The sequence below is a fragment of the Pleuronectes platessa genome, chromosome 15 (assembly GCF_947347685.1).
Source record: "Pleuronectes platessa chromosome 15, fPlePla1.1, whole genome shotgun sequence".
NCBI lineage: Eukaryota > Metazoa > Chordata > Actinopteri > Pleuronectiformes > Pleuronectidae > Pleuronectes > Pleuronectes platessa.
In genome coordinates this window covers 6,845,070-6,912,124 of record NC_070640.1, presented here as the reverse complement: position 1 = coordinate 6,912,124, position 67,055 = coordinate 6,845,070, and the positions used below count along the sequence as shown (strand labels likewise).

At 41.1% G+C, this 67,055-nt stretch overlaps 3 protein-coding genes across 7 annotated transcripts; 1 reads left to right on the top strand and 2 right to left on the bottom strand.

Annotated features, from left to right (window-relative positions):
- Positions 1-6,404: 6,404 nt before the first annotated feature.
- Positions 6,405-31,108, bottom strand: jakmip2 (janus kinase and microtubule interacting protein 2). The gene is made up of 23 exons (XM_053442425.1): positions 30,965-31,108; positions 22,741-22,988; positions 20,920-21,174; positions 20,601-20,843; positions 20,003-20,212; positions 19,322-19,420; positions 19,089-19,235; positions 18,855-18,995; positions 18,475-18,531; positions 17,963-18,085; positions 17,713-17,841; positions 14,742-14,825; positions 12,766-12,828; positions 12,451-12,549; positions 11,710-11,811; positions 11,470-11,523; positions 11,317-11,382; positions 11,154-11,222; positions 10,853-10,930; positions 10,687-10,737; positions 9,876-10,028; positions 9,726-9,791; positions 6,405-8,278 (listed from the first exon to the last, which is right to left on the bottom strand). Exons 2-23 carry the CDS (start codon positions 22,867-22,869, stop codon positions 7,973-7,975), a joined length of 2,724 nt encoding a protein of 907 aa, XP_053298400.1. The 5' UTR covers positions 22,870-22,988; positions 30,965-31,108; the 3' UTR covers positions 6,405-7,972.
- A 1,454-nt stretch (positions 31,109-32,562) lies between these two features.
- On the top strand, positions 32,563-40,279 carry LOC128456927 (sodium- and chloride-dependent GABA transporter 2). The gene is made up of 14 exons (XM_053441363.1): positions 32,563-32,874; positions 33,002-33,136; positions 33,360-33,500; positions 33,766-33,853; positions 34,090-34,222; positions 34,970-35,104; positions 35,177-35,280; positions 35,582-35,706; positions 36,196-36,308; positions 36,398-36,535; positions 38,306-38,408; positions 38,572-38,672; positions 38,861-39,031; positions 39,524-40,279. Exons 1-14 carry the CDS (start codon positions 32,679-32,681, stop codon positions 39,659-39,661), a joined length of 1,821 nt encoding a protein of 606 aa, XP_053297338.1. The 5' UTR covers positions 32,563-32,678; the 3' UTR covers positions 39,662-40,279.
- A 1,047-nt stretch (positions 40,280-41,326) lies between these two features.
- On the bottom strand, positions 41,327-62,067 carry p4ha2 (procollagen-proline, 2-oxoglutarate 4-dioxygenase (proline 4-hydroxylase), alpha polypeptide 2). Of its 5 annotated transcripts, XM_053441324.1 has the most exons (16): positions 60,697-61,017; positions 54,447-54,549; positions 53,609-53,705; positions 52,864-53,015; positions 51,039-51,176; positions 50,057-50,296; positions 48,663-48,859; positions 48,139-48,315; positions 47,417-47,487; positions 47,182-47,281; positions 46,475-46,528; positions 45,756-45,815; positions 45,619-45,684; positions 44,526-44,594; positions 43,976-44,072; positions 41,327-42,616 (listed from the first exon to the last, which is right to left on the bottom strand). In XM_053441324.1, exons 1-16 carry the CDS (start codon positions 60,832-60,834, stop codon positions 42,546-42,548), a joined length of 1,830 nt encoding a protein of 609 aa, XP_053297299.1. In that variant the 5' UTR covers positions 60,835-61,017; the 3' UTR covers positions 41,327-42,545. The 5 variants fall into 5 exon arrangements, with proteins under 5 accessions (XP_053297299.1, XP_053297298.1, XP_053297295.1 ...); XM_053441323.1 differs by lacking the exons at positions 45,756-45,815; positions 60,697-61,017 and adding an exon at positions 61,929-62,067; XM_053441320.1 differs by lacking the exon at positions 45,756-45,815 and having other exon boundaries at positions 60,697-61,005.
- Positions 62,068-67,055: the final 4,988 nt, after the last annotated feature.

Below are 67,055 nucleotides of genomic sequence, written 5' to 3'. Positions count from 1 at the left end.
AACCGGTCCAGCTCCTGTCGTCCCTCGCCGGGCTCCTCGACTCCTCTCTGCCGGTCCTCGGGGTCCGGGAGCCCCTCTGTCCGACGCTCAGCGCGTCAAAGTCGATGGTTTTACTGTCGAACGCTCCCTCGACGCTGCTGAACAAGCCGCCGTATTTCTGCCTGGGGACCTGGTCGGCCGTGCCGGGCCGTGCGAGGTAAACCGGCAGCAAGTCGTCCTCTGCCCGGTCCCGGTTCACCCTGCGCTCTGCCATGGTGGTGGAGCTCCCTGTGCAAGTGTGGAACAGAGAGAGACGGTGAAAGTGCAGCTGAACTGGAGTGTGAGTGCGTGTGTGTGTGTATGTGTGTGTGTGTGTGTGTGTGTGTGTGTGTGTGTGTGTGTGTGTGTGTGTGTGTGTGTGTGTGTGTGTGTGTGTGAGGCAACCAGAGCAGTCAGCCAGACAGGAGTTGAGTTGAGGTGGCACTGCAGTCTCTGTGGTGCCTGATACACACCAGAATTTGGTTTTGAGCCCGATGAGTAATGTTGGTCCAATTCATTGGATTCATTCATGTTCAGTTCATTTTGACATGTTCATGCAAACATGTGCAGAGGAGCAGTGACGTGGTCAGGTGACACTTTCATATGGACACAGATAATCAGGATTTAGATTAACATTACAGGTATTTAAATACACTGCAAAGCCGAGTACATTGTTGTGGCTTCTATATCAATGCAAGTGCCAACAGAAATATCTACCTGTTCTTTTGGATGCATACTTCCCCCCTTAAAACAAATATTGTGTTCACCTTTTAATAAACCACATTTAGAAGGTTCACTAGTCCTTTGACCTCGTGTCAAAATGAAGTGTGAAAGGAGCTGTCCACTTTGTCGCTGTCCTTTCAGCACCACATTAAGACATGTCCCGCACCTGCGCTCTCCCTTTAAACCCCCTCGGCTGCCGGCTGAGACACTTTCACTCAGAAGTGGGATAAAAAGCTGATGCTCCCTCCAGCAGCGACACCCTGGGGCGATTAACTGATACGCCAGCACAAATGAGACAGGAGCCCATCAGCAGCCCGGGGAGACGAGCAGCTTTCAGGCTGCAGCTCTCAGAGAGCTGAGAGACTGCTGAGTCCGGAGTGCAACCGGAGAGGAGGAAACCGGAGTCAACACAGTCTGTAAACAGTGATGTAAGGATGTGAGGGCCATTAATCAGCAAGTGTGTGAGTGGGACGAGTTCGAAGGGTCTTTGTCTCCTCCAGAAACTAGACTAGACTTTTGGAGATAATTAAAAAATAAGACGAGGAAAAGGTTTTTTCACTTCTAGATAAAACCGAAGGAAAGACTTCAAAACTGAAAATGATAATATGTACCATAAAGTTCACTTTGTGTGCCTCGTCTTCCTTCTCAACTCTGAAACCCCGCTCATAACTGTTGATGCAGATTGTACAGAATAATGAGATACAGTTGTTTTAAAATAATACTGACCAGGAGCAACACTTTTTATGACTCATCTTCCTCCTTACTGATTAAAAGCCCCTCATTATATGTCAGACTGATTAAACTGTGGTAAGATTAATAAGAGTTCAGCCTCAGGATATATTTGGTTTAACCGAGGAGGGGAACGGCTCGTGGAGATTTGTAATCGGGTGGATCAGAAATAAGATGATGCTAAACTTCTTTTCTAACATCCTGGTTAAGTTTTAGGGTCGAAGTGAATTGTTGTTAGGTTAATGTTAAGGATCAGGTTTTGGTTCTAACAGGTTGTCATCACTGAAATGAAGCATGAGTTGTTTTCCAGGCAGGGAATTCACTGTTTTAAGTCAATATTTGTATTTAACAAATTAAACAAATCTAAAATGTATGTTACCATGAAGGGAATTCCTTCACGCCACAATGTCCCCTTTGGCTCAAATGTTAAATGAGGCTTGATGTGCAGATATCATTATTTTCTCTTATCTCCTGTGCGGCTGAACCACACAGAACTCTCAGAGGAAGCCGCAAGTTTGAATCCTTGAAATGATCAGGCATTAAATTCTGAAAAGGAGGCTTTGGGAGAGAGAGGCTGGAGCCGGATACAAAAAATATGATAAGCAGCTCTATTCCACACATTCCTCGCTGAATACCACAGTCACAGCTCCTGTCGCTCTGTTGGCAGCCAGTGCAGCAACTGCAGAAATTTCCACTCACATGAATGTGATTAAAGCATCAAGGCTTGTGGAGATGCCAGGAGAATGAAATTGTCTTCATCTGTAACTTTCTGAGTCTGCACTTCTTTAGGCCGTCCGTCCTCCAATATGTTACATGTGTTTATTCGGTAAAAAATGTCGAGAGTAGGAGAACAAAATATATTTAAGATGACCTGTAAATAATAAAATATTGTGTGAGTGAAGACAGACGGCACTCAGAGGCTCATGCAAAGTGTGTTGGGAATAAACAGGACCCTGTTTCCCTGAGGAAGAGACAGAGCAGACTGGGAGGCGGTGGAGCCACCAGCTCTCACTGTCTGGCTTTCAATGTCAGTGATGTCATAATAGCTGCAAACCATAATGAAAACAATAAATTGTTTATGGCATTTTGGGCGCAACAGAATTTCCACTGTCACTGTCAAAGCGAAGAAGGAAAATTCACCCGGGGTAGAAGATGAGTCGAGTATTTCCCCGCAAATAATGAGAAGATTGGAATGACGTGCACGACCCTGTGACACGAGGCCGTCTGGCACTCAGACAAGAAGATCACTAACAGGATATTGCTCTGACTTAATGAGGCTTTTAAAGAAATGACAGCAGCAAGACTGGAACAAAAGAGGAGACCAGACCCCCCATATTCATATTAAATATGTATGTGCACTGTAAGGTTTGGTCAGCTAATAACAAATTATATTTTTTTGCCGCTGGTTTAAGTGCACGTTCATTCAGGCACGAGGAAGCAACGGCAGAGTTTGGAAAATTCAAGTCTGGGCGTCATCATGGATTTGGCACAAAAGGCCTCACGGCGAGTGAGACGTTTGGTGAAGTGGGGAAGTGGGCCACTGTTCCACAGGCAAGTCAATATGAGTTCATCCAAACAGTCATCGGAGACACAGAAGGTCTGAGAGACACAAAGTGGTTTCTGTGTTCACTCACCTTTATTCAGGATATTAGATAATATGAGATAATTCAGAAAAAAAGACAAAATCACCTCCATCCTCAGATGAAGAATGTTTTTCTGTGAGTTAATGTAAATCCAAAGATTTGTGTTAGCATAAGAACCAGTTTGATGTTTAGTCTCACTGTAGATAGAGATGTATGACATGACAGCTTTCCTGAAGTAAAGCCAGATCATCTGGATCTCCCCCTGGTGGCTGGCTGCAGTATAGGTCATAAACCCTGCCTCCTCTTTGTTGGCAAATGAACATTCAAGTCTTCATTCTTCAGGTAACTTTGGATTAAAATTTTCTGATATAAAAACAGGGTGGAAAGTCGTGATTGACCTCTGGCTCCCGATGGGTCAAATGCATGTCTCACTCTGACCTCTGGCTCCCGATGACGGCAGAAGCGCAAGATGGTGGTGACTGAATACAGGGAATTCTGGCTTCATTTTCAGGAGGAAATATATCTTTATATAAGTCTCACAGCTCACCTGTCTGCCCTCACACCTCTGGAGGCTCTACATGGCACAGAGGAAGAGCAGCCACAGCAACAGTGAACCTGTGGCAACAAAAACAAAAGACGTTCAGCAGAATAAAACCCTACGGCTAAACTAAAGGTAATCCTTCAGGCCGGATTGCTTTTCAGGATGAATACATTTACACAATAAGGTTTACATTGTATCTCAAAATGTTCTCTAAAATTATATTTTTTAACCAAATCATTCTGGTCCTTTAATGGGCCATAAGAATTGTGCATTTAAAGGTTCAGAGGATGGATCAAGGTGTGTAGAATTTAGTGACATCTATTGGTGAAGTTGCCCCCCCACGTCCATCATGAAGGAGAACCTGTTGCAGCCTTTAGTTGTGATACGTTTGTCCAGTCTGGGCTCCTGGCTGACCTGCTCCCAAAGTAAATATAAAGTATTTAAATATAAAGGGCCCATCGGCTAAAGAAAACAACAAGTCATACAGGTCAGATGAAACACACTCAAGAAAACATCACTAGGACTATTTTGATATTTAATTTCTGCCAATACTGGTGGATCCTTTTCACCTAAAACTTACACAGTGAACCTTTAAGTTGTCGATTTGTTTCTAACTGGTGTTAATAGACAAAGCGAACAAGTGAGTTTCCATTCTCACATGTTCAATAAGAGCACCGGAGTGTGTGTTACTGAAGAGCTGAGGAGAACAGGACCGGGCAGCTGCTTCCGCCCGAGACGGTTTAGCTGCCGACCAGCTGCTGCTGTAACAAGGTTAAGAGCCTCCACGGATGTGCTGTGTACTGTACTCCTGAGGATTTCAGTTGTGTATCTCTTACAGCCAGGCAGGGGTCCCTGCAGAGGTTTTCACGTTATCCACAATGACTCATGATTAAAAATATGACGCTTTTTAAAACCGTCCACCCTTTTCTCTCAGCTCTGTCAAAAAAGGTTTTAGCTCAAGGTCTGCAGCTAGTCAATATTCTGCAGGGGAAGCGGTTTCCATTAGCACACGATGAATATGTCAACGGGGATCATGCGTTCGGAGAAGCAGAGAAACATGCAGAATTTAATGCAGATTGCTGGAATGATGCTGTTCCAACACAGTTCATCAACATTTTTTACATGTGAATTAGTTTTGACGGAGGAATCATTCAGCCAGAAGACACTGTGACCTCTGTGACTGACCTCAGTGTGGACAGGGGGGACAGAGAGAAGAGCTTTCATGACAGACGTCCTGTGGCAGGACTCATCACAAGCTCTGGCTCGGTCCCCGGCTCTCGTCCGGTTTGGCGAGGACATTAGTGAACAAAGTGAAAAGACAGACTTGTTATCCTGGACTGACTCTGCTCCGGAAAACCCCGCTGTTTAATAATCCTGTGAGATAACAGAGGCATTCACTGCCTCAGTGGAGAAAGGACAGTTTTAGGATTTATTTAATTTTTCATGAGTCTTAAAAAGGTTTTATTAAACCGACCACTTGTGTGACTGAGCGGCACTTCTACGAAAAGGTCACACAAATTATGTTATTTCCTTTGAAGAGCACAACTGACCTTTAACGGCAAAGGACACATGAGCTTCAGTACCTCAGGTTCTTCTGCACATTGATTATGAAACATGTGCAGGGAACAACAGACAGTAGAGGAGCAGATGAGCAGCCACAGCTCTGCCTGTTTCCCTCTTCATGACCTGAACCACACAGGAGAACACAGGCTGCAGATACACACGGACAGGAGTCAATAAATAAAATAAATGGGTGCATATTGTTAAATTAAATCATGTACTGAAAAAAAGAGATTGATATGATTTGGTGGAAATTGAATTGGTAACCTTGAAAAGTAGCTTTGGCTTGTATCACATGATCTTCATCAGAGGACCCTGGTAAATGTAATCTAATTACATCAAAATATCTCAGGGCAGCAATGAGAGCAAGTCCTTGAAATGAGGACCGTCAAGAACTCCCTTTCAGGTTCAACATCTCAATAAATTAAAAAGCCTTAAAGTGCTAAAATTAGAACTTGTTAATATTCACATTGTCATAACAGCAGACCATCGATGAGGCCTTTTTAAATATATACCTTGAAAGAGTTAATTGTATACAACAATAACTAAAATTCAATGACAGTAACGAATAAATAACACATCCAACATATTTTAATGCTATAATACAAATTTTGTACTTGAATATTTTGCTTTCTTAAACTAATTTATATAATACATTTAATATTTCATTTTGAACTAGAAGATTCCAATGAATTGCTTCTAATTTAAAATCCTGCTCTTCACAATGCTGACAGTTCTATATCCTCAACATCAACTTTACTAATCGTCCCTGTGATAAAACATGAAAAGATGACGATTTAACCTTCAATGTCAAAGCCATCATTTTTTTTTATTGTTAACAGCATTTCTCCTTATGTACATTTTATTTAATAATCTAGGCGATAGAAGGGTTTGGGGTTAAATTCTCATTGGAAGACAGACGGGGTAAAGATTTAAATAAAAAAAAAACATCCTCTGTGAAATAAAAACAAAATATATATATAAATATATACACAATACATTACATGATAAATCAACCGCCTGAGAAAAAACAACTGTTACAAAGGAACATACGAGCGGAGACGAGAGGGGAAAGTGCTTTTAAGGCAACTGCATCGTTTTGCTGAATTTGCACAAAAATAGTCTCCGTCCTTCCCCTCGGTGAGTTGAAGTGAGCGGGTCGTGTGGTCACCGTGTAATGAGACGCCACCGAGCGGCGCCGCCCTGGACCTGTGAGCGGAGCCAGGAGGGGGGGGGGGGGGGGGGGGGGGGGTTGGCAGATGCACCGGCTCGGGTACACAGGGAACAAGCGGATTGTAAATATTGCAGGGACTACAGGCTCGTCAGGAGAGAAGCGGAGCGGGTGTAGTGTTGCATTCACTTTCTCCTGTTTCCTTTTGTGGCGGGGTGGACGTCTGCACGGTCAGTGATGTGTAGTAAAAGATGAGCGTTAGTATCAAACACATTTTGGTTAGTAAAAAAAGATGGACCGAGGGGAGAACCTGCAATATTATGGCTGAAATCATGTTTTTTTTTTCTTCTCTTACATCAAATTTCAAATGATTTTGTTCTCGGACCAGACACCACTGATGACAAATTTAAAGCCGACCCGATTGGATGAAGATCAGTTTGCACGTTGCTCTGAAAGTATTTACAAGTTGTTTTAAAGATCACGTCTCTTTAATTAAAGGGCAATTTAAGAGTGGCCCTGGGTGACGACAGCGCCACCTGCAGGTCACCCAGAGCCACCATAGTTGGGACAGTAGAACCCAGTATACTGCATGTGGGAGAGAGGGAGGGGAACACAAGGGGAACGGGTGAGGAAAAATATTCCAGTATTCCACATTCATATTTCCAACGATTCTTCAGATTTATAATTGAAGGAAATTAAATTGATCTTTGCAGCCGTCACCACAATAAAACAGAGCAATTAAAGTCATTTACGTCAACTGTTCAAGCTGCTTCAGAGAGGAAAAGAAACTATTCACAGAAATAAAAAAAGGGGGGGGGGGAAGAGACTACGTAAAATCATTCATTTACATATCAACAAATGTATATATTAGAGTACAGAATAGGGATTTGTTTTTCTCAGTGGAAATCGTGAGACACAGTATCAGGTTGGCGGGAGCTGTAAAAAATAAAAGAGAGAGTAAACAGTCCGTTGGAGTTCGAGAAGAAGCGGTTTGATAATCTGTCGATAATCTTTTCAGTGAAGATCCAGGTGGAGTGAAGAGCTTGACATCTTTTCGCTCAAGTTGTGTCCGGAGAAGACATGTCCCCCTGAGTGTCCTCTACCCCCCCACCCCTCCTACTTTAGTGTCTGTACACACCAGCCTCTGCAGTGCACGTCTGTCTTTTTCCAGGGTGTAAACTCCGGGCAGTTTGGTGTGTAGAGCACCGTCCTGGGCCAGCCGGTGAGTCCGGAGTGTTCCTCATCACAACCAGACCCGAGACCAGCACTGTTCAAGCTGCCCCAGCACTCGAGGGCCCTGAGTTTGACTCGCTTCTATTGCGCCGAGAGGTGTCACTCCTGAATAATGTCCTCCCCGGTTTGAAAGGTAAAGGAATGAAGAGAAAAAACGAGGAGAGGTTTGTGGTCTGGTGGTTTCTGTGAGTTTTTCTGTCTCACTTATATCCCCACTGTGGCTAAATGGCTGGGAGTGACATATTATTACCCTGCATGGCAGAGAGAGCATTCCCCAGGCTTTGGTTTGGATTTGTCAAAGCATGTGTGTGTGTGTGCGTGTGTGAGTGATTGTGTGTGTGTGTGCATCCGCATGCTTCTGTTTCCGCATGCCTGTCCGTAACCTGTCTGTTTGCGTCTGTAAGTGTTTATGTTCTAGTTGTGTGTCTGTTGCAGTACTCCCAGCGGATTGGAGAGATGTGTAATGTCCAACAAGGCTTTAAAAAGTAGATCGTCCAGGGCAGCGTCCTGAGAACCTCGTGCCCATTTAATAAAAACCACAAGAAAAAGAAAATCTGAAGCGTGAACATCCACGGCCAACGCACGACACATCCACCTTACACTGACAGCAGCCACTGATGTAACGACACCAGCAGCCACTGCTACACACACGGTTCCACGCTGGTCCAGAAAATAAATAACACTGTGGTCACGAAGGAGACCTCCACGCCGACACACCACCTGAGAGCGGCACACAGAGGGAGACAGAGGAGTCACGAAGCGAACACAACTATTTACCAAACTTAAAAAGAACACGAATGAGTGTAAACAAGGATTAAAACATCAGATGTGACTAAAGAACTAAAGTCACGAGGGAGAGATGCTGATGACACAGTTTACCTCCTAATACTTCACATGTTCGTGTAATGTGGTGACTATTAAGAGAAATGCACGAGACTCGGAGTGCAAAGAGAAAGAGGGAATGGAAATGGAGTATTTGTTGGGTGAAGCAAGTAAATGTGTCGGAGGGGGAGGCTGCAGACCAGGGTCAAACCAGGACAGTGTTTTACTCAAATTTGCCTTCATTTAAATGAGATTAGGAGCAAATCCCGAAATTAAATTAAATTAAATATCAACTAAAATGAAGCATTCCTAGTTATTCTAAAAGTTCAGACGTCCATAGCGGGAGGTTTTCACAGTTCTGACTACTTGTCGAGGCCGATTTGCGCAGAGCAGCCTGAGTGTTCCCACGTTTGAGTTTGGCAGCCGCCCAGAGTCGGGAACACTCGCTGCGCCGGTTCCGCTTTAAAAGGGAAACTATTTGACCGAGGTCCAGAGGAGGGACGGCGGTGGTTTGAACTTTCTACTTCGAAGCCCTCAGGACTCACCTCTGCTACGGGACACGCCAAAGACTTCAAGGCCAAAGGATAAAGGCAAGAGAAAAGAACAAGAACAGAAACAAAAACTGTGGGAAGAGAGAAAGAGATGAAGAAAGAGTAGAAGAAAGAGGGAGAGGATTAGAGGAACACTCAAGGTATGTTAGCAGACAGGAACAGATATAGAGAAACAGGAATTGAACCATATATCTGGATAATACTCATATTGTAGATTGTTGTTTTCCATATTCCAGGGTTCATACACATGGATTTCCATGACTTTTCAATAACTTTAAACCAAAATTCCATGACAGAACATTTTGTGAAATCTCTGTGTAAACGCGCAAAAGTGACAAAATGTAGAATTCAAACTAACAATGAGAATTCTAAGGCATACAGTATACCTTAAATGACACAAACACTAGTATGTCTGCTTATATTTTGAGCGTATTTCTTTAAAAGCATATGAATTATTTAATACTCAGTGTAAATGAACGACATGAAAATATGAATATAACAAATTTCCATGAATTTTCCAAAACTTTTGGGATATGATTTTTTTTCCATGACTTTTCCAGGCCTGGAAAAACACATTAAAATGCCATTACTTTTACAGGTTTTCCATGACCATAGGAACCCTGTTATTCCCATTTCCTCAACATTCAAAGTTAAATTCAACATGGCTTCCACAGATTTTAGGGGGAAAATAGCCTTAATTGTGACGACCTCTTTAAACTAACAGAATTTAAGCCTTTATTGTGAGCTTTACGGTGCAGCTGCTGGAGTTTAATTATCGTTTGCATCAAACATACCTTTTCCTCCAGATCTTTAATCTGCCTCCTCTGGATTTCCGTCTTGTCTTCGAGGTCACGGATTCTCTGCAAACATCCAGAGAGAGAAAAAGGTCACAAATGTGTTTCTCTGTTAATCCTCTATCCCTGGTGTGTGCCACAGAGACGGACCTGGTGCGCCTGTTGCAGCAGCTCCATCCTCTCCTGGAGGATCTGGCAGTCGAACTCGCGACTCTTCCTCAGCATCTGCCTCCTCAGCTTCTCCACCGCCGTCCGCAGCTCGTCCCGCTGATGCTCATCCAGAGGCTCGCCGTACTTTATCACCTGGGAGGAGCACGTCAGGCAGAGCAGGAGCCACGATGAGTTTAAAAGAACTCTCAAAAGACGCTTTAATCCCTCTAGAAGACTTAGGAGTTTAAAACTGGATTTCTTAGCAGAAGTTATAATCTTCATTTGGAAGACACCATGTAAAAGGGTTATGTAGCATGTAGACTCCATGTAGATGGGGCAGATGTTCTAGGTGAGTGGGATTTTCTCCTCACAAGACAGCACGACAAAAACAAATTTCCCAAATTGTTATTCTCTTATAGCTCACTCCTTTTTCACACAACCGAAAACTTCACTGTACTACTGTTTCATGACAGGTTGAATATTATTATCTAGTTGCACCCAGATGAAAATAGTCACATGGCAGCTCATCCTGTTCCAAATGTTAGTCGCCCTCAGGTGATAGGGGCTCTGTGAGGTCAGATGAGGTCGTATAAAGAGAACGATTGATTCCCATGTGAAATCAAACGATTTAAAATGTTTTCACAATGTTTACCACATGTTAGAAATCCTTTCTATCAGAAATCGTGCCATGCACTGAAGTGGTCCAAGTGTCCTAAGTCCAACTAACATTGCTGGCCTAGGACACCTGGCTACACATAGCGCCTTCCTGAAAAGATATTTTGTCAAAGTGTAACAAGAAGACTAAATCCACCTTGTCCTGCTGCAGGGAGTTGTACAACGTCGCTTCCAACTCCTGGATTTGCTGTTGAGTGAAGAAGAGAAGGGATGTTATTAACTTTAATGTTACATACTTAAAAATATGGGCTGTCTAATGTGATGTATACATGACGGGTTAACACACAGACATGCTCACGTACCATGTAGGCCTGGTCCAGGGCCTGTTTTCTGTAGTCCAGCTCTTCTTCTAGATAACCTTTCTGTTTACAGAACATCTCCTGCACAGAATTAGAAGATTGCAGATGTTTTGGCTAGTTACAGAGAGAATAGAACTAGTGAATGAGCCCTGCCACACATAATCTGATATTCAAGAAGTGCAAATTGACTGCACATGTCCAGTAAGCAATGGAGTGAAAAAGTGTTTTCTACAGATGAACCATAAATATTAGTCATCATGATTGTTTATGTTTACTGATCGTCATGCAGTTTCCGGTGACTCACCATCTCGATCTCCAGGTCGATCATCTTCTGGTGCAGTGCTGCCTCCGTCCCCTCGATCTGCTGAATCCACTAGAGGGCGACACACAGCAAAAAACTGGTCGAGTCTGCCCAGAAATATTCTGTGTGTTATTTAACATGATCTGATATATTTTCTGAAATGTACCTTTTCTGCCAGTGAGAGAACAGTGCTGGCCTGAATAATGGCCACTTGCTCTTCATTTCTTAAGTTCTATACAAAAGAAAAAACAATTAAACTCATTAATAATCTGCCTTTTACAGCATCATAGGATGACATATTAAAATCCATAGGAATTACCCCGTTGTCTCCCAGGATGTCGAGCAGCTTGATGAGATCTGGTATGCACACATCCTGTGAGGAAAAGAAGTGAAATCAAGAAGAAAACATAATTTACTTTTATTGAATTCAAGTATTTCCTGTTAATCTTTTACATCAACTCTAAAAACTGCAGGACGTGTACCAGCCAGATGAATAAAACCTGCTCTACTTTAATATGATTATCGACTATAAAGCAGTAGAAGGATTTCCGCTGTGTACCTTCACCCCCTCCTTCATGCAGTAGATCTGCAGAGCACTGACTCCCTCAGAGAACGGATGCATCCTCAGGTGGTTGAACGGAGGCGACCTCCTCTCACGCTCCTACAGCAAGAGAAAAGCACATTTATCATACAACGCAAATAAGATAACTTATTTAAACTCTCACCACAAGTCATTCTCCCTCGACTCTGTAGCAGGCCTGGATTAAACTGTATTTTCAGAGCGATTATCTTGATTCACTTTATGTCAGGTTTAAAACATATTGTTCGGTTCACGACCAAAGATGTTTCAGTTTTCAAGACAGACTGCTGATGCTGCATCAAACACTCAACACTGCACTGAGCACATCAGAGTAATCCCTTCCCCTCTGTGCTCACTAGGTGGCGCCATACACCCTCTATATATAATGTGTTAGTATCTGCTCTTCATATGTAAAATGTGTGTGTGCATAAATCAGCGAATACGATCACTGCAGCTGGAAGATAGTTCAGACAAACTCAAGCCAAGATCTGATCTGTTACAGATTTTGGTTGAATTCACTTTAAACAGAATCTCTTTACGAAATAGATAAAAAAAATAAACCATTAAATATTATCAGAATTTTCTAGACTGTCTCCACTAGACTCATTTATTGAACTATAAACATTTGAAGGGATGTTGAGTTCAGTGTGGAAATTTTCAGATCTCTTGGGTAGGAATGTTTTTTGATGCAATGGTAAAGGAGGCTTAGTATGAAATCACCTCGAGCTCCAGTATCCGGAACTCTAACAGGTCATTCTGGTCTCTGGAGTCTTGAAGCTCCTGCTGCAGCCGACTGCTCTCAGAGTCCAACTTATCCATCTGGACATGGATGAAGAATAAGTGCCGACAGGTTATTGGCGTTTAAACTCACAAGTTTTCAGCAAATCATCAAGGAATTATTATAAGGAAGGAAGAATCTGATCACAGCTCAAAACAATGATTATTTAATTTACTTTACATTTTACCTTTGATTATTATTATCATCTTTATTATTTAATGTTTGATTATTGGAAAACAAACTAAGTCAAGTCCAACCTTGTCTAAAAGCTCCTGATTCCTTCGTAAGAAGAGCTGCTTCTCCTCCACCCATTTGGAGTCCTGTCACAGGACACACACACAAACAGTTGATGATTAATTATAAATACTACTAAATAAATCAAGATATATAGAAATAAAAGTATATCTTAATATGTTGAGAACAAGAGAACCTGACTACCCTCACCCCCACGATGCTGACACAGTCAAACATTCTTTACATTTATCGATATTCTCTCACATTTTAACCCATATAAAAAGAAATAAGCATTTAGAAATTAAACACAGTTAATATTGTTGTGTTAACACAGTTAACAATGTGTATACAGTGCCTTGCATAAGTATTCACCCCCCTTGGACTTTTTCCCATTATGTACTGTTACTAACTGGAATTCAAATAGACTTAAATAAACTTTTTCCCGTTTGATCAACAAAACATGCATAGTACTTTGGAGGTGCAAAATAAATTTTATTGTGACACAAACAATAATGAGAACAAAAAAGTTGACATCTGTTGGGTGCATAAGTATTCACCCCCCTGTGTCAATACTTGGTAGAACCCCCTTTCGCTGCAATTACAGCTGCAAGTCTTTTGGGGTATGTCTCTACCAGCTTTGCACATCTAGAGATGGAAAGGTTTGTCCATTCTTCTTGGCAAAAAAGATGAAGCTCAGTCAGATTGGATGGAGACCGTCTGTGAACCGCAATCTTCAAGTCTTGCCATAGATTATCTATTGGATTGAGGTCTGGGCTTTGACTGGGCCATTTTAAGACATTAACATTCTTTAATCCAAACCATTCCTTTGTAGCTCTGGCAGTATGTTTAGGGTCATTGTCCTGCTGGAAGATGAACCTCCGCCCCAGTCTCAAGTCTTTTGCAGACTGCATCAGATTTTCTTCAAGGATTTCCCTGTATTTGGCTCCATCCATCTTTCCCTCTATTCTGACCAGTTTCCCTGTACCTGCTGAAGAGAAGCATCCCCACAGCATGATGCTACCACCACCATGTTTCACTGTTGGGATGGTGTGCTCAGGGTGATGGGCAGTGTTGGGTTTTCACCACACATAGCGTTTTGCATTGAGGCCAAAAAGTTCAATTTTGGTCTCATCTGACCAGAGCACCTTCTTCCACATGTTTGCTGTGTCTCCCACATGGCTTCTGGCAAACTCCAAACGGGATTTTTTATGGATCCCTTTCAACAATGGCTTTCTTCTTGCCACTCTTCCATAAAGGCCAGATTTGTGGAGTAGACGACTAATAGTTGTCCTTTGGACAGATTCTCCCACCTCAGCTGTGGATCTCTGCAACTCCTCCAGAGTAACCATGGGCCTCCTGGTTGCTTCTCTGATTAATTTTCTCCTTGTCCGATTCTTCAGTTTGGGTGGACGGCCTCCTCTTGGTAGGTTTGCGGTTGTGCCATATTCTTTCCATTTTCTTATGAAGGATTTTATGGTGCTCAGAGAGATGTTCAAAGCTCTGGATATTTTTTTATAACCTAACCCTGCTTCATATTTCTCCAGAACTTTATCCCTGACCTGTTTGGTGAGCTCCTTGGTCTTCATGATGCTGTTTGTTCAGTAATGATCTCCAACAAACTCTGAGTCCGTCACAGAACAGGTGTATTTATACTGAGATTAAATTGCAGACAGGTGGACCCTATTTACTAATTATGTGACTTGCAAATGTGACTTGTGAATGCAATTGGTCGCACCAGATCTTTGTTAGGGGTTTCACAGTAAAGGGGGTGAATACATATGCACTCAACACTTTTCAGATTTTTATTTGTAAATAATTGTGAAATCCATGTAATATTTCCCCCCACTTCCAAATGATGCACTATTTTGTGTTGGTCCATTACATAAACTCACGATGAAATAAATTTTAATCTGTGGTTATACCATGACAAAATGTAGAAAAGTCCAAAGGGGGTGAATACTTATGCAAGGCACTGTATGTGAGTGATTGTGAGTCCTACCTGTCCCCTCAGGGTCAGTTCCTTCTCCAGGTCCTCTATTTTGGCTTTATACCTGAGAACGTCTGCATGGAGCTGCTCCTGAGCCTGAAACGTGACAGAACAGACTCTTAAAGGCAAATAGAGCTCGGCCTCTGTCCAAAGATTTACAGGAACTTGAGTTGAACATTGCTTCGTACATGAACTTTGAATGTGTTGCCACAGATGTGTCAGGACCTGCTGCACTAGAGAACAACCTGGTGAATGAGTTTGGGTTTCTCCAACAACAAACCACTGTTGGGCCAGAGCCCAGCGGCTGGCCACAAGACACAGGTCAAAGGTTAATGCAAAGAAAATCTAAACAAAGGCCTGTGTAAATCAAGGCCTTGTGGAACATTCCTATCCACCTGTGAGTACTTTTTCCTGGCAGTTTCGAGAAACCCCAGCAGGTTTCAAGGCCCCCGCAGGAACACGGAACCCCTGCTGGGTCTGAAGAGCCCAAAGGGGGGGGGGGGGGGCACCAGACACCGAGGGTGAACAAAGGGTTCTAAACTTTCGGCGGGAAAACATCCTCCTGCAGGCTCAAGAATCTCCCCCTGGTGGTGGAAAAATGTTCTGGGAATGCTTTGGAACCCAGCTGAGTTCCAAGCCCCGCCCACTCAGATCCATTCCTGACAAATCAATTGGCCGATGTCCTATGACCAACTCCTCAAGGAGGAGGACCTCTCAGGTAATTTAAAAGGGGCTGCTCATCAATAATATCAGCCCATTCCCGATTCCCTGAAGATAGAGCTGACCTTTCCAGTTAGTTGATCCGGAGGTAATTTTAGGGAGCAATTACAGACGTTTGTTTTATTTCCATTTTCTTGTATTTCTTTATTCAGTCAACGTTTTATTTTGATAGGACTTTTTGTTATTTTAACTTGAAGAGGCCGCGCACAGGAACTCGCTCGCCGGCCGAGCATCACAGACTTTTCTTTTCACGATCCCCACAGCTGCGACACAGCTGTTAATCCCTGCAGGACAAAGCATCATTCTGTCGCAGAAGAGACGAGGCCGAATTCCGTTCCACGAGCAAGACGAATTCGCTCCATATCCGGTCCCAGCACGAAACCGCTGCAACAGATGAACCAGCGCTATCCAGCTCAAGCCATGACTTCTTCACCTAATTCCGGGGATTCGCTGACCGCATGTACCCCGAGGAACACAACACGAGATTCACTGGACTTCCGGAAAATCCGCGCGCCACGCGCAAGCAACACCGCGGAGGTCACAGTAAGAGGCTTTATTGTCTGGGCAGAGACTAGTTTAAATACTTAGCGTGTCATGTTTATTTGAGTGTGTTTGTTTGTAGATCGCTGATCTGTTTTTAAGCCGTGTAACACGAGGAAACGATGCGTCACTTCCGGTTCCTTGTTTACATTGGCGAATGTTTTAAAGTGCCTCGCGCCGTGACAGAGAGCCTCCGGCAGCACTGTTATCGTCCGACTAAGTTTACAGAGACCTAACCGGTGCACAACTCTAATTTGTGTACTGAGTGGTGAAGTCACTGTAGCTGGTCTCAGACGATGTTTTTGATGTCTCTCTCTCTTTCCCTCTCTCTTTTCTCCTAAACCTGTTTTTACACACGTCCCGACCTACACTTACCTATTTCATGTTACATAGAAAATTCTAGATTTAAAGAGCCTTAATACATCTCGACGCCATTCGGCGCCAGAACCAGGAGATAAGAAATCTCTTTGTCTAAAGTTCCTTTGTGTAACAGGCGACCGACCGCCATCTTGTCTTCGACCTCATGTCATCACCGGGGTCATAAACCTCCATCTTGAAAGTACGTGAAGCTAACATCTTGATCCTGGCCAGACTACGTCACTACGTGATCTCGTCATTACGCCATAGCCACTCCCTTTTCTTTTTAGACACACACACCCACACACACATAGAGACACAGACAGGCAGACACACACGACCACACACACACACCAGTAGATACTCAGTATTACATGTGTGACCATTGTGATAAGTGCTGCTGCTGCTGTTGCCTTCTTTGAAATATTGGAGTTTGTTAAATGAAGAATCATTGAAATAACATTAACTTTATTTCCCCTTTTGAATAAATACTTTTGTAATTAAAGTATTTGTATTTCTGTGATTATTTGTGTATGTGAATACAGCTGGATTACTATAGCCTGTGCTCGAACTTAAAACCCTTCATTGTTTATTATATAATCATTAATATTAAATATTGAGATTATTAATTTAACTTTTATCACTTGAGACTGATAACTATAGTTTGACTAGTTGGTCCCTGTAACCAGGGTGGTGCCCCGCAACGATAATTACAGATTGTTTCATTCTTAATTGATAATTTTATTGTTTTCATTAATTATTTAACCATTATTAATTGATAACTGTATCATTTCTAATTAATTATTTTACTATTCTTAATTACTAGCTTTATAATTTTTAATTATTTTTAATAAATAATTTCTATTTTAATAATCATTTCTCATGATTATTAATAATTAGCCAACGTCAAATCTACTACTACTATTGCACAACACTCTGATGTCTTCTGCATTACACTGAGCAGTAAAGTTGAAATGTCACAAAACATACTAGTATGAGTCTCACTTCATGAGACCCCTCTCATAACAGAATACATGACAACACTTATTAAATCATGTGGTAGTATCAGTGTTTCAGGTTTAAAGCTGAAACAAGCTGAATAAATTAAATGTAACTCAATTCCCATAACCTTATTTGCAGCCATATGACACAAACATAAACATTCTGTATCTGTACTATGACCTTATAAAAACAATTAATACATGTACAAACTGTACCTTACAACAGGGACTGTCACAGGATTGCCTAACCAAGTCAGGGTGAGTAAAACTACCTTGCAAGTTTCAGAGCCAGCTGTATCTTTATTTTTTGGAGCTTTATGTTACCAGGTTTTTCCTGATATATGATGACTGAGCCATGTTTGTACCTTAGCTTCCATCTCAGCATCCAGGATGCCTCCCTTCTGTTCCTGCAGCAGGGCATAGGCTCGCTGTAAGGCCTGGTACTCCCTGGTCAGCTGACGGAAACGCAGCTCCGACTCCTCATTGGCTAGACCCTTGTTCGACACACAGCCACAAACACACAGCTTTAGATGCCAGGGATGTAGCGGGGTGATATAGGAACGATAAAGGATAAAGTTCACATTCTCGGTGACGGACACAAGGGGAAGCTCTCACCTGATCCAGGTCTTCATCAGGAGTAGCAGGAGTTCTGTCCATCCGGAACGAAGCCACCGAGGACGTCTCCGAGTCCATGGACTCCTCGTCGTATCCGAAGAACGTATCTACTACAATGTGCCTCTGCAGAGAGGAAAGAGTTCCAGATGAAGTCATCTCCAGCAACGAAGGCCCAACAATATACCTGGTTCACATCACCTCAGGAAACAGGGTTGTCTATGTCCTCACTCTTATATGTTATTAAAACTTTCTCTCATGTCCTTGGTTTCTCAAATAATCATGGCCGTGTTTTGAGTGTAACATCCTTCCCACATTCCCTTTTAGAAGCCAGCTGTGCTCGCACCTCGGCAGATTGCGATTGTAATTGTGGTTTTATCCGGGTTGTGCAACCTCTTATGTGGTAGAATATTAATAGCATCACGATAACGGGTCTTTGACATAATCATATTACTTTTTAATAAGCTTTGTGCACCTTAGGATAAAAGGCCCCTGACATGTTCAATTCTTTTTACCTTTATTGGCCTGGAACTTCTTTTATGCCTTTTCTTTCTTAGTAGTTTTTCACGATCCTGGAAACAACCAAAGACAAATGCAAAGAGAGATGAAACATGACTGTGAGACTCTCTCGTCCTTTTCTTTCTTATCTATTCAAATTAAATAAAAGGGTTAGGGTTAGGGTTTAAAGCTGTTGAAGATCAAAACTGTCGACGGATGTTCAAACACATGATTCACAGAGAAAAAGAAAAAGACACACAGGAGTCTGCTGAACTGGGATTTGCGGAAACCTTCCTGCTGGGATACGACAGAGCTAATGGCCACACCAGAGAAAACCTTAATTAAAAAATTTAAATTTGCACCCTCAGCTTATAATAAATTTAAAAAAAGAATGTACCCTGGTCAGTTCGTCGATCATGTTTTGCTGCTCCAGGACTTGGAGCTTGAGAAAGGCTATTTCCTGGTCATCATGGGCTTGGTCCAGGTCGTTTAGAGACTTGAGCTTCTTCAGTGGAGGATGCGAGCTGATCTTGTCCTTCTGCAGAGACGCAAAGACAGAAAACCTCTCACGTCATCCATCTGTCCCTCTTACAAAATGAATTCATGATGCTGACGTGACTTTGTGACTGACCATCTCCATGTTCTCCTTGGCCAGGATCTTGAGTCTTTCCTCCAGCTTCTGGATGGTCTGGGTCAGGTCATCGTTCCTCTTATTCAGCAGCTTGTTCTTGTCCAGCAGGGGCTTGCACTGCTTCTCCGACTCTCGGACTCTCTTCAGCTGGTGGACACAGGGACATGTTAAGTGGTGGCCAACATGAGGGAGGTGAAAAGCAACAACAACAAAAAAAATGATTTTGATCCTACTTGTTCATTCCTCTCGTCGACCAGCAGCGAGTTGCGGTCCTCCAGTTTGCGTATAGTTGAGTTCAGGTCAGCAACGCGCCTCTGGTTTCTCCTCATGTCCTGAAATGAACCAGACAACAAGTCATGTGACTGATTCAATAATAAACCAGGTGAGGAAGAGAGAAGAACAATCTCCACAGTACAAACAATGGAATGATGCACGTTGTAACCACAGGTCAGTGCAACGGTTACTTACTGTAAGCAATATTTTGTTATTTGAACCAAAACTACGAAATCACCAAATGTAGCGTTTGGAAATTAGGAACTAGAAAGTTGTAAGAAGCTAATAAAAATTAATGAAAATTGAAATTAGTATATCTGCTCCGAGCCAAGTAACTTGTACTTTATTGTGCTCGGATCTCTAGGGCAGTGAATTTAATAGAATAGAAAGTTAAATCTAAATCTGGAGTTGCCACATAGAGATTCAATTCACGAGTTGAATTATTTTTCTGTGTTATTAGGCCTTTGGGTCTATTGGCTTTAAATGTGTGGTGGGTTCTTCGTCTATTAAAACGAACGGAATATTGACACCTCAGCTACAAAGACGTGTTCAAGAGCTGAAGTAAAAAGGGAAATCATATGATATCAGTTCTTTGAAAGATTAAGCAGCGTGAGCAGGAAACATGTCCTGGCTCTTCTTACCGGGCTGCCACAGTGCTCGGCTCCGTCTCCAGCTCTGCCTGGGATCTCTCTCTTTGGGCTTCCCAGGCCGCACTCGGCCTCTTTGACGAGGAAGAGCTGATCGTCCAGCAGTTCCTTCTGAAGCTGCAGCTTCTGTAGGTACCCTGATGTCGACTCCAGTTCCCTCTCCATAGAGAAGATGGTGCGGTCTTTAGATTTGATTTCATCCACCTGAAGGGAAGGAGAGAGAAACAGTGGTGTGGTTAAGAAATTTCAGATTTTTCTGTGTGGGTAAAATTTTTAAGGTGCCAGTCAATCAACCAACCAACAATCTTATACAAAGACAAGAGCAGTTATTATTTTTAACTCTTTAAGTCACTTATTATGTATAAATACCAAATATTGTCAATGTCTGGTTCCAAATTTTTACACACAACCTTAACGGCTGAAATATTATTTCCCTAAATTATGGACTTAAAGACAAATTCCTCATCATATATCGATCAGCTATACCGTCGAACCTTTGCAGATCGCTGGGGGGCCGAAACAAATCCCAGGTCACAACAGGCAAGAGGCGATAACAATACATTTAAGTATTCAGTATTGTAGTGTTCGGTACCAGTCTGCGGACGTCCTTCTCGCAGTCCCACTTGATCTTGGAGATCTGCTCCTGGTGCTGCTGGTGCTCGGAGCGCAGGTCCCCAGCCTTCATCTTGTCGGACTGGATCATGTTGCTCAGAGCCTCGTCGGTCTGCTTCTTAACGCTCTTCAGCTCATGTATCTCCTGCAGGAGCTTCACTCTCTCCTGGTCAAAGAAGCGACGCGCATCCTCTTTGGCTTCCATCGTCAGAGCTGTGCGCACCTGAACACAACAGAGTTTGTCAGAACTTCTACTGTGCAAGGTCACCACTGACTTCCCCCCCACATCTTAACCTCACCTTCTCTCCGCTGCCGTCGCGCATGGCGCTCAGTGCGGCTTTCAGCCTCTGGTTCTCCTGGTCTTTGATTTTGGCGTGGCGGGCCAGCTCCTGCTCATGCTGCCGGGTCAGGTTCTCCCTGAGGGCCTGGAGCTCCTTCTGCTTTTCCTCGTGCCACTTGGCCCGCTGCTCTGTCAACGTGGCGGTGTGACGATGCTGCTCCTGCTCTTTCACCCGCTTCACCTCCTGCACCTTGTCGCGCTCCAGCTTGCTCACCTTTGGCGTGAAGAGGAGAGAGGAATGAGGTTGTTACCCCTGTGCTACGGTTTGTTTGACCATCCTCACATATAACATCTGTACAGCACCATTATGAGTTCCAGTTTAATTCCACACATACTCCGTTCTCTCTCCAAGCAATACCCAAGGTCAGGTTATAGATAAAGGGCCAACTAGCAGTACATTGTAGCACCAGTGGCAATACTGGGATGCTGTGGGAGACATCTTCAGACTAAGGGGGTGACAATTGCTCATTTTACTCTGTTGGCGTTTGTATATTGTTGCACCTTCTGGTCCCATTGTTGCATCAAGTCTACATTAAAATGTTCTGCATAAGACATCAGCTGCTGCCTGAGTTCTCCTTTCACCAGCTTCCAGAAAACTTCCACTATAACAAGTATAATTCACTTGTTTTCAAACATGGTTTAACTTTATTTGAATCTTTATTTATGTGTAATTTATTTAATGGAGGTTAAAGGGTATATTGTATTTATATTGTATATTACATCAACGTAAATGTGTAAGCTTGATTTCAGATATAATGTGGGAGGGATCATTGAATCTTAAAAATCTTTAAGAGAAACTAAAACTCAAATTAAATATTTATTTCTAATCCCAACAGGGTTTTTTTTCTGCCTTGGTGTCTTTTCTCTCTGGCTGTCTGTAGTGCTCCTACAACCTTAACAAAAAAGGCTGAGACCAAATGTCCACCCTGTCGACACGCAGAACCAACCCCCACAGGCATGTGTCATGCTCCAAGGCATGTTCACTCTCATCACGTCAAGTCTGCAAGAGCACGGGGCCACAGGGACACGAAATGTGCAAAGACAGCACTTCAGACCTCGGCCGTTTCCTTGGCTATGAACTGAAATTTCCAAATGATTCAGCCTGTGTTAAAAAAGCAAACCTATCTATCTATAACGCAAACATATACATCAAATGAGGAAAATGCCAAAATAACTTATGGTGTGAGGACTTTTTGCTTGAAGCCCCTTATGGACCTTGACAGCTCTCTGCACTCACACGGTTCCCAGGAATACAACAGTTAAGCCCATTAGTCGGTAAGCGCAGGGAAGTTTTAGCATCAGGATTCAGATTCCTCAGAAAGAACATCGAGCGTGTTAATCTCAGGGCAAACATTCAAAGGTGAAAATTCCCCTATAGGATTGGATGGATGCCCAAAACTCAATTTAGCACAAACTCATGATAATGTCAAGTTACACAAAGGAAACTAATTCAAACGTTTATTTCTGTACAACATGTGTTTTATGTACAATGTCTGTATTTAAGGTCATCAGCATACTTCAAAGGGAATAAAGATTTATACTGGCAGAGGCATAATACTTAGAATGTGTTATAATGTTATATAAACTCCGTTGGCAATATATTATAGTTTAATGTAGGAAGACATCTCAACATAAAGATGTTACACATGATTTTAGATGTGAGCAGGTTGAATTCTGTTATAAGTAATAAAACACTTTAATTAACTTGTTTTTTTAATTAATGAGCCAATGTGTGAGTCACTTTTAAATATTTGGGGTTATAAGTTATGCTGTACAGTACCTTGCATTTTTCCTGGTGTAGCTCTATCTGAATGTCTGTCAGCTTGGACCTGAGATCCTCATTGGCTGCCTGCAGGGCAGAGATGAGCGCTTCGGGCTTCTCGCCCTTCGTACGCCCTTTCTTGGCCATTGAGTCAAACACTAGACAGTCTCCTCCGATGCTTTCATTGAGACTTGACAGTAACTTTCCGAGGTGCTCCTACGTTCTCCAGATCCTCCTCTTCCTCATTCTCCTGTCAGACAAAAGGGCTGTGTGTGGGGGGGGAGACAAAGAGAGACAAACTTAGATGTAGCACAGAATACAGAGGTGATCTAATCGAGTGCATGAGTTTAAATGTGGTAACAGAGAAAGAATACAGATCAAGGATAATAACTCGATGATTGTTGGTTTTAATTCCTTGGTTACAGCCACATGTTGCACTTAGGTTCTATACAATGGAGCTATATGCTAATGCTGACAAGTTAAAAAGGACAATGTTAACATGCTAATGTTGAGCAGGCATTATGCACTGTTCACTGTTATGAATTTTATGTGTAAACAACACTAAATCCAAAATAAGTAACATGGTAACGCATATAACGCAATAAAAGTCTGTTGGTGACTCGTTTCACCTTCAATGACCTGGGGGGGGGGAAGCAGGCGACATAATTGAGCAACTCCCGTTTGGAGAGTAAAAATTCCCAAAAGCGTTTCGCGCAAAACATTGGTTGAATGCGAACGATTAATGTAATAAAAAGACCATGTCAGCACAAATTGGATAACTTTATTTGAATGTTGACTAATTTCTGTCTCGGTTTCTTTGAAGCACCTTTGAAGTCAAAAAATACATCACACACTAATCAAGGAAACTTCCAAGAATTTGAAAACTAATGAAATTTGTATATATTTTATAGGGGGGGAAAAGGAAATTTATAACACCTATCATGCTTTTTCGAGTTAACAAAATAATTCTGGATGATTCAATGGTTCCACAGAGATGAGGTCAGAAGAAAAAAAAGAGACAATTCATCAACACAAGACATTGTAAAATACATAGATTTATTTCTATAACTCATTGCAGGTATATTTGGTACGAAGTTGCGTAGTGAAATATACTTCAACTTAAGGCTCATTTCCGAGGCTGAACTTGATGTGATGCTGTTGTACACTACAGCCCACTGGGTCTTACAATACGGAAAGATGTCTTTTCCATTCAGTTGGCCCACAACAGAAACACCCTTCAGTATAAAGCAAAACATCTGAATGGCACCACAAGCAAGGGCCTGCACAACGACAACGAGCTCAACCAACACCAGCTTCTTTAAAATCAGAACACGGTGACGTTAATGGTTAGAGGTGCTACTGCAAGACTGCTGCAGCCCTCTGTGTTTCAGAAGGGCCTCAGACAGTCACTGTTTAAACAGTCTTCAACAGGGGCTTTTCTGACCTCAGGAGGGATGTCATGATTGTGACTAGGAATGTAAAAATAAAGGCATTATGGCCTTTACAGCAATGCTAAGCTATTATTACCAACACAAAAGAGCTGATTCAAGTTCAAGGAAAATGCAGATGGAGGAGCAGATATGAGTTAATGTGTAAAGCATAATCCAAAAACAACATCAATCCTCCGACTGCTCGGGGGGCGGACCATGAAGTTAAATATAAACCAGCTGAACCTATTTATCAGCCAGAATCACTTCATTCACGTTAGCATGGTGAGGGGACACTGGTGCTGAAATATATTCTATTAACCTTCAGGTTTCAGAGTGAAATTTCTGAAAAAAATCAATTGATGAATGCAATCAACCAGAGAAAGTGAAGAACGGCATGACAAGTTAAATATATGTATCACAGACCGTAAATTGCAAGCAGTGGCTAATTTTAAGCTATTTTGTGGAAGTACTGAAGGTTCTGGTTCCAAACCAAAGAGTGAGCGTCCAGAAGCATGTTGATCCAAGGAGCCACAAGAATGTTGGTCTCACTACCAGTGGTATGATTCAAATCATTGTGAGGAAGAAATCGTCTTGATCATTGTGTCAGAGTGATGGTTTTTTTGTGGAACAGATGGTTTTCTGGGTAAATGAAGTCTAAATCTGTCCTCTCCCACCATTTGGCTTTTCTTTGTGTATTGTCAACAGAAAGCCAATGGCCTGCTTAAGGTCAACAGGAGGGCTTTTGTTCATCCAAAAATTACAATTAACCCATCATCTACTCACCACTATGTCTATGGAGGGGTGGGTGAAGTGTTGGAGTCCACAAAAAATTGTGTAAATGTGAATAAAGAAATTGCCTTCCTCAGTATAAGCTTCTAAATTCATCTCCACCTTGCCTGGATCTCTCCCCCACCTTTTCTGGTTTACAGTGTTTAGAAGGAAGTAATGCGGGTAGAGAAGTTATAAAAAAAAATATCCTGTCTTTGCAAAATCCATTACAGGTTTGTACATTAGGAAACACCAGAGCCTGATCTGTTTGAAGTTATTGACGTTTCAAATATACTTTAGCTTTTATCCTTTGGCATTTGTTGTCTGAAACTGGATGCACAGTGTTTGCTGTAAGTGATACTGCATTCCCTGAGACCAAGTCCTTCCTCTGAACTTACAGCAACCCTTAAGTCAAACCTGTGACTGTGATCTATGGATAATGTATTTGCCGCAATAAAAGGATTAAATTGTATAGGATTAGACTCTGCTCATGAATTAGCTGGACTCAACCTCGTGTAGAGCATCAGTGATTCATTTTGTCTGCATTAAACCACCTGACCCTTCTTTTCTGCACAAGGACATAAAGAACTGATCTTGTCAGAAAGCTGGTTTATAGTTTTTATAGTTGTTTCCACTCCAAGAAACCACCACCTCAGTGACCAGAAACCAAAACTACTATTCACAGGGCAACTTGATTCACTTGTGTTTCTGCTTGTGTTTGTCGAAACCACTCTCCCTGGGCTTTGCTACACTATAGGAAGCATCCGCCATGAAGGGAGGGAGGAGGTGTGTCCATGAAATATTTGATTTTGTTCCGAGATGCTTTTGCAACACCAGGGCAATGAATAACGGATACGGAACCTTTAACAAACACCACATGTTACCTTGTTCCGCATTGTGGAACATGTTCCTACTCTGCTGGCTGGAGTTTGCCTCTTCAGTGTGCTATTCAAAAAAAGTGATGGAACACAAACTTAGTCAACCTAACGTACATGTCCATTTTAAGGTTACAATAACAAACTCTATGGTTACAGTTTTTCCCCTACAGTAACAGTCGATTGAGCAATGAAGCTGAGCTGCTGTAACCTGGACATTCAGTTTAGAAAAGGCTCTCCTGACCTTGGATGTGGAAAAATCCGATGGGACATTTATTTCAGTTTATCAATTTTAAACAATTATTAATTGCAGCCATTTTAGTTTGTCGTCAATACTGTGTTTTGGTATACTGTGGTGGTTACGATTACTAATCTATATTCGTCTTAGCTGAATACACAACCATGACTATTAATACTATGTTAACCTACAAACCGTTCATGGCAGCCAGATACTGCTCTGCAGGGTGAGGCCAGATATGAACTTGCTGCGAGCCCAGCTCAATCTGATTACTGTCATCATCAATTTTCATACTGCACAGGGAAATAATCCCCTGTCTGGCCATAACACCCCCACACGCAGGCACAGTACTGGGCCATGCACCGGATGCAGCCTCAACTGCCTTACCTATTTTGACATTCAATTAAATTTTTTTGCGTATGAATTTCCGTTTATCCCCCTGCTCTTTGAAAAATTAGGTTTTCAGGATTGTGGTCGGTTTCACAGGCTTCAGCAGATGGAATCCTATTTAGCCCTTCTATCTCCTGGGATTTCGGTTTACTCTGTAATATCTTCGAAATTTGCTCAATCAGAACACCTCTCTTCTTAAATGACAGGCATGTGTATGGGAATACATTTTAATATTTAAATAGCAACTGCATCTTTAAAGCAACTACTACTGCCACTACTGTAGCAGGAGAAGCACTACTTAACGGGATTCAACCTCAGAAGCGTCTTGGCGATCTTCATCCCACAGACGCCATGGTTCTCGTGAGACATCCAAATTGACAGCATTATACAGCGTTTAATCGATATTATCTTCCTGTACATTTTAGAAATAGCAGAGTGGTTGAAAAAAACATTCAGTAAGTGCACTTGGAAAGCACATATCTCTGCCAAGGCTAACTTCCTATCTTGCCATGTTAAGGAAAGGGAAAATGAAATAATTGGATTCAGCCCATTTATCAGGACCAACTCGTCATCAAGCCCCTAGCCGCCACAAAACGTAATGGAAATCAGTCCAGTAGTTTTTGAGTAATGGTTCTACTGACAGACAAATATAGAAATGGTAACGAAAACCACGTAAAATCCAATGATAGAGATAATAGATACCTTTCCTCATCAACTTTGGGGAATGATTTCAGTCCCGTTACAAGGAAACTATGGGCTAAAAGACAATGATAGTGTGAATTAGGCCTATTGATCACATAAAGCAAATGTATTTTAAGACTTAGTAAAACACCTTCAACATCAACCAGCATAGAGCACAGCACCAAAAGCTAAATCTTTCCGTCAACAGCAGTGAAAGACAAAAACAAAATAGGGAGACACCATAGTTAAAAAAGAGGAATCACTTACACAACACTGCTTGTAGCTGTCAGAAACCCACCGTGTGACACCCGGCACCACAGACCAGTACAACTCCATCCGACAAGAAACCAAGTGACAAATCTGAGGAGCATTTTCTATAGCGACTCCCAATAAATCTCAGCCAAGTGGAGGACATTGCTCGGCCATGCCAGAAGGGGTTTAAAGAACTGGATCTTGCTAAATCTCTTTTACTGTTCTCGTCTGAAAAACTATCAAGTGGGCCATGCCTCCAGTCCTCTTCACTCTTTGAACCCAGCATGGGCTCTCGACACTCGAGATCCCGGATCTGCCCCTTCATCCAGATTCAATGCGAAAGTGGATGGGTTCTTAATTTGGTAATGCCTAACCCATCCATGGAAGTTGCTTAGGTAGTTTTAAAGCAATCCTGCTAAGGACAAACAGCAATCAAAGCATAACCTCATAAAATTCAGATATTATAAAGATGTAGCTACTATGTTTGAAATGGCATTACCTCTATAATGTTTAAACAAAGTTTCAAAGGCCAGATATATTAGTATTTTATACTGTTTTGATAAACACGGCTTTGAGATATCTTCTGGGAGGGTTGTTGCCCACCTTTAACTGGACTGGCGTTCATTTGCTTCTCTGTAATTTACTACCCAATGTTATTGCTCTGTGTAGCAAGCAGGCCGAGTTAGCTGGAGATGTCTTCACACAACATGACAGTCCCTGGCTGAGCAGACTGAGGAGATAACTCAGACAGAGACACTGGCGAGCACAGTGGCCCAGTTTCGCTCTGTGCCCTGGCGATGACCGTGTTGAGTGTGCGTGTATCACAGTGTTTGTGTAGTAATGGGAGTTTTGTGTGTATTAAATACTACACCCTGAATTACCCTGGCACCATGACCCACTCAGACATTAAATGTCAGTGTAGGCACTGGGTCTTCCAGAGAGTCTAGCAGGAAGGGAAAAGAACCGTCAGCTGTGCTGGTGCCTGTCTGCGTCTGCTGACATCGCTGAGGACTTAGCGCTGGGAAATGACTGTTTATCGATGGTTAGGACTTGGTTTTGCCAAATGTGGCTCATTCAATGTAATCACATTTTATATCATGAGACAAATGGACAGTCCGCCTCCGAATTCTACATCAACATCAAACATTTAGGAGATTGGAAGTGGGCATCCTTCCATTTTTCTGCTCATAAACAAAAGGCCACACTGAGAGGGCTCATCTGTTTTTTCTTTTCCAAAATAAATAATGGGGCCAGTTTTTCTTCTTCTATATCTGGACCTACCATACGTTGCTCACTACCCAGTGAAAACACTGTGCAGGCCACAGTCTGCCTCGGGTTAGAGAAAGAATCAAGAAATGAATGTCTGGTTCACATTAGGAGTTTGAATCCGCTATTTCTTCACTCTCTTTTTTCCCAGCATTTGTCTCTACTCTAAACCCTTTGTTGGCTGAAGTCAAGTAGAGGACACATGATGTAAAACCAACTCTCTGGAGACAAGACACTCAAACAGCTGTCACGCTCCCAGAAGGCCTTCCTTTAAACTGCTAAGGGTACAAAAATATATTTGACTGAATAAATTCATGGTAAGATTTCTATATTTAATGCTACACAGTATATTTTATAGAGAATGCATCAACATTAAAGTAAAGCCATTTAATGTGCACAAATTAAGAGTTTGACTATCATTAAAAGTCTGTTTTTAAACCATAAAGTGCTTCACAGTACGGCAGCAACCAAATTACATACAATACACTAATGTTAAGATATGATAGCACGTCGAGATTACTGCATCAGAGTCCCCCAGCTCGGATAACAGCTTTATGTTGCTGCACTTGGTCAAATGGAATTAGACCTGCATGCCAAAAGACTTAGCATCTCCAAATCTGTAATCTGGTTGTGACTCGAGCAATTGAATATTACGTAAAAACATTGAGTCACTAAGATATTACATAAAATTAATGAGCCCACTGGATTTGCAGGTCTCTACATGAGGCCCTCTTATCAATGGGCACAATTTTGTATGTTTGGTGTGTTTGAAAGATCTTGCAAAAAAGATCTTACAGTTCAGGACCATTTGTTGTCCTCTCCCTGATCCGGGTTATGCAACCGAGTCAGCGAAAGTGAGTCATATCGATGCCAGCGGTGATGCCAATGTGCGAGAGCAACTTAAGTGGAATCAGTCTGGGGCACGGTCGTGATGTGAGTTGGTTCAAAGTGTCTGTGCAATGTTTTTGGGGTTACATTCTATTTTAGGTCAAAACACCAACCCTGTGTATTAAGAGATTCACTAATGTGGGAGATAAAGCATCTCAGTGGTCTGGCTTCACATCTGGTCCAGGTTTTTCATGTTTAAAAGCACTCTATTGTTCAAATAAATTAGACAATCTCAAACTAAACGAGCAAATATATAAACATGTATATATATAGCCTTCCCTTATATTTACATGACAATTCACTATATCGGTGTCTACATGGATCTTGTGGTTCAAGCTGTTCACTTCTGATGTAATGTGGAAAATCCAAATGTTAATTGAAGTATAAAATTACAATGTGGACGTCCCTTAAAAGTCGAAAGTTGCAGTGCAGCTGAAATTCAAGGTACTACTTCACGAAACAGCTACAGAATGAGATGGACCAATGATGATACGGGAATATATTGATCAAATGCACCCTCATCAATGTAAAATGACTTGAAAGCAGATATAGAAAATAATGTATTATCGTCTTTAAGCCATTATCCCAAAATCTGATCATAGCACATGTGAGGGGCGAAATTACAATGACAAACATGATCAATTATCTGTGTGATATAATTACTTTTTGCTCTATCGATTGGTATTATTGGATGGAACCTGCGACTGCGAGAGCAATCTATAAACTATTAACTTGTCACAGTAGCCTCCATCTGCCCTGACCCTAAAACAACAGGGTGACGAATGCCCTCCCAGCAGGGTTGATGGTTGTGTGTAACCAGGCCAGTGTGACACCCCGAGGCAGGCTGAGCAGAGGCCTCCGTCAACCGGAGCCTCCTCTCTGCAACATCCCCACAGCATCCTGTCGAAAACACAGCGGTGATGGTGCGATGGGCTGAGAGACGCACATAGACGGTGCACATCTGGATTCACCTGAAGCACCAGCAGCCTGAATCTCCACTGCAACAACAAGTATGGGATGTAAACCAAACACCTGCCGCTGCCGCCACCACCACCACCCATATGCACATGCACACAGATGTGCATGATGCTCGATGAATTGTGAACATGCGTCGTGTGCAAGTGTGTCTGTGTGAGGCCCCTGCAAGACGATGAGAATCCCCGGGGCTGGATCATGTTTAAAGGGGTGGGGGGGGCTTGCTCATGTAGGCCGAGCTCGACCACTTCCGTCATGCAGGCTACAACGATGCTACACGACCCAATGTGGACTGCGATCCCGGTTCTACGTTAAAATACACGACGCTGGCTGTCATCGCTTCGGTGTTGTGGTTTGGCGTCAGCGCGGCGGTGGAATTGGAAACGAGCATCGATGCATGTCACCGCCGCTGAGCCGGGACTCGAAACCTGCAGGCCCGCTAGTCATCGCCCGGTGAGAAGCACGTCTCCGCGGCTTACCTCGTCATCTAGTCCCGTCGCGCGTCGCGTCCTAACCGGTGTGAAGCCGTGTCCATGGCATGCTCCGGTTATTTCTTATTTCTCTCGCTCTCCTCCGGCTCCGATCGCAGCATCAACCCCACAATGAAGCGGTGATGGCCGGTGGTGATGATGCTGGAGCCCCGCCCTCCTCCCAGTGCAGCCAGGATGAGCTCACTGGTCTCAGCACCGCAGTCCGCCTCCAGCTCAGTGCGCAGGGCCGCTCACACAGGGGGCCGTAGGGGGGACTTTTTATAACAGCATATCTCCTTAACGTTAAATTGTTAAAGGGAATGAGCTGAATGAAGAAATGATCCTGCAATGTGATGACAACCTGCTGTGCACCGTCTGTCAACTGTCTATTAATGGAGCTGTATATAGCACTGGCTACAGTTTGCAGTGTTTTGTCAAATATTAATATTAAATTATAACTTTAATTTACATTAAAGTTACCTCTGGGCACCACCCTTCAAGGGAAGGGAAAGGATAGCCAATTTATTGATTAAGTCTCATGAAGTTACTAACAAAACATTTGGAACTCTGATTAATAATTAAGTTTATAACTTTAACCCAAATTACCCACGTCAGTAGTTAGTCAAGTTGAAGGATATGGAGTTATTGACAGTGTAAAGATTGGCAAAATACACCCTTATGCAACATTAATGACGACAACATGTGTGTTAAGGGACAACATTTATTGTGAAAATAAAGTATAAACATACAAACTAACTAAGTGTACTTAGTATATACAGACGAGCTGGCCACTATGAAGACAAGAGTTCTTTGGAATAGAAAGAGAGAGAAAAGAGAGGGAAATTAGCCTATAAATTGTCGAGTTGACTTCCTGGGTCATGGGGGTCATGGGGTACACACTGTACAATAGTGGTTAATGGTTCTTTCCAGGGGCAGGTCTATGACGCAGCCTGGGAGACCTGGAAGTCTCCTTTGTCTTCAAAAATAATGAAAAGTTGTTGCAGGTCCAACTATTGTTCACGAATATACTGTACCAACACTATAAGGCTTAGTGTATTTAAATACTTTACATCGGGAGCGGGTCCTCTCTGTGGAGGCTGACATGTTTTTTTTTACAGTAGCTCAGACTGGACAAACTAAACCTTTTGAGTTTTAATGACAACTGTAGGCTACCTCAGGTTATCTTTCACGTTTGGAAGTGGAGGGTGAGGTGAGGGGTCTGTAGCTGCAACATGCAACTTCACCACTATATGTCACTAACTTCTACACACTGATCCTTTAGCGTTTTTCAACATTTGCTCAGACAATAACTCATGAATGTTGATGTGAAATCAGGAATGATAAGGGGACGAGTTCTGTTAAGAGTCCACAAACAGAAACAAAACCACAAAATACCAAATACACTCTTTATAAAAGGAGTCAAATTCTAGAGTCATGACATATTGTAAAGCATACAGACCAGTTTTGTGAAATTGAGTCATTTCAAATTGCAATAGTAATTGAAAAATGAACATAAACATCTGCTTGTTTTATTCTGTCCTTGTGTTGTCTGGGAGCCTTCACCGGAAGTGGCCCCACGGAGGAGGCTTTGCAGGCAGAGGGACAGACAGACAGTGACTATATAAAAGCCGCTGTCACGTCGACACTGCACATTTGCACTTCTATGATTGCGCGAAGAAATAAACTCCAACAGCAGAGCGCATTTGGGAAAATCTAAGGAGCGATGACACAGAACAAAAATAATAGAACTTTTGCGTACGCCGCCGCTGTGCCAAATGGATGCGCACAGAGCCACAAAGAGCTGGAGGGACGGGGGCACTGGGGATCCAAGGCTGAGTACATCTTGACTGTCATGGGCGCGATCATCGGACCTGGGAACGTGTGGAGGTTTCCCTACCTGTGCTACAGAAACGGCGGAGGTGGGTGTTTTTTACGCAGCAACTTTTACGCTCACTTGTCAAGTGCGCATTTCCTGAAATGGAAAACAAACTAGGACCGACCTTAAATGTGTTGTCCAAACAAGTAAAGATCCTCTCTGTCTTACAGGTGTGTTCTTCATCCCGTACGTCTTGTTTATGTTTACATGCGGAATCCCCCTCTTCTTCCTTGAGACAGCATTAGGACAGTACACCAACCAGGGGGGGATCACGTGCTGGAAAAAGATTTGTCCACTTTTTCAGGGTAAATAAACAGCGATTATTTTTTCCCCAGCTTGTTCACTTTTCTAAAATCATTGTGATACTATAATAAAAGCATCATACGTGTGATTTATTTACACCGGACCACGTGCGTAAAAACGCAGTATTGTGACTGCAGCATCGTTGGATCTTGAATCTGCGCAATAATCGCTCCTCATTCAACAGATGATAAATCCCCGAGTCACCATATTTCACCCTTTTCTCAGGCATGGGTTTTGCAAGTCACTTAATCATCGCCATCAGCGCAACCTCCTACATCATCATCATTGCGTGGGCGTTCTTCTACCTGTTCTTATCATTCAGCCAGGATTTGCCCTGGGCCTCATGCGGACACTACTGGAACACAGGTAACAGAGGGATCTGGGAACTTATAGAGGTGTGACGTATTGTTGATAAAATCATGTCAAATTAACCATGACTTTTGTTTCAGACATTTCCCTGAATGCCTAACTTCTAAAAACGTGATAAACGATAATAAAGAATTGTCATGTTATTATCTCAGAGGAAGGGAAATGGCATGTTTTATATTTTCTAATGATATGGAATAGGACAAACTTTTCTCCATAATTGAGCATTTTTAAATTCACAGTGTTTTTTTCCCTGTCATATTAGACTCGTGCTTGGACTTCAGCAACCCAAACCTGAGCCTCAGCATGATGGCCAAAGAGAACGGCACTCTTCCTGTTGTGGAGTTCTGGCAGTAAGCAAGGAGTCAACAAGTTGAACTGGATTCTTTTTAATGTACCTTTTTTGATTCTTACCTCATCATCTGTTCCTCCTCATCCACTCCCACCCAGTTTTTTTTGTTATACCTGCCTTCGATTCTGTCCTCATCCACTTTTTTTCACCCGGAAATCCAATTCCCCCCACTCTCCATTATAATTGACCTCCTTCCCCTCCCTCTCATTTCCATTATCTCTCCCCTTTTCTCTCCAGGCGGCGAGTTTTGAAAATCTCCAATGGAATCGAGGAGGTGGGCAGCTTGAGGTGGGAACTGGTCTTGTGCCTCATCCTGACATGGGTCATCTGCTACTTCTGCGTTTGGAAGGGCATCAAGTCCACAGGAAAGGTTCGCTAACACGGAAAACAACATTCAATAACTTTTTTAAGTTCCAATGCTTTGCTAGCAATGCCCTTCTATGCACACACACACAAATACACACTCTCCCACACACACTCACAGTCGTTTCTCCGTGAGTAAACTGGATTGACTTATATTGATTCACAAGGGTGAGCTGCAGGCGATTCCCACTTTCCCACAGGTTTAGCTGTTCAAGATTTCCTCTTATGATTTTTTATGAGTTGTTACATCAGATGTGCCTCTTTGATTTTGTGTATATTGTTTCTGTCCTAGACTCTTGGCTGAATGTGAGCAACAATTCATATCAATCAAGCTGTTAAAGTTTTAAAAGTAACTGGTTGTAGCTTTTGTTGTATTGGCAATAACTACAATCTGAAGATAAAAAATAGACTTTCAGATGTTTACAAGTGGCTCATTTAATTTTTTTCAGGGTGAGCTTAGACATTGTCCATCTCCACTCATGTTTGTCAGGCATAGAAGATAAAATCATGAGAGCCACAGGTGTGCTAAAATGGTTTGGCCAAAAAGGATTGTGAAAATGAAGTGGCCGAGGGGTCAGTGTCAGGGAATCCGTCATAACTCTCATATCTCTCAGAACCATCATTCAAAAAAGGACTCGACTACGACGTCCTGCTGCTCCAACATAGATGGGTGGTGGATTAATTTGAGCTGGACAAAAGAAGACATTTGAGAAAGTCATGTCGGTAAAAAAATAGTGATGCTCTTTTTTTCCAGGCAGCCTACTTCACAGCCACCTTCCCCTTCGTCATGCTGTTAGTATTGCTGGTCCGCGGGGTTACGCTACCTGGGGCAATGCATGGAATCATTTACTACCTCTACCCTGACATCTCACGCCTTTCAGATCCCCAGGTAAGAACAGATTCAACAATCTAAAGGCCGGTACGGCTTCACAGATTTCTCACATTTGTTTGCTCTCTTCAGGTGTGGATGGATGCTGGTACTCAGATCCTCTTTTCTTACGCCATCGGCCTTGGGTTCCTGACCTCTCTCGGGAGTTACAACACTTACAACAATGACTGTTACAGGTAAGAGGAATACTAATACGCCTCTAAAATACCCTGCTGTGAATGAAATGTGCCCCTGAATCCTTTTAATCATTTTGAGGGAAATATAATAATTTCCGTAGGCTTTGTATTCGTTGAAACAAAGACAAGAAAAAGAGTTTGATATTGACATTTAACAAGATCAATCATTTAATGACCCTGTGATGAACACAGGGGGAAATACACATTTTATTCTGTTGGCTGGTAAATGAACACTTTCTATCCATGCATCCACTCCACTGTCGGGTACACATTTCTAGAACTGGATTGATTTTTCTTTCAGGGACTGTCTGTACTTGTGTCTGCTGAACAGCGTCACCAGCATCGTGGCAGGCTTCGCCGTCTTCTCTATTTTGGGTTTTATGACATATGAACAAGGAGTGGATATTTCAGAGGTGGCAGAATCCGGTAGGTACCGGATCAGTTAGGTGGTTGACAGTTGTACATTTCCTGTCTGGCTTTTGGTAAAGTCGTATTTTTCTGGTAGACTTAAAACTCCTTATGCTATCGGTTTCTCTTTCCCCACATTGATATTTTACCTTTAACTTGTGGCAAATGGAACCATGGAATGTTAATTAATTTAGTTTAATTTGGCTACATGATCATCATCAGGCCATTTGATGCTGTGTTTGTCTGATACCTGGTTTAAAAATGAAATGACATTCCCATCAGTATTTTCTGTCAGTCCTTGTGTTTTACTTCTCCCTGTTTCCCCATGCAGCATCAATATAATAATAATAATAATACTTATAATCAATTTAAATTGAATGGGTATCCTTCCTCCATTTGATTACTCTGTCAAGTTGTTGTATAGTTTTGTATGTTTACACTGTTCTCCATCGTGTTTCATTTATTTGTTGTGTTTGGTGACGTTGTGTGTTTTTTGTGTGTGTGTAGGCCCAGGGCTAGCTTTCATTGTCTTCCCACGTGCACTCGCCATGATGCCCATGCCTCAGGTGTGGTCAGTGTGTTTCTTCCTCATGATTATTCTGCTTGGACTGGACAGTCAGGTACTGGCTAAACCCCATGTGAATGATTGAATGAATGGTTGAATGAATGAACGAAGCTCTGACGCTCTCCTCTCGATGACTCCCCCCAGTTTGTTGGGATGGAGTGTTTGATGACATCACTGGTTGATCTGTTCCCAGCTCACCTGCGCAAGGGCTGTAGGCGTGAGCTGCTCCTGCTGGCCATCTGCATCTCCTGCTGTCTGCTGGGACTCTTACTGGTAACAGAGGTAAGTGCAGTACAGTCCAAAGGGTTCAGAGGGGACGAAGCAGAGAAAAGAGGGAAAGAGGCATGACATCACAGCAGCTGAAGTTAGCTCTTCTTAATGTCAGATCTTCGGCCAACAAATCATTCCTGGTCAACAGTCAAATAAATGATAATAATCTGGACTGTTATGTTCCTGGTTGAAACATGCCTGAAGAACTATAATTTGTTGTGGTCATTTTCCAAATCTCATCCAATTAATCACTAAATCCTATCATGTGACAGTTGTCCTGTGTGGAACCGATTGCATTCAGATTGCAACCGCCATCAAGAGTCGACTTCAGTTACTTAGTGATGTTGTTTTACTTGGACTGAAAACCTGCAATTATTATTATTATTATTAATAATACGGCATGCCTGCTAAAGGAATGATATCCAGCGGAACAGTTGCTTCTCAGCTTTGTCTCAGAACTAGTTCCCAAGTATTATTATTATTATTCTCCACATATGACTCAAACCTTTGCTCTGTTTCTAAGGTGGAAAGAACAAGTTTCGGTCACGTTGTTAATGTGGGTCTTGTGACTCAGATCAGAGTCGAAGATAACACAGAGACTTGTCACATCTTATTTAGTCCAAGGAGTTTGCTGAACCAGATTATTTCCCAGCGTTTCTCCAAAAGGATTTCTGTTTTATCCTCATTAAGCTTTAGGAAACATTCAGTGATGGAGCGCAGAGCGTTATCATAATTTTTGCTCCTCCTCCCTTCAATCATGTACCAGTTAGGAAACGGTCAGACAGACCAACCAACTTCTCTAGACAATTGATAAGGATGTTGTGGTCAATCGTATCAGAAGCAGCGCTCGTGTCTAGGAAGGATTAGTATTGAAACCTTATCTTCATCAGAGTGTCATTGTCATTGATTATTTTAGTAAGTGCGGTTTTAGTGCTGTGATGAAATTCCTCCAGGATGTTGTTCTCTTGAATCACTGAAATTATTTTTTTCAAGTAATGAAGGTGAATTTTGCCATGGTTTCATCATTTTTAGAGGATTTATTAAGATGGTCTTTGATGGTCTGTGTCAGGTCAGCAGTAATACCTGCTCTGATTGAGGGGACTTTGTTTTTAAAGAAAAGGGCCAGTTCTTAACATTTTGATGAATAGAAGGTGAGTATGGCTGCCAGCTAACAGTTTCTAACCATTAAGAGTGTAACAGTATTTAAGCTGTCAGGACTGTTTTGTTCAATTGATCTCATGAAATCACAGAACTTAGCTCCAGCCTGCTCATCAAGGAGCCTCTTTTCAGACAGAATTTCTCTTTTGGACTTTGCCACATTATAAAATTCATAGTGATGATCGAAGATAGGTAATTTACAGTAAGTTATGAATTTCTCCATGTTCAACCCTCTTGTTATCACTGAGTCTGCTCAAAGCAATATTTTGATCAATAATAATCTTCGCCAGTAGCTATAGAACACAATTTGATACATTCACAAAAAAAACGTGATGCCGAGCTGTCAAAAAAAAAGCTTCATCTCACGTAGAGATTTCCACTCACATTTTACAATGCTATACCATCACTTCAAGTATCGGAGATTTAGGTGGAGCCACCGCTGAATGCACCTTTTTGAATTGAAAAGTAGGTCAAAGGATTAGTGTTTGCTTTTAATGATCGATTTCAAGACTACAGTATTTGTGAGGGAACCTGTTGTTGATGATGAATTTGCTGATGCATACCCTTTATATCTGTTGATTTGTTTATATTGATGAAAGTTGTTATCGCTGCCCTTGTTTCTAGGGAGGGATGTACCTGCTCCAGCTGTTGGATCATCATGTCTGCAGTGGCACCACGCTCATCCTCCTCTCTTTTTTTCAGTCTGTCAGCATTGGCTGGGTCTATGGTAAGTCACACACACACTACACAACCGACCTAGTAAAGAATAGATTCTTCAAATTATGAGAACATTGGGTTAAAAGTGTTTTGGATGGGGTCAAGACAGCCCTATGAAGGTTTGCTATGCTGATGGATTTCATCTAATCTCAGGTCTTCTCTTTAACCCACAGGTTCTGATCGTTTCTATGAAAACATCACAGACATGATTGGTTATCGTCCATACCCGTTAATGAAATACTGCTGGTGCTTCATTACTCCCCTCACCTGTATGGTGAGTCCCTTGAATCTCTGTCATTTGATTGCTTTGTTTCCAAAATGCTTCTTGCCATCTCTCTAGTTGGATGTTCAACATTTTATGCAGAGAAAAGAGACATCCACCTCGGCCCACAGTCACAGTTATAAGTTACACATTGTAACATTTCATGTAACTTTATTCCACTTTGTCTCCTCCAATCACAGGGCACCTTCATCTTCTCCATTGTCAAATACTCCCCGCTGAAGTTCAGTAACACGTATGTTTATCCACTCTGGGCCAACATCTTGGGCTGGTTCATTGCCAGCGTCTCCCTCTCCCTCATCCCGCTGTTTGTGTTGGTGAAAGTGTTGCAGGGAAAAGGCACTCTACGACAGGTGAGCCCCATCCTCCCGTTTTTCTGAATTGCTTGAACACTGTGAAGTAAACCTCTGATCAAACTTTTCATTTTGTACTTGTTGATGATAAAAACATATCTGTGCAACTTTGAGGGCTAGATTTGTTCTGTGGCGACCACACAGGTAGCTGGAACCAATCCCTCGAAACATCCTGCTTACAAATATACAAGAAAGGGAGGGGGTGGGGGGGGGCACCTACGGCATCAACCATGTGTTAAAATCATGCTTTGGTTTGTTACGGGATTTGTTGGGTCTTTGTGAAAGTCTTTTTTGGCTCTGCTCAAATCTCGGGTTCATCGTGGGACAGGCGACTGTGTGATTCTCTGTTTGTGCCTAACTTTTTCCATATGTACAGTTTTGCAGAAATCGCCCATTGGATTAAATCATTCAGACATGTTCACTGATAGAAATGCATTTTTCCTGCCATATCTGCATAAGTAATTTGACATCCTGTTTCTGGTCTTCACTCAGCGGTTGGTCTTCCTCTGCCAGCCTGTGGATGACCTCCCCTGGAATCAAAAACATCCTCCTGCACTGGGAACCAACGGCACCGCTGCCTACACAGCAGAGCTCAAATCTTTTTCCGACACAGAGGAAGTCACTAAATGAGATCACAGACAAGTTGTCTAGCTGAGTGCTGCTCTACTTTTTCCTCCGTCTTTGGGCCAAACTGCACCAATGAACGTCTTCCAGAGTTCAAATTGAAAACGTACATGTAAATACTGAACATTTGAGACATTATGTCACCACAATCAGCATTATTGTTCTTCGCTGGTATTTGACGGATCACGAATGTAGACTTTATCGCCACCTACTGGTCCAGAATGCTTGGTTGAGCTTTTGTGTGAGTTTTTTGTGTTCTTGTCTGGACAAAGATATTTGGAGTGTAGACAAGGACTTTGAAGTTGTGAGAATCAGCAATAATTTCTCGAATGTCAGTAATGGTTTCAACTCAGAAACAACAGACAGGCAGACAGACACTCTCTCACTAGTGTCTTACAATTGATAACGTGCTTTTTTTGTTAATACTGAAAAGGTGCTACACAGAGTCAAAGCACGATAACTCAATGTGGACTTAGTTGATTACTTCCCATTCAATGACAACTTCTTTCAAGATTCAACATCTTTTTTCTCATTTCAAATCAACCAAATCTCAGTATTTACAACCCATTTTAGATTTTTTTTTACTTTAATGTTGTAAAACACAAATAACTGTAAACTACATTAAAATTTGCTTTCTATAACTGCTAATTGGGCCTCACAGCTCCAAGCATTTGATTTGATTTCTTTCCAAACTCTGTGACTCCAATGAGGTAAGATTTGTGCCAGATGAAAAAAAGGGTGTATGTGAAGCAATATGCAGTCAAGTGTTTTGTAGTTTTAATCGAATGTGACGATATTTCACAAGTCTCTTGAATTGCTGCATTTTGTGCTCTTGGAATCACACTCTACAGAGATAGTGTAACACTGTTAGACACATTGGGGAATGGGTGGCAACAAAGCAAAGAGTAGGACATTATTTTGTACATTTGAAGTAGAAACACGTTTATTCATATTCATATGAAAGTTTGCCCTAACCCTAATCCAGAAATCGTATTGAAACATAGAACTCTCCAATGTGGCCTGTATGGTGCTATTAAAACAGCATAGTTTGAGGCTAATGCAGGTAAACAACACTCTAAAAACCTCTAAGAGACCATTTAAAAACTACTTTAAAGTCATTACGTGATTAAATGGCTTGACTTCCACCACGTTTCAATAAATAAACAATAACAGATGACGGTTAATGATGCCAGATTTGACTCAAAACACCATCAGAAACAGAATCAGAAAATCCTGGCAGTCCAATCTAATCCTAGTTAATGTGACTGGTTATAATTACTTTGGAGCTGTTGATGCCATCCTTCTCCTAAGCAGTTGAACAAAAAGACCAGGGAACAGTGAACTCGTGACCTCAGTGCTCTTGTTTTTTACAATGGATTGTAAGACTAGCAAGGAGCTGCTTCAAGCTTAAAAACATGTGTGGCTGTATCATGATCCCGTTGAAAACACTGTTCCTGGTGACCAATCTATACATTTTCACATAGTTATAATAAAGATGCATTACCTTTGTAGGGTAAAATAAAAGTATATAGAGCCACTGAGTTTCAGTTAAATTTGTTACGACTTACATGAGAATTCTGGATGCAGGAATTGGATCAAATAAAGACACATTTTTATAAATCATCCTGGATAAGAAAGATATTATGAGGACAGAGTGACAAACCATATATATTTTGATACAATACACCGTTTATTGACTTGCTTGTTTGTCATCTTAGAGAAAGCACACAATGTAACAACAGTGTAATAACTTAAACACTAGATTAATTTAAAATGTCCTGGGCAAGATTTTGTAGGAAAATCCTTAGATGTCTGTATATTTTTTTGTTAGGTCTGACAGAGAGGAACACTTTGGATGCAGCTGAAGGATGACATCAAATTGGCACTTATCAATTTAAACCACAAAATAAATCTGTTAGTAATGAAGACATAGTACACAAGTGTGCTTGTGTCTAAAAGACTGATGATATGACCATATTTTGTGGTTTGAAATAACTACTACAGAGAAGCGGTTTTCCTTAGACTGCTTCTTTCATTAGCTTCTAAATTGAGTAAATATTACCAAACACATTTACTTTGGATCCAGGGTGTTTTTCAATGTCTGCATTTTTGTTCAGACACTTGAAAACAACCTGATAATCTGCACATACCATAGATATTACAAAGTATAGGAGGTGGTGATGTAATTTGCCACAAGCGAATTTAGCACAAGGTCTACATGTGGGTCCAACGAGTCCATTACCAGAAGCATGTAGTATCTTTGTTATTGAGAAATGTGCGTTTGAATTTGAAATTTATCACAATAACCTGCCCTGACACCATTTGGCCTCATTATCCATGTTATCTGTGTAAGCATTAATTCTAATGCTTTTATTTTGAAAAGTTAATTATAAAAGCTGAGATACGAGAGTGTTGACACGAGAGCCAAAATACACAAGTTTCTGGCATCAATGGAAAGATTTGAGGTTGGACACTTTCAGATTTCATTTTGGATTTGAATTAGATACTATTCATTCATACATAAAACCAAGATTGAACTGATACAGTTTTGTGGTTTTTATATTTGAAAGTTACTCCGAACTACAATAACATATATTATTTACTTTTTTTGTTTGATCTTTATTCACTTATTTTATCATATGGGTCATGTGGCAGATGCACAACTCAGAACTGAGCCCCACAGCTTCTGGTAAGAAAAGAAAAAGAAAGGATATCATCCAGCCAGATCTCGCATTCCAGTGTCATAAAACATTTGTCAATTATGGAGAGAAGTTGAGGGAGCGAACACTTACGTACGGTTTGTAAAAACTTGTCAGAGTTGCATTTATAAAATAGAAATAAGACAACAGGGAGCACGTACAGTACGTGCATGTTGTTTGTTCATCAAACTTCAGTCGACTTCTCTGAGGCCGCAGGGTCTCCTGAACTCTTGTCCTCGCTCGTGAATCCACTTGTTTGACACTGACGAAATGGAAAAAAGGACAGAAGAAAAGCATGTGAGGATCATAAATAGCAAAGCCAGTTAATCAAAGTCTTTGTAAAAATGTATAAAAGCCACTATAAACCTTCACTGCCAACATTTTCTAAACCAGCATATGGTAAACTCATTCTCTTATTACAGTTTAGTGCCCTGGATAGAAGCTGAAATGTGTTGATGATGTGTTTCACAACCTGAATACCACAGAGCTGCACCCCTGCATCTGTAGTTATTACCAGTTAGCTCAAATTAGCCTTTCAATGTGATTAAAAAATAACATTGTTATTAATATACCAAAGACCCAGTGACAACCTGAGATATTGTTTGTCCAGCGAGATAACAAAGACTAACTATTCTATATATAATTAATAAAAATGTTTAGAAAACTTAATAAATAATTTTAAAAAAAATTGTCAAGAGTGTTTTTTTCCAGACTTCTCCAATTCGTTTTGGACCCTCAGGTTCTCGGAGGCTGTTCTCCAACAAAAAAATGTGTGTGTTGCATGTTGCAGCTGAATACCCCTAACCCTCCTCTTTCAAACATATAAGAGAACCTGTGGTAGCCTTCAATTGTCATAAAAACTAAAAAGGTTTTTAGTTTGTCCAGTCTGGGCCACTGTAAAAAACATGGCTGCTCCTAATGTAAATATAAGATATTTAAATATAAAGGGCTCATTCTAGGGTAAAGAAAACTACATTTCGTACAATTTAGCTTAAACACACTAGGATTTTTTTATATTCAATTTCTGCTAGTAGATACCTTTCACCTGAATCTTACACACCGAACCTTCAAATGATAAAGATGCAGTGACAGCAAGGACAACCCCTTATTGTTTACTTTTATTCCCCACCCAAGCATGATATATTAATATTATAACAGGTGGAACATGTAATCTATGCACTGCTGCTGTTATGGTAACAGGAAGTGACGCAGTGCTTGATCTAACATTACAGCCGTTATATATATTGTAACGTCCATGTATGAGTAAGAAGCTAACAAGGATTCTTTGGAATTGTGGTCCAATATTTTCTGACCAGGTACCAACAAATTTGGTCTATTATGACAACAATTATTATAATTGCTGTCGTAATAATATAACATTGATTTAAAAATTAGATACACATATATCCCTGTACCATGTCATTTAAACAAATGTAATGGGAAGTAGGGATTTAAAATAAATTTTCATATCGGTATTTTAAAATAGTTCTAAAGGATTTTTTTCCAATGAAATAGATAAACAGTGGGACACATTTCCTTTGCTTAGTGTCAGTTATAAAGTCCCTGTTCCACCATTGAACATGTCACTACTTAAACATGATGAATCTCAGCTCTGACTCACCCCATTTACTTCCTACTAAGACAGGACAGGCTGCATGCCGGGTCCTGTAGTCTCCCTCTCCGCTCTTGAACAGATTATACCAGAACACTGCTGTTCCCTGTGGAGAAATGCAACAGATGATAAAAATGATGGTAACATCTGGTATTGTCACGAGAAGGAATGTGAGGATCCAACACAGATCAAGACAGATCTGCAGCAGCTTCAAGCTGAGCAGCAACTGACCCACATTTCCCGCAAGAAGACTTTTGTTTATGCTCGTGCCACATTAGAAAAAAAGCACAAAAAAATACCAGGCTTATTTTATGACATTGATACAACTACAACTGCTGTGTGGATTGATTTAAATTCGATGGGAATTTTTTTTCCACCTAATACAGAATAATATATAGAGACTCACATGTGAGATTTTCCATTATTCAGCCTCGACCCATAAACTGACAGTAACACTGTTAGGATTAGATTGTTTTTCCCACCTTGGAGACATTTTAAAGCACTTTAAACATGCTCAGTTCTCACATGCACAGAGAAAGACACACTCTGCTCTTATCACCTTTCTCGGCACGATTGCTGCTCCAAAGTCAGGGAAGACCGTAGCACCTCCCGCCTCAACATCACTCATCTGAGAAACGAAATAGAAAACAAACTGGTTGGAAACTTTATCTGTATTTTCTTTCCAAAATAGTGTTAGGTGATAAGATCTAGTTATAATCTTCCAAGAATTAAGGGGTTCTAAATAAAATTTGAACTGATATTTTCCTTTCACACCTTTGTTTACTTTGAAGCACATGAACACACTGGAGTCAGAACGACAATTTCTGCAAATGGGATTAAAAGCTTCACGATTCGCCTGTTATTTTCCAGTCAGATTTAGAAGAGTGAAAAGACAGGGTCAATGTTGTTAATTTAACTTCGGCCTAATGCATATTTACAAACAGTTGCTTTGTTCCTGTACACAGATGTTAACTGAAGTACTAAGAATTGTTTGTGAGGTGTACATTACAAGCTCAAAATCCTAAAGACTGAATTTAAATTTGAGTCCATATGTCCTGTTATACTCTCTTCAAATCCTTTTCTTATATACACTGTAGATTACTAATCTAATCAGGCACATTCACATCATGCACCGGAGTCAACACTGAACTTTAAAGGTTTTAGGAAATATGACAATTCAAATAAAACATAATTTAAACACATCACGTTGTGTTTATTTTAGGGTGAAAATATATTTTATATAAGTCAGTGTTAACCAGGGTAAAATAAAGTGTGGATTCTAACTCTAAGTGGAAATGGTGTAAAGAAAACTCTCCACAATATGTACCGGAACTGATTGACAGAAAAAAATTATATGTAAATATTTGTCCAGTCATTCAGATGATGGGATTTTTGTCCAGCCTCATTTTTAGAGTTTTCGCTTCCAAAAATGTTGCCCCATCTTGCTCCCTTACATCAAGCAACACAAGGTTTTAAACAAAAAGGACATTAATGCCAATCAGTGCATCTCTGTAAAAGTCAATCAATCCCAGTCCAAGATTGAACCAGAGCTTATACCCATGAATCTAAAACGTAGAAGTATGGCAGGAAGCGTCGATTTTTAACCGCCAGCCCAGGCCTTCACTGAACCGCGACTGGATGCACATACTTACGTAGTTCAAAAAAGTCGCCACGCGATTTCCCGTGCCTAATCTTTTGAAAGCATCAGGCTCATCTTTCTATGAAGATAAAATTCAAGAATAGAAATACAACATGAAAAAACTGTACGCTAGCACAGGCACGTACTTACGTAGTTTAGGAACGTAGCAAGTCTATTTCCATCGACCTTGAGTTGGCTGTCAAAAGGACGCTGCAACAGATGTTTATAACATTTAACCCACCGCAAAACTCACAAAGGAGTCCGCCACTATGGCACCAAATACGCTCAACATGAAATAAACTACCTGTCAGAAGCATTAGTTACAACTTTTATCTGAGGTCCTAATTTAAGAGCATGACCTTTCATTTTTAGATTATTATTTCTTCATGAAAAGGTGAACATGAAATAACAAAAATGAAAGACTTTACTCTTCAATAAAAGTTAGGAAATAAACTCCAGGATATAATAAATGCAGACAACATTAGATCAGTCATTCCGTACCAAGACAGCTCCACATAATGCATAATGTAATATGCATCATATGTCAGATCTTCACAGTAAAAACAGACATACTGTATTTCAGAAGAGCATAGGAAGTGGGTTAGGGTTAGGAAAGTATTCTCAAAGACATTAGATGGTCTTACATTCATTTCAGAGGACTAAGCCTAACACCAACTATAGACTATACAGTTGGACTGGCCTCACCTCAACATTTAAGGATTTACATTATGTAGACTTGCGTTTTGTTCCCATTAGGAAAACAAGTCCCTATAATGTTCAAAACACATATAGGTCCCCACAACGCAAGTGATATCTGAACCTCATTAACACACACATGCTTGTCTTACATCAGTTGAGAGGACACTTACCCTTGAGAAGTCATAATGTGGCTCGTACTGTCCTCCAACTCCATAGTTTGCAACCTGGTCAGCATTTGACAAAGATTATTTACATGCTTATAAACTAATATTATTAAAATGTATTGTCAAATTAAAGGGTATTTGTGTACATATTGATGTGACTGTGATGAGGTGAATACTGATTTATATTATTTACTTGGGAAAAAATAAAACCCCACAGAAACAGGCACCACTATTAGCTAATACAGAAAATATTCATCAGGTTCATTGTACTAATTTCAGGAATCAAATCTGTGATGCACAGTGAAGGTTAAATAGAGAACTATTGATATATTTTTCACAACATTAACTGGAATGGGGACTATTCTTGGCCAAAAAGTCGTTCCAGTCTGTCATCACTGTGACTGTGGGTGTCTCTGGAAAGACACACTGCTGCTGAGGTTTTCAGAAACATTTCAAAGCTTTTAAGGCCACTGGCAAGAATCCAGTAATTTCCTTTATACTGGGATCCGGAGATGAATCTCACATGTGGAGTCAGAAAATCTGTTTTCTGTTTTTCAATTATTCTTTGGGAAACAGTGCAACTGAGTTCAGACAAACTAGATCAGGCTAAATGATTTGAATCAATTTGTCCAATGTTCTTCTTATTTTTGTGTCATTGGGATATTTGGTACAACTGTTTGTTTTAGTACTTTCTGTTGTATGCATCACATTACCTGAAGTAGCTCTGCAGTGTCGACTTCGAGGCCTGTGATGTCTTCTATTCTCTGATTGACTCTGGAAATAACAGGATCGTCCTCTTCTTCCAACCATGCACTGAAATAAACATACACATGTGCGTTTGAGCATGTGATAGAATTACACAGTAAAATGGTTTGAATATCTTTGTTTACTAATAAGAAAACAGGTTTTATAAATTATAAATACTAAAAATGGGTAATATTGATTTACCTTTTTGATACTCTGTAGTTGGCTGTGGTCAGGACTCCTGTTTTGGGATCACGAACGGTAGCTCTGGCAAGCTTAAAAGAAAATAAACACACAAAGAAGTGTTTGACATTCATAGTATTGCTGAAAAATATCAGTATTATTCATACGCACATCTTATATCTGTTATTTCCTATGTTCATTTGCTCTAAGAGAATAGCTTTATACACTTTGATGTAAAAATGATTGTTCTGTACTTTCTTTTGTGTCTCCTTGTTACTTGTTACAACAAAACTGCATTTTAACACTTTCTTAGACGGATTAACCACCACACAGATTATGCACAAAAAGAGCAACTGATAAACCGAGCTAATGCGACAAATGAGAGTTTGGGTACATATTTCTGTCTTTTGAGGTAAACGTGTCAAGCTAAAAGTAAATCAACACTGTTTCACACATATTCACAAAGTAAAGCCAGACACCTTGAACTGCTGTCTTTCTTTCACTGTAAATATAGGATGTGCAAAAGAAGGTGAACATCTTCAGCAATAAAAGTGAAATCTTAACTTAACCATAAAAGTTCAATTGCTGTAGATAAGTTATACTTGTTGCTATACCAAAGCTTAATATTGACCCTTTATCTGTGATGCCCACTAGAAAAGTAGTCATGGAATTCATTAGCTTTATCATTTGTATCATGGTTTGAGATGAGAGCAGTTCATTTTTTTCATTATTTTTGGCCTCACCCTGGGTTTAGACAGCTCCTTAATCTTTGCAATCTCTTGGTCTGACAGGACGTTCAGGTAGCGTACGATGTGGGGGCTGTCCCACTCATCCTCCTCCTTCATGGGCTTCAACAGGAGACGAGGGTTTTGCTTCCCGTCGTGGTAGCGACAGAACAAACGGCTCCGCTTCGCTTCGTTCTGGTGAAATAAGGAAATAATAAACCCTCTTTTCAACATCAATAGCAGGTATAAGTTGAGAGTTAAGGGCAGAGGATGTCACACCATGTTAAAGCCCTATGAGACAAATTGTGATTTGTGAATATGGGCTAAAAAAAAAAAATTTGATTGATTGATTGATAAGGAAAAAGGGCAAAAAAATAAGTAATTCTTGTTCATCACATTACAGCAGAAGATCAAGAAGATTTAAAGTGATAAAATCCCAACACTTCTTCGGATATAAATAAAAAGATCAAGTATCGTCTGCCTCAGGTCCTAACATTACATTCCACCTCATTCCCCACATGCCTGTATTTATAGTGTCTCACCATTTGGAGCCCCTCTCCTCTGCAGAGCGCCTCATAGATCTCCCTCTCTGGTAGATGGTCTTTGGGTCTAGTGTAGGTTCCAAGCTGGATCGGCTCCTCAGAGGCTGGCTGGTAGTCCTGGTTCAACTCATTCCGCTGCTGGGCCAGTAACCGCTCAAAATAACGGAGGTTTCCTCCTGCCCTCTGGTGTTTGGCGTCTGTAAGTACAAGAAAATGAGGGTTGGTGGTGGCTCAAAACTTTAACAGAGAAGCAGGATAACCTATAGCGTTGATACACATATTCACCAAGTGGCTCTGAGAGGAGATTGATTCCAGTCTCATACCTGTGCATGCTATAACACTATTTATTTCACGTGACAAGTAAACAGGGTCACCAAAGCTCTATGAAAAGCTGTACACACAGGTCCTGATGCGGACACAAAAGTAACAGTTAGAAACCACGGGCCCTTTGGTCTGGAGGGACTACACCCTGCTGCTCTGGCAACCGCTGCAGTGAGAGTATGGTTGACTGTTGTGATTAGTAAAACAGCAGGAAGACAAACCATAAATTACCCCACTGTAGGGGGACTGTGGTTGCACTGGTCAGCCAACTGGTGTCTGCATGTGTTGTGGGAGGCTACTGAAAAAGTCACAAGTGCTGTTTAATTACATGTTAAATGGGCTTATTTTTAGTTTCTCAAGAATTGACAGCAGGAACCCATTCACCCATCATACATAGCAACAAGAAAGACAAATAAAGAGGCTCCTGCTGAGATAAAGGATTATTAGATTACAGGCTCCGTTACTTAGAGAGTCTCAAGCCATTTTCAGAAATGACCTCCCGAGGATCTCCGAAATATTGGTTCGGAACTCTCTCCAGAAGTCTCCACACATGAGTGCAGCAGCAGGAAATTTCTTTGCTCATACTGCCGGCCGCCGCCGGCAGTATGCAGCCGGCCGCGCATGTATCATAAATACTCGTAATGATGCGTGTTTTTGTCTACAGCACATTATCATGAATTCTCCCTTGACATAGCGGTGTCTTCTACGTGTATGGCACCACTTTCTCATCCAGATATATTTGTTTTCTTTTTGTTGGTTTCAGTTTTGGATCTGTCAAATGTTCAAAAATCATCAACAAACCCACTCGCTTGAGGTGAATCCTTTAGGTGATCCTCTGCTATATCAAATTGGCATTAAGGCAGAAGGCTTTTACTTGGACATTTGCGTATAACATACAGCTCCTCAGCTCCTAAAAACCTTTTAAATCGGCCTGGTGCTCAGAGTAAAAAAACAGAAGACGTTTTATACCCTGTTTGGACACAGACTAAATGCACTTGTGCTGTGCACTTGAGACCATTAAATTTGAGCCTTGTGTGTAAATGTAATGAACCTTTGCTCGTGCTGCACCTTACCATTAGCCACCAGGCGGCGGGTCAGCTCGATGGCTCGAGGCAGGTCTCCCATTTGGTAGACAGAGTAGCTGAGGTAGTCCAAAATGTCCGCCTTGGAGACCACAGCTTCCTCACCGGAATCCAGCTGCTTCAAGGACTGCTGCATCCACAGCACAGCGTGATAATAGTCGGCGTCGTTATAGGCAGTTTTCCCCATGTCGTAGCAGTCATCCACCGTCAGAAGGGCACTGGAGTGCATTCCTGTGACAAGATTCACCGAAGTTTAAACACTGATCATATCGTACTGTACTGCTGTTGAAACATTCCTGGGTTTTATCTGAATGGAAAGAAAAATTCAGATAAAGATATATTGGACCGTTTTTTTTTCAAATAAACAATCTAACAACAATTTTTGATAAAGGCTACGTACAATTACAGGCTAGGCTGATGTGATGGTCTGGCCGCACCCACACCCACACATTTCCATTCTCCATAACATTTTTGCACTATTGTTCATTTCTACTCCTTAATTTTAAAGCCCCCATGGAAACAAGTTGAGGGTTACTAGATTATGTTTCCTTGTAATATAAAACACGACCATGGTGAGTCAGTGCTGTTTAACACAGTAGATCTGTGAATAGTTCAGTAATTATACCTGAACCCACATAAAAACCTAATCTTCAATCCAGACATTACCCACATCCAAAGTAATTATAATAATAACTCTAAATTAACCTTGTACTTAACTCCAGCCCCACCTTAAGCTAACAGCATCCCAACTTTGAATTTCAAACCAGTTGAAGAACGCTAAACGTGACTTCAATCTGTTGGGACGTCAAAAACTCAAAACACATTTTCACAAGAAGCAAAAAAACAAATACACATGTCAAACAAAATCACTATTGGTTGATGCACCTTTTGTTCTCCTCTTTTTTTTATAAATCTGCAAATTACTCTACCCTTTTCGTTAGATGGATAATCTCAATGCACACTCCCAGGTTACCTGGCAGCTTTCCTCTTGAGAAGGTCTCAGAATCCAGTTGATACGTGTCCTGAAGACGCATCAATGCCTTGGCTGCACCCGTCTCATCCTCCTCATCGGGGAAGTATTGTCTGTGTATGGACATGTTGGAAATGAACCCTGAGGAGAAGGTGAGAAGTTTATTGATAATGATTAAAAACAGAAAAGTGCAAGTGAATGATTGAATCAACCAAATTAACTAAGCAACTTAAGGCTGAAATGATTTTTAGCCTGATCTTAAGATATCATGCTCAAAAATAACTTAAACATACATTGTGAGGCCACCATGACCTTTGACCTTTGACAACACAACCTAATCAGTTATTCCTTAAGTCCAAGTGAATATTTGAACAATATTTCCCCCCAAGGAAATCTTGAGATATTGTTCACGGGAATGAGACGGACAGACAACCTGAAAGCATAATGTGTCCGGCCACTAGATGTCGCCGGCGCGGAGGCATAAAAAAAAAAAATCTCTCACATTTTTATGATTTTCAAATGATCAAAAGTCAGTTTTGCGATCACTAACTAAAACAAAATGATGATAATTCAATAGACAACCTCAATATCTGTTTAACACTGACAGCAAAAACTTTACTGACACCGCAGTTCTAGACTTCTCTGTTCTAACCTCAGAAAGATCTGAATGACCAGTGCACTGGAGAAACAGTGAGTCACAAACTCCCAAAGGCAGATTTGACTATTGTATTTCTTCGTCTCCATAACTTGTATGTACTTATTCAGTAGGAATATATTCATCTAGATACCTGACCGGATATTTCTTATAATGCATGACTAGCAAAGGTTTAAATCAATTTTCCTTTTCACTCAGTGTCCCTTTGTCTTTGAACTTTTAGCTTCACTGACATGTGAATACATCAGTTTTGGAGAGGCAAAAATAAATCCGGATAAATGATAATGGATAAATGGCTTCGTACAAGACAATCTGCTGATGTAAAGAAACAATGCAAACATTAAATCAAATCATTCTGCATTATCCACTTAAGTTTATAAGGTTAACATCCATTCTCTCTACTGTCTCTCTCGCTCTGATGGCCACGTATACAGATTTACTCATGCTCAGTTAATCGGTCCCCCATAGATACAGACCCAAGTCTAAAAATGCTCTCAGTTCCAAACACTCAGACTCAAAGAGAGAACATGGCCAACACCCGCAGAGATGAGGAACAGCTGCTGCAGCTCCTACATGACAGATCTGTTCTCCCTCCGCTCTTGTGCGAAGCAGCAAATACTTCTCACATCCGCTCTGCATTTTTTATCCGACCGCTCGCTCTACGCTTTTGCCCAGACACGGTTCATAAAAAAGAAAAAGTGGTAAATGCTGCTCTTTCAGATGCACTGTACGGTGTGAAGGGACATTATAAGGTGGAATGAATGCAAAGTCAGAAGGATGTTAAAAACAAAGGCGAACGGGCAGATTTAGCCGAGGTAGCATAAAATGGATCTGATTGGATTGAAATATTTTCAACTTGTATATCTGTTTTATTGCAAACACAAAGGAAAGAAGGAATGAGTCAGAAAATAATTAAATGAAGTGTCTTGGTATTGCTTTGACCTGAGCTGTCGAATACATACGCCCAGTGCAAATATCTGTGTGCTCCTATGTGCCACGATTATACCAGCATGCAGCCGAAATTACCCAGACTCGTACACAAGTAACACAAGATGCATGTTTCTTGCCCTGGAGAGAGCGGTATCATGCAGAACACATTACAACTCCAAGCAAAGCTATATCCCAGCATGTCCAGTCTGAATTCACCCACTGAGTGTTGTGGAGGGAGCTTACCATCAGAGGGGTTCTGCAACACCAGGCTCTCCAGCTCAGACCACTCCGTGTTGAGCCTCTTCATCAGTTTGTAGGCGTTCACCGGGTGGGCCAGGTAGCCCTCTGGGTCTGAGGTGGACACTCGGGTCAGAGCGTCCAGTTTTTTGGCCCAACTACGAGACAGGACAAACATACGCTTTAAAAAATGAATAAACACTCTTACATTGCTTGTGATAAACCTCCATAGCTCTAAACACTAAAAGGTTGCAGGACTGATAATATGAAGAAATGGCTTTGTTTATAACTGATATGAATGTTTAATTTCATTTCTCAGGGATGTTATGAAACAGATGTTTATCAAATGTGTCAGATATGTTTTTTTTCTGTTGACTCACCATGGTAACTTAATAAATTAACACAAGGGAAGAATGTGGGCAGTGGTTAAGTAAGAGTACTAATTCAAAAGTGAAAAATACTTTAACCTCACAAGTAGAAAATCTCTGTCCAAAGTTAACAAATGAAAAGTGAAAGTGGTAACATGGTAAGAGGTCCAAAGTAGACACCGGGGTCAAAAAGGCTGGTTTAATATTTGACTTTATGTTTTGTAAGTTTAAATCTCGATTTTAAAAGTAAATTGCAGCAAATGTCTGATAATTATCGTAGAATAAAAACTAAATGTCCCTTTGTAACACAGTGGAGTAGAAGTACAAGTCAAGTACACATACTTCAAAAGGGTTTTTATTACGTCACAGAGTTAAGAATGTACCTTTTGACTTCAGCCAGCTTGGACTCCTCTGCTTTTATGTACTCCCTCAAAGACTGGACCAGCTCCTTCTCTGTGTGGATCAGGTCTGTCATCTGGCCTGGGGACAGCGAGACAGAGATAAAGAACTAACCTACCAATTAATGCTCGTAGTTTATATCTGTTCTGGTTAATTCAACTTCACAGTGTGAGTGTTTCTGTTTGTGCTGATTTCTGCCTGTGCTTTAAAAACCTATAAACCTATAAAATGTATTTTTGGTAACTGCTCTTCGCCCCAGCCACAGACTGGGGCTTTGATTATATGTTCTTCCACAGGGAGGTGGTTGGGTTCATAGTAAACAACTCCATGAAAATGTTCATTCACTGGAGTTGCCAGGGAAGAGAAAGAATGAAACACTTTTGTTGTTTCTGCATGCAAACGCAAGTAACCGACCGGCCAAGTGCAGTCAATCATTGTGATTTAAGCCACTGTTTGACTCCTGAGATGCAGCCTGTTGACTAATATGGTGCTTAATGTGTATCTGAGCACTTTGTGTAAATCAGTAATTTTCTTCTCACATATTAGACAAAAGCAGGTATTTGCTCAAAACTTAAAGAAGCAGTTTATCTTTTATCTTATTTACAGTGAGGGCATCTTCATTTTGTATTTAAGCAAAACTCTTTGTCACAGATTTAACTAAAAGAATCCATGGACCACAATGATCTATCTTTCATTCTATTCATTGCACCTCAAAATGTATCGATCTGTACTCTGGGGCTTCAACGGGAAATTTACCAAGGAACCAAATTTAAACTGGGAGCAGATAAATTGTAAATCTTAAGTTGTCAGATTTAATCGTACCTATGGATGTGAAGACCTCTGCCTGTGTGGTCCAGCAGCAGAAGCAGAGCAGAGTCCAGGAGATGAAACACAAGGATTTCATCATTCTGTCTTTTTCAATAACCTGCAAACAGAAACATAACAACAAGGTCATACAATTCACAGATTCCTCATGAACACTCTTCAGGTCAAACTGTGGAAAGGTCCGGCTGTTGCCATATTATTTCCATGTCCATCCATTATTCTCTCTGTGCTTTGCTTTCATATCTGCTTTGAATGGCTCACAAACAGTATTCTGATCCCAAAAGACGTGTTACTCGGTTTCCACACTGAATCAACTGATGGTGTAACAAGATTCAAAGTTTCCAGTACGTTTCCTGTCAATGAGTCACTAATGTCTGCTGCCCAGTTCTCATTGTGAAGAAAAAAACAAGGAGAGTGCGGAAAATAATGGTGTTTTTTGTCTGTTTGGACATTGCACTTTAAGAACACCTGGCGGACTCATCCATACAAACACTTATTTTTATATGATCAAATTAAAAACATCTGCTTGTAAGTTCTTTGTTTTCTTTGCTCTCGTCTGGAGTTCAACGTGGCCTCCAGATACCTCATAGAAATGTTCATGACTAAATAAATCCCGGCTCGATCTGCAACAACTCAAAAGTGATTCCCTTCCAAAATGTCAATCCAAGCACAACTCCATGAGATTTATAGTAAATAAGTATAAGAAAATCCCTCAACAGCTCAGCAGAGCACTTTGTTTCCAGGTTTACTATGACTGCCCTGCCAGAAGCTGCCTCCACTGACATCCATCCTTTCAAAAGAGTGATACTGTAATCTGGGTCGAAAGGCAGATACAACAACGAGGCTGAAAAACAAGACGACCCAAAGATGGATCACGTGGCAGGAACTCAGTCCTGCACTGAGACCTGCTTTGTTTCAGACGAAAAGTGACACAGCTCCACTTTCCCTTCATGGGTATCCTGCTTTACCACATCACTTCACAGTAATGACTGCTTACTGCTGGCTGAGTGCACGTACAGTACATACACGTCTCTGAATACAGGCCCACGTGCACAGTCTCATCAGTATCTTCCAAAGTATATAATCAAGGGCTTAGTGAAACCGAGGTCCTGAAGCAGAAAAGTGGTACCTTAAATGTAAGCGTCCACGTAGTGGTGCTGAGGAATCTTTCTATTGCTGCTGCTAAAATTAAATTTCGACAAAATAAGTTTTTAGTTTGAGCTTTAAAACACAGGGAAACCGACAAACTTTCTACACACGTGACTATTCCAGGAAAACACTGCTTCAGGTTAATAAGGTTGAACAACAACAAATCACAGAGGTTCAAGAGATCCTCTGTAAAATTTTTCATAAAAAACAAATATGGCCCAGGTAGAATTTCATATATTTGTTACAAACGGAAGCTTGAAACGAGGTAAACGACCAAGACGACTGCACCGTGTGGCGCCGACAAATCAGGGAACCTGTCAGCGAAGGGCTGTGAAATGACCTTAACACATTCAGCAAGTGACTGTGAATTCTATTTCCACTCTCCAATGTGTTTCCCTTCTAAAGGTCCTGCATGCAAAGGCAGGGTTTCTTTAAAAACCATCAAATAAATCTTATGAGGGATGAGCATGTCTTGTTTTCAGCACTTTCTTGACTCTCTCTTTACTGGGTCAGCGTATTCAAACATTTCACAATATGACACATTCTTTGCGTTGCTTTTTGGCGGTTTCCCAACACAGAAAAGTCGTCCCGGGTCCTCGACCGAGCAGGAGAGCTGCAGAGCTGTCCTGACATGTTGGGTGCTGCCAGCAGGTATGACAGGCGAACATTCTCACATACTATAGAAATGAAGACTGCTGCATTAAAAATAAAACCAAGCATCCTTGAAAAATTTATAGAGTGGAGTTGATGAGGATTTTTTTCTTATATAAGTATGTTCCCCTTGGCAAAATTCTTTCGAAACCCACTGAATTAGACAGAATAATATACGACGATGAAGAAACGATCATATACCATGCCAACTTGTTTTGCTCACTGCATAAGCAGAGGGATCAGATGGGGTTTGATCATGGGGACAGAACAACATAATCTTTAATTATCAATGTTTTCAATAAATTATCATATTTTGTTCTTCCTATGCAATTAAATTTAATCAAACTCCACCAAATGCAAACACACATAGATCTTGGTCCTTTAAATGTACCTTCATTTATTTCATCACGATATCTGCATTATTTCTTGAGATTTTCACAAAATAGTGAAAAAGCATTTTCACACACTAATGAAAAATTTAGAAAAAAAAAAAACAGAATCGATCCTTTTCATGAAATCAGCTTAAAAAAGAATTGGGTTCGTCTTTGGCTTGTAAACCTTCTTTCCACCGAGTTCAAATCAAATCTGTACAGTAGCTTTTGGATGATTCTGTTCAGATAAACATCAATGAGGACGTGACCTCCTTGTCAGAACTTACTATTCATACTGCCTAAAGCAGAGCGAGGCTAAACTCAAAAAAGCTGGTTAAATACACAACTATTTGTCTGTGATTTGCATGTGTTGGCCACAGATTTAACTTTGAGGTTAATTCCTTCACTCTCAAAATACCCAAATCCTTTTCTCAGGGAAACTTCTTCCGACTAGTACGAATTCGGTTTCCAGCGTGTGACCTAGAAATGCTTTCTGGTTCATTCAATAGCCAGCCTATGCAACTATATACCCGAGTCGGAAACTACGGACAAACAAACCTCTCTCCTTATAATTTACAGCCTGTGTGATTGCCAGGTTCAAACACGGTCCTGTCTGTTGTTGCAGGCTGCAACACCCCGGTCACATTCCTGGAAAAGGGGCCAGTTGCATCTACTGCCCAACGTTCCCCCAGTCTTGACCCCAGCCTGGTGCTTCTGACAAACGTGGGGCACAACACTGAGGAGAACAGGACAGGTGTACTCTGTAGGAGAAATGCACTCACAGCCAAGAGGGACATCGGATTTTTGTTCTAAACATGAAGGTGTGGTTCCACACCTGGAGGTAAGGATCCAGAGAAACACGCTTTGCAAAGCAGTCAGGATCCAAGGTCTGTAACGGGGCAGGGGTGCACAAGTTGACTCAGGGAATAAATGGTCCAACATCTGTATTTGTCTTGTAGTTCTTCTGCTCTACTATACCTCACTAGGTAACATATCCACAGTGAAGAACAGGTCAGAGTAGCAGCTGTCCTGGCTCACACAAGTTCCAACTGCATGGAGAAGAGATTAAAACGTCTCCATTCTTTCTTTGGAGGGAAATCTTTCTTCAACATCAGCCAAAACTAAAGGATAGAGTCTATTTCAGAAAACATCGTGGTAATGAAACAGATTGTTCTCATCTTTTATCCCCACCAGACAGTTTGAAAATAATTAATTTCATAAGCGATGCAAACAACAGCAACAACGAACTGTGGCTAATGTGAGCAGGGGCGCGTCGTCAATGCAAATAGCAATAGGCATATATCCCTGCACAAAAACAAGTTTTTCTAAATGTTTCAGTATTTTCCAACAACACTTGCAGTTTCAGAATAAAATATTAAGGAAAAAATTAATGTATTAGATTTGGGACAGTTAGGAAAAAATATTCAGATAGAGAAAACAAATAAAGACCAGAATGCATCATTGACAAAGACAAAGAATAAGAGAAAAGATTGAACTTCAGCCTGGTTTTTAACAAAAAGCCATGACCCTGTATACTCAACGTTTCCCAGAGGAAAATGTGGAACTATTCAACTCACAGCTGACGAAGCTACACCTCAACAAGCAAAGTGTGGAATCGTCCCGCTTGGTGTTTTTCTGAGGGATCATGGTCGTTCATCTTGTCACATTTTGGCAGCGGAGGCCAAATTCCAGTATTTTTTTATCAGCGAGGAATGAAAGCAGCCATCTACAGATAAAGGAGAATGGGAGCCTGACATTGAGATGCTTGACAACAGGAATTTTTCAGTGAATAGAACTGGCTTGTATGTGTCTACACGAAGCTACAGACTAAATAATGATGCAAATGTGCACTGAGTCATAATATGAAACATCGAGTATGTGCATGTAGGCTTGTAGCTCTAACTCTCCTCAAGCAAACAAACCCAAAGGAATTTTTAAATTTGTTTATAGATCAATACAAATTTTGTGTAGTTACTGAATACTTTCATATGAATTTTGCAGTATATCTGTCAGGTTAAATATAAATTCTTGTTAATTTAGGAATATAAGCTTACTCTGCACATCTGAAAGTAAAGGAGGAGGTGGGTTTCATGGATGTGTTCAGTTTTCCAACCACTAATAGACAGCTTACCACCGATTGGGGAGTCTATTGTTAGTTTTTGTTCGATTGAAGAGTATTTTCATAAACCTTGGGTTTAAAAAAAAGAGCCTTTATTAATTTAGATCGGCAGAAGTCTAAGTACGTTTTTGGATGGCGTGTTGTTAGCCCTCCTTAAGCAGTGTTTTTATACATGGATCCTGGAAATTGCTGAAGCACCTACTGCAAAGTTCTTCTTCAGTTAGAATTTAAATGTAACACTCAGAGTTATGTTAGGCTGTGCTGGCAACATCATGACATTCTAGGGAAAAGTTTAAAAGTTTGCTTTGACTTTCACTTCCTCTACACATCACAAGGACAGAATGCAGAACCAATAGAGGACGAGCATTTCCACCACAGTTTAGCTGACCCTGTGCATTAGACAGTATCAGGAAGGAAGGACAGAGTATAAATCTCTAAGAACAGCAAAACCCCCACTAAACAGTATCTCTGCCAGATTTCTGCTGACCATATGGGTTTGACGTCAAAGAGAAACTTGGACTCAGATCAAATGGAAAGCTAAAGAACATCTGAGGCTATGTTGCTTTTAAAATAAGTTATATAATCATCTAAGCATTCTGATGTGTGCACGGTTAAACCTTTGATCTATAATCAATCACTGCTGCCAACAGGTTAGTCTGGAACCGGTAGAAGAGATTGTCCATATTGAACAGTCCCTGTTTACTGACCTTTCTCAGACTAAGTATTAACACAGAGAGACACAGATGCAAGTATTAGTTTAACATAAGTAAACGTCCATATGGTCGTAAACACAGAAGAATAAACACAGATGAACGACTTCCAAACACTTCTCTTGATATGTAAACACTTAAGAATCATACAAGATGATGTACTAAATATTAATCCCTCACACATTTAGACAAGTTTTGTTTCAATATTTATGATAAAAATACACAAGCACACAGGCTGCAGCTTACACATAAGGAAAAGACTGTCGATAATAGTGGATATTAAGGTTTTAGTACTTTCTTAAAACCTAATAGAGCTTCTCTACGTTCCACCTGCATGTCATACATCATCCTCGGCTCCACCTGCCTCCACAAACACAGCTCCTGCTGAGAGATTTATGACATCCCCCTATTTGCTCCAAGCTCACATTAACACAATCCAAAGGCTGCCACCTACAATTACTGCCATTAACACCTGTCTCCTGCTGTGCCTGCTAGACTTCACACTGGGCCTGGGTAACCAGGACATTCTGTGTATTTTGTTTTGGAGCTTTTTACTGATAAAATAACTTTTCTGTTCATCAACCACAGTTTATTCACTCACATCAAAGGGTCAGTTCTTCAGTAGAAACTATTAGTCAGTTATTTGTAGACTGAATAGACAGGAAATTCAAAGGCAACTTTTTTTTTAATTCTGTTTTTTGTGTCTCAATGTTAATTTAGCTGAACATATTTTGAAGATACGTGAATACATCTGTTCTTTGGCATTTTTACAGTGCAACAACTTCACTTCAGAAATTAGTAATGGATGGAAATGATTAATCAAATAAATAATTATTGAATTACTAATCTGAGTGTTCACCGCTCACAAATTATAATATTGACAAAATCATCAGCAACATCTCCAGTACGCAGTGTCCTTGTTAGGTTACTGAAGAAAATCCCAAGACCGCACTTTAATGTGACTCGGGAGTTATAAGCGGGTCGCCCACTAACCAAAAGGTCGGTGGTTGGATACCAAACTCTTCCATTCCACGTACCGACGTGCCCCTGGGCAGGACACAGAAGCCCAAATGGCCCCTGAGGGCTAATTTGTGAGAGATGTGCGATAGAGAAAGTGCTGCACATGGATGCACCGTATGAATGGAAAGCAACTGTACTGCAAAGTGCTTCCAGTGGCCATCAAGACTAGAAAAGCTCTTAAAGGGATAGTTCACCAAAAAATGAAAATTCATTAATCGTCTACTCACCCCTGTGCCACTGGACGGGCGAGTGGTTGAGTCGTGTAGGAGTCTCAGGGGTGTTACAGTGTAACAGCCAAATCCAAAACACAACATGCGTCCATACTGCTCCTGTGGTGTCATCCAAGTGTCCGCAAGCCCCGACATTCATATTCAACTCAACGCAGTGTCACTAACACCCTAAAAGTCCACTGCCGGAGGTAGAGATGCTACTACCGCGAACCCTTGGGAAAGAGCTTGCATGCCGTGTGGGCGGCGAATGTGGACGTGGCTCCAGACGAGGCTATCAGAGGACATTACGGCTAATAACACGTTGAACATGGCAACGTTTCAAGTTGAATTTGAATGTCGGGGCCTGCTGACACTTGGATGACACCACAGGAGCACTATGGAGGCATTTAAGATATTTCTCTGCCCGTCTTTTGACGTTTGAAGAAATGGTCCCAGTTCCTCAAATTGTATTGATTCTACTCTAACACTGTTTACCCCTGAAACTCCTGAGAGTGTTTTGTGGACTCTACGCCCCACCCCACCCCTCCATCGGCATAGGGGTGAGTAGATAACGGGTGAAGTTATATTTTTCGGTGAACTATCGCTATAAGTTTGAAGTAGTTCCATAAATTCATATTTGTTTTGTCTCTTTTGGGGGAAACAAACGCACTAAATCTGACTTTGACTTCAGTGAACTTGAATAAACCAGGAGCTGAGCAGCAGCAGAGTCTCCTCATGTTCCTCCTCCTCCTCGATCCTCAGCTGGACAGCAGCCGGAGCCGGGTGACGTCAGCTGAGGACAGTTGTTTCTAGAAAGGACCAACACTTTGAGGTGTCCTCCGGGGGGACCGAGGACCGCACGTCCGCCGAGACAAACCCCCACACATGTGTCTGCCTGGCCTCAGAGAGCAAAGGGCACAGAAACAACAACATGGGGGAAGTTTCAGAACTTTCTCCTGCTGCTCTGTGGAAACTCTGTGACCCTCTGTCTCACGTTACTGAGCAGCGGACATGTCGGAAATAAACACAGACACTCGTCGGTACTTCACCTCAGACACATACACACACAGACACACACCTCTGCGGCCCCTCTCTTACAGAACCAGCTCATCTCAGAGTAAAGTCCCGTTGGAGCCAGTTAGTGACGAACCATCACTGCGTGTTCGGCACGCGAGCTCCGCGTCTTCCGCCGGTGGATGTCCCACGAGCGCTTTGACGTCTAATACGCGCGAGATTGAACGTTTTCTTACCGTTATTCTCCCGGGGCTTCGAGCAGTAACGACGGTCCGTGGCTCGCACACGCAGTTGGAGTCGCCAGCTGGAGGGAATGAGCTGCACAGAGAGGGTCTTCATCCGCTGCCACGTACAGAACCTCCTGCAGGACCCAACCGTAATACTCGGAGCTGACGCGCAGCCGCATTCCTCGCAGGGGTTCATCGCGTTGCCTTCGCGTACACTTTGTAAATTACGACTCTTTGGCTTTGCGTTGTATAAATTGTACGCAGCCCCCGAAGTCCCAAATTATGATATATTGTTTGTGTCTTGTGCACAGCATGTTTGTGTTTAAATGACTCAGATTCACACCTGATTTGTACCATAAGCACGGAGAAAACCGGAGCTGATCAAGTTTTATTTTCACCTGTCATCGATTAAATTGTTGTTGCCCTTGCACAGAGACACAGGATTGTCAGGAATCGTTTGCTGTGCATACTGAAGGAAAACTGGCTCAGCTGACAGAAGGACCACGTTTCAATCATAATAAGGGGGAAATTCACAAACTCTTAAAAGCTATAAAAGCTCCTTAGTATTGTCTTCAAAGCATAGGCCAGTCATGTCTTTACTGGGCACATATTAACTTTGTGCACAACTTAGATAAAATAAAGAAAATATCATCTTTAGGGTTTCGATTCATTGCACTCAACAATATAGGACTACATTTGGTTCTGTCACCTATTATCAAGCACCAGTGTTGTAGTGTTAAATAGCAATGGCCCTTGACAGATAGAGATTTAAAGCAATAAACAGATCTTTTGTAATTGAATCAGACTCCACTGTATTCGTCATGTATGTGCACACATACTGGGAATTAAACCTTGTGTACACAGTGTACTTACACAAATAGACATACAGTAAAATACAGACTAAAAAATTAAGAGTATTACTCTGTGCAAATAGAAGAGTTGTTGTTTAAACTCTATCCTGATGTTGCAGCGACAATGTTGTAACAACAGTGATATGTAACAGGTTAATCTCTAAATTCTTCGATCATCACAAATCTGGTCTTGATTGACAGAACAGGGCGTCTCTGCTCTTGGCTAAATACAGAGGTATTTTTGCTCACTTTGCAGTCAAGCTTGAAAAAAAAGCACGCAACCATCAGGTCATTTTCACACATGAGCAGAAGCTTTGAGGTGAAGCTATGATTTAAAACATTACATATTGAAAACTAAATGTCTTACAAGTCACTCACATGACACATTTCTGACGTGACAGAACAAATTTATTTGTTAGTTACTGATGCAGCTATGTTCAATAATTTAATTAAATGATTTTCATTATCTTTTGCCTTTGTCCTCATGTTGTCCCTTTGAGATTGACATGATTGGCCTGTCTGGTCAAAGGGGAAATGTACAGCAAGGACTTTCTAATGCAACTTAATCTATTATAATTTAACATTGATGGCCTTTGTTTAATTTCCAGTAGCTACAATACACGTTGGTTTGTTTCGTGAAAATCCCTTAAAGATGTGATAATGTGAAGGGTTAAAATGTCAGTTTTACATGTATTTTCATCCTTACCATTCTGCAATCTTTTACAATACTTACGGTAATGTAATCCATGCATTCCGTCACGTTCGCAGTTTATTCCTGTTTCCAAGGCTCGTTCTCTAGATGGACTGAATAAAACGTGTTCAGACAGTATCTCATGGAATTGGATCAATTTCTTCAAATTAGATTTTATCACGAAAACCAGTTTTTGTTTTGAACTGGGTTGAACCAGGAGTGTGAGTTCAAAACTTCCAAGTGAAATCATTCCCATCAGAAGAAAGGATCCTGATCTAAACAGAAAGGTGGATTTCACGAACAAATGTAATTAACCAGAAAAATTTGTTAAATCATGCAACATTTGTTTTTAATGTTAATATATTCAGACAGGTTATCTGATTTGCCTAATAAAAATAGATTAAGTATACAATAAAACAGAAAACTGCTCTCACTCTAAAACGAAAGCAATATTATTAAATCATACCCTTATTCTGTTATAATCAGACTTTCAACAAGCTCATGGGCATCATGAACATCATCACAGTGAGGGACCTTGGACCTGGTAGCGACGGATGTTGTGCAGGACTCTGTTACACATGACATGTGGGAGGCTGGGACACATCTGATGAAACACCCCCTGCTCATTGCAATATACACTTGCATCATCTCAACCATAGCCTGATATGATACATTCTATCTGATGATATGAGTTTAGTCAAACACTTTGTTTCCTCAAAGTTCACTGATAGTTTTTTTATTTTTATGATCCTTTATAATCAATCTTTTAAAACAGTCAGGATTTCGTTGATGATATGGTACATTGTACTTGTTGTCATTTGACTGGTCAACATATATGATGTTGTACTTATGAGAGAGGTTTATTTGATTTTCAGATTAACAATGTATTCCATTTATATTACTGAGAAGTGTCTGTACAGTGGTTTCACCAGAAGGTGTCAGTGTGGACCAGTGAAAGAACTCCATCACCAAAACCAATGGACAAAAACCAGCAGTTCATACACTTAATGTATAATCTTGCAACAGGCCTTTGAAAAATAAAACAGCTTTGATCATTTATTAAAATCCATGAATCATTTCCCTGAGAGCCTGAAGGTTCTTGCTCCATCCCTTCGACATCATGACTCATCATTACTCACATGAAGAGGAGGCTCATTATGTTTAATGACAAGAGCAGACCATCTGAATATGTTGTACATAATGACTGTTCCGTTGGTTTTTTTAACCAAACATATTCACATTATCCATCTTTAAATAATATATTACTGTAACATATATATTTCCATATGTATTCACACTGTTTATCAGCATGTACAGGGTGATGCTGACATTAAAGTAGAAGAGGAACGTATCGACTTGGTGTGTTAAAGACATGACTGATGTACCTGTTGAAGAAATGGGTTTGGAAAAAGTCAATATCCACATGTAATGCATGTTTTAACTACATAATTGTAGAAAACCCACAGTTTTATTTGAAATGTTAACAATGCTACTGTTCTCTTCTCTGTACAATAATAAATAATAAGATGCACCTTTAATGAACCTCCTCAGAGTCAAAATCGACACACAAGCAAAAGGAGGCAGCTGAAAATACTACCTATATTATTAGGCTTCAATATAAAACTCTTTGTAATATACAACATGTACAGCAGTCTCTTTTGAATTGTGAACAACAGGACCTAGAAATTGAGGCAACTAGCATGTTTAATTGATTATTTCCAGTCAGCGTTTTCCAATGATAAACAATATTCACTGGATATTCTCTCATTTTTATAATAAAAGAGCAAACCCCCTCTTCTCTAGTAAATTTTTTACCATTTCTCAAGTTTTGTTTTTGGGAACAAGTAATGTTCTTTTCTCATTGTGCTGCTGGGTGTTTATACAGTACTTTCATTAACGGGGTCGTAAATTGACCGGTGTGTTGACGACACAGATCCGCAATAGTAGAACAACAACCCCTCCTTTTATTATTTATTATTTTTTGTTTTACTTCAAAATTCAATCAATTCTTATGTTGCCTGTGGGAGGCGTTATTAGACCAACTTTATTTTCAGGATGAATATCAATTGTTTTCATGCAGTTTATACTTCAGCCACCAGATATCAGTCTTTGCCCACTGCCCATTCTAAATGTGAAGGGTTTATTGAACATTGTCAATGTAATCACGGCAGAATAAATCAGTTTGTTAAAGGATATCTGCAGCATCCCCCCCCCACACACACACCTGTCCCACATACAGCAGATTATTCCATTATGTTGCAGAACAATAAATCTTATCATGACTCTGGTCTTGTTGACTCAAAAGGGCGTCTCTGCTCTCAGCTAATCACAAAGTTATTTTTGCTTTGTTACGGTTAAAGAAAAAAACAAGCCACCCATCAGGTCATTTTCACACCTGAGCAGAAGCTTTGTGGTAAAGGCAATTTAAAAAAAGCGTGTGAAACTGTGATTTAGTAACATAACAGGAGCTGAGTGTCTGGAGTGTCACGCATCTCGACAGAAACCACTCAGAGAGCAGCGTCAACAAATTGTTAAACAGAGCGAAAGAATGTATCGCCCATCTTTGATGAATGGTGTTGGCCTCTTTGTTTTCTGAGTGTGACATCAGCGCTCAAAATATGTTTTCTGTCCGGAGTCATTGGCATCACGTTGAAGAGGCTCACATGTTGACAAAGTGACAACAGAAAACAAAGCATCTACTTGCCCCCGTTCTTTTAGGCGAGGTTAAGGTTTTCCAGATGTTTCGAGGGCTTCCTTACTTTAAAGGGATAGGTCACAGAAAACTGAAAATTCACTAATTATCTACTCACCACTATGCCCAATGGAGGGGTGGACCGAAGTGTTTGATTGAGACTTCACACGAAATAAAACAAGAGAAAAAACATAGCATGCCTCCACACTGCTTGTGTGGGGTCTGTAAGCCCCCGACATTCATATTCGACTTGCAACAAGGTCACTTACTATGTGTTTGAATCATAAAAGTTCACTAGAAGTGGCTAAGCTAGTGATCTTAGCCCCACGATGGTGAACGCACCTTGTAGGAAGATATCAACTGACATTTAGTCTTAAAACATGATGTAAATGACCTCGTTTGGAGTGGAATAGGAATGTTGGGGCTTGTGGACACTTGGATGACACCACACGAGCAGTACGGAGATATGTTGTGTATTTCTGTTGTCTAAAGAATAGGTCAACATTGACTTAAATTCTATTGGATTCGGGTGCAACAAAGTTTGCCCCGGACACTCCAGAAGTGTTTTGTGGACTGAAACACTTCACCCACCCTTCCATCGGCAAAGTGGGGAGTAGATAATGAGTGCATTTAAATTTTTCTTCGAACTATCCCTTTAAGCCCCGTCCTGCACTCGGCTCAGGGCGGCGAGTCGAGCATCCGAGAGGCCACAAGGTCAAAAAATGCTCCCTCGCTTCGCAGGGCCGAGCTAAACACACACAGAGAGACAGTGTGGTTCATGTACATGTGAGATGTGATGTGAGCTTTTCCCTCTGATGTGCCACCTGACCTCTGGCTCCTGTCTGAGCCCCCGAGTGATTGAAAGTGAACCCACACGGAGCGAGTTTCGGGTTTCAGGCGCT

Excerpts from the sequence above, each read along its gene's own strand:
- jakmip2 (XM_053442425.1), bottom strand. The coding sequence starts at position 22,869 with ATGGCCAAGAAAGGGCGTACGAAGGGCGAGAAGCCCGAAGCGCTCATC. Across the intron at positions 12,829-14,741 it reads AACTGACCCTGAGGGGACAG|GACTCCAAATGGGTGGAGGA; the intron begins GTAGGACTCACA and ends GTCCTGTGACAG. Across the intron at positions 9,792-9,875 it reads TGCTGCAACAGGCGCACCAG|AGAATCCGTGACCTCGAAGA; the intron begins GTCCGTCTCTGT and ends GGATGTTTGCAG.
- LOC128456927 (XM_053441363.1), top strand. The coding sequence starts at position 32,679 with ATGACACAGAACAAAAATAATAGAACTTTTGCGTACGCCGCCGCTGTG. Across the intron at positions 32,875-33,001 it reads GTGCTACAGAAACGGCGGAG|GTGTGTTCTTCATCCCGTAC; the intron begins GTGGGTGTTTTT and ends TCTGTCTTACAG. Across the intron at positions 33,501-33,765 it reads CGGACACTACTGGAACACAG|ACTCGTGCTTGGACTTCAGC; the intron begins GTAACAGAGGGA and ends CTGTCATATTAG.
- p4ha2 (XM_053441324.1), bottom strand. The coding sequence starts at position 60,834 with ATGTCGGGGCTTGCGGACACTTGGATGACACCACAGGAGCAGTATGGA. Across the intron at positions 53,706-54,446 it reads AGAGGTCTTCACATCCATAG|GCCAGATGACAGACCTGATC; the intron begins GTACGATTAAAT and ends CGCTGTCCCCAG. Across the intron at positions 51,177-52,863 it reads GTTGCAGAACCCCTCTGATG|GGTTCATTTCCAACATGTCC; the intron begins GTAAGCTCCCTC and ends CCTTCTCCTCAG.